Here is a 72,089-nt window from a genome sequence, read left to right on the forward strand (position 1 = left end):
TCATACCTATTAACTCAATAAATCCACTTATCAGAATCAAAAGACATTTGCATAAGAATCTTTATTTAAATATTTTTTAAACTAGCCAAACTTTGGAAGTATTCCAAATGTCTAGAAGTAGAAGAATTATTAAATAATTAATAGTACAGCTCCTTGATGGGATACTATATAGCTCTTAAAATAATAATTATCCATTCTGTGTAGCAAAATTAAAGATGTTAATGATATGATACCAAGTGTTTTTAAGTAGTACAGTACATATGATTTTCACATCAATCCCACTGGGTGGCAAGAAACAAAACTAAACTCTTTTGCTGGCCAGGGGTTTATTCTAAAGACATTCAGGGAAATAGGGAGACAGGGCATAATGGCATCTGCAGCAAAGTCAAGCAATGCAAGAATAAATATTGTTTGGGGCCCTCCATTATGCTGTGGGCCCTAACTACTAGGTAGCTGGGCTCCTTCTGTGACCTCTGCTCTGCCATGTGGTGCATCGGTCTTGGTTTCTATATCTGTTTGTTTTTCTCTCAAGCCTCTGCTTACTCATAACTTCCAAGGCTTCACGGCTTCTATTACCTAATGGCTTCTGCTTAGTGATTTTCTGCTTGCCCCTAGCTTTCTGTGTGTCTCACATTTAAACTCCCCAAGAAAGGGAAGCTTTGTTCTATTAGAGCTCTCAAGCCAGGCCACCTCTACAGTTCTAAAGGTTAGCATGTATGTAAATTGTGCCCAAACCTAACGCAATCAGCTGTGGCCCAAAAAGTGGTCATATAGCATTAATGTAGTATTTCAAGCATACCAGTCACTTATCCAATACAACTACAGTTTTGAACTGCTTAAAATAATAAATTAAAAATATATAATACTACTATACATATGGAAGTAGATAGGAAAGGAATAGATTAAAGCTATCATAGTTGGGTTAGAGATTAGAGGTGATTATTTTTCTCCATTTTGCAATTTTCATTTAATGATACTGTAACTGCTTTTTAGTTTTCAAGTATTTTTTAGAAAATAAACTCCTCTAAGTAATTTTAGTCATGCCAACCAAGCTACTGAGTTCAGTATCTCCAAGTACTTGTCTTGGTACATAGAGCAAAGTCACAACCATTAAAGCCAGTGGTTACTCTTGCACATAAAATGGAGCAATTTACTCGCCAGGTAAAGAAAGGTAAAGGCCATAATTGTAGGTTGTAAAAGCACTGTGAAGGTAAAAGTGTTTGTTATTACTGTGAAAACTCCTTTTAAACTGCTATAATAGCATGTGCCACATAAGCAAAACACAGAACCTTATAACTAAGTTGGTTGTGGAAAGGCATTCTTTGTCCACCTGCCAAGTATTTAAAAATACCACCCACTCAATTGGCAGACATCTCCAGGGCCCAAGAGAAGAAGCTATCATGACAGTTTTTTGAAACCAGCCACCCCTGACTTCACTTTGATCCTCTTTCTACAACCTTGTTTCAGTTCGTCTGCCACAGACATACAATTACTAAATATTATTAATGCATGATGATAACTATAATTATTATCCGAGATGGAAGAGAGGCGAAACCGAATTTTCATATGTACTGGTGTCTCAGGGGGACAGTTTGTATTTCATAAAGCTTGAACCCCCTTCTCGTCGGTCCCCAGCATTAACTCGGAGCGTACAAGCTGAAAGCAGGAAACTCAAAGCTGGAGGATCGATCACCCACAGAACAGAGGCGGGTCAAGCGATTCGGGAATCGATTAGCAAAATCCTCCCGCGCTCCTAGAGAGGACCCGGAAGCGCAGCGCAGTCCCGGAAGGCAAGGTGCTGACACACTTCCGGTCTTTGTGACTCATTGTGTCTGTGTCGAGGCGTCGGGAGGGCCTCGGTCCTTGTGCAGCGCCCTTCGGCCGGCCTGCGTCCCAGAGTCAGCTTCCCTTTCTCTCCCAGCTCCCCCAGGCCGCTGCCGAGGCTCACGGTGAGACTTGGGCCGGCCTCTGTGGAGGGCGGGCGGGGCCGCAGGGGTTGTGCGTGAGGGTGGGCTTCGCAGCTGCGGCCCCGGGGTCCCCTCCAGGTGGCCCGGCCGGAATGTCAAGACAGTCCCTGTTCCCTCCCCAAACCCTGCTGTAGGAAGTGCCATCCCCCAAGGAGTCCTCCCCGCCCCACCCCAGGTCCAGGCGGGGAGGGGTGAGGGTCTAGTGGCCGGGGGTGCTCAGGGACTGGGGAGAAGCCGGCTGACGGCCCCTTCCGGGCCGCTCGCCCGCTGTTTCGACTTCATCGTTTGACGTTTCTGAGGACAGTGTTGTAACCGAACCCACGACCCCAGTCTGATTTTTCTGCTCTCCCTTCGTCGCCATTTGCTTTGATTCCAGTGAGATAGGGGGTCTTTGGTGGGGGGAGGGGGTCCTTCAGAACCTTGTGAAAAACAGGGAAGGCCGAAAAGTGGGCACGTTTTCAAGGACAGCTTACAGGTTTCCAGATCACTGCTTCTCACTCCACCCCACCCCTGAATGGTGATTAAAGAGTAGTTGAAGCTTAGTCAGAGTGATTCGGATCTAGTAGAGATTATATACATTCCACTGTCTTTCAGCTTTATGGAATATTTTGAAGGCCTTTAGAAATGAGATGTCAGGAAGATTAGGTGGATTTTTCGATTCCTGGTACTCTGCTTGACTTGGCGTGGGTGAAAGTGAAGAGAATTTGTGTCATTAGGAGGCAGATTACCCGAGTGACCTTGGATAAGACAGTTCACAAAATGTCAGTTTTGTCGTTAATTAACTAGGTTTTCTCAAAGGCCCTTCCAATTTTAAAATTGATTTGATTAACGTGATTGAAAACTTCAGCTGCAATTTACTCTGACAGCGCCCCCTCCCCTCCCGGCCCCGCAGTGGCTCCAGTACACAATAAGATACTTTCATTATAGAGAGTGGCTGTTACATGGCCTGGGACCAAAGAAAGCATTTATTGTACAGGCCAGTGCTAGGCGGAATTGGAGGTGGTCAGTAAATACTTGTTGAATTGAATTGTGGAGAATTCATTGTAACCAGTGAACAAAGCACTGTTACTATATATGTTGACTAAATGAAATACATAGCTTTATTACGTAGGGAACCATAAGGACAATTTGCCCCAGAATGTTTCTCTCTTATTGACTCTGAATTACTATGCAATATTCTTGTTCATTAGGCAGTTTTCACCCATCTTAAAATGCATACAGGGAAGATAGCTGCTTCATACCATAGTCTTTTGCTTATTCTCTACTTGATCTAAGCATTTAAATTTTTTCTAACTTTATATTGCATCTAAGTAGTGTTAAATCTTAGCTTTTCATTCTGAGCTAGTAGCAATAGTCTTTAGGTAGTCAGCTGTCTTTTAAAGGTAGCTTTTTAAAAATACTTTAAAACAGTTTATAGCTCTGTTGAAAAATGGAAGGGGGCCGTTTGTTTAAACTTTGAAGACTACACCCTGGAAAAAATAATGGCCTGTTTAGAAAATAGCCTTTGGAAAAAAGTGAGCTTGTAACTCCGAGCCCTTTTGGTAAGAAAATCATTTGTATTTATCCGTGGTGAGAACTAGTTGCTGGGGGTAATCTTATGTAAATTGGCTAGAATGTCAGAATGCTTTTAGTTCAGAGGGACCCCAAAGGTAGTGTTCTACTCCTTCCAATACCCTCCTTCCTCCAATTTGACAGATAAGGATACTGAATGCCAGAGAGGTTAAATAACTCAGGGATGTGTAACTTATTTGTAAGAGACTCAAATTCAGGTCTCTCAACCTGTGCTACTTTCACTATTGCAGGATTTCTCCCATTGCTTAATCTTATAAGGCTGAAAATTGGAAAGTACAAGTTACATTTCTTAAAGTTATTGAAAATAATTAAAACACTTCTCTAGTGTCTACTAAATGCCAGATACTTATAAGTGCTCTGTGTGTGTTAACTCATTTAATTCTCACAACTCAATGAGCAAATACCATTTTTCATCCCCATTATACAGGTGAAGAAACATGCATAGAGATTAATTTGCTTAAAAGAATCAGCTGGTACGTGGTGGAACAGCTTCCTGAAACTTCCAAGTAGCCAATTTGAGAGCAACATTGAATACTGTATTAATGAGCCAAAAAAAAAAAAAAAAAGTAACATTGTAAATTCAATCATATAAACTAATGCTTGCAGAGACTCTTACTGAGTGATCTAATAATTACAAAGAAGCATACCTTTAATGATAGTACAGTTGAGAAGAGAAAGCATGAAAAATTATACAAAAATGGCGTAAGAATTTCAGAGCAAATGCTTGGCGCAGACCATTAGGGCCAAGAGTTGAAGGAGAGGAGAAAAGCAGTGCGCTCACGTCATCTGGGAGAACAAAACCCAGCCCCGCTCTGCTGCTGTGACTTTTCTCTTGCCCAGAGTAGGAGTGGAGAAATGTTGAGGGATGGGGAAGAGGGCATCTGTCTATGCCCTCATGTCTGTTCCTTTAGGTCTCACTTCCTCTTCGGAGTCTCTTATTAAATCCCACTGACCCAGAGTATCCTACTCTTTAGAACACTGGCGTAGGCGCGGAAACAAGTCAAGATTCCTTTATTCTCAATAAAGCTAAGACAGGATAGGATTTTCATGAAAAGATTTCTGATGGTAGGCTAGTTATTGCACTAGTTCTGCTCAGTAATCCTGTTTGAAGGTCCTACCAGGTTGATTTTAGATGATTCCCATTTGTATCTTCTACTGTCCCCTTAGTCACACAGCTCTCTAGCGAAAACAGTAGATGTCAGATAAGGCCCATTTCTGAGTGATCATCCTTCATTGACCTTCCTCTTTGAATCTGCATGTGCACGTAAGCCCTTCTTTACTCCACATACTGGGACAGATTGGGTTTGGTATGATGCGTAGAGCTTGAACTGAGGGGTCCCACAGACGTAATTTCAAATCCTGGCTTTACACATTCAATTGTTGTGTGACCTTGGGTTTGTTATTTAACATCAGTAAACCTTAGTTTTGTCATTATAAAGTGAGATCATTGTACCTACGTCCTAAGATAATGTGAAAGGTGTAATATAATACCTGGTAATAGATAGCACTTAATAAACATTGGCTTTTATGATTATGCCTACTAGAAGCTTTTTTAAATTGAACAGCAGTGAAGGGCAAGTGGCATTTAGCTTAGTTCTGAAGCATAAGTAGGCATTGAGTGTGATATGTGGAGAGGATAGCAATCAAAATACAAGGCATATTAGGAAATACTGAAGAAATCCATTTTGCTGGACAGAAAAGATTCCTGTAGGGGAGGGGGAGAAATAGTTGGGAGATGAAGCTTGAGTGGAAACTGCGACCAGACTGGAGGGTGTTGATTACAAGGCTCTAGAGTTGTAGAATTAGCTGAGAGTAAGGTAGGAGAGGGGAGTATGGGGAGAAAATGAAGGCAGGGAACCAAAGGGAGCTGGACTTCATGGAACTAGACAGAAGAATAAGTATGAACAAGGAATTGCTTCTCCCTGGTTCTTGGAGACTGAATGTATGTAAGAAGATAGGAGTCAGGATTCTGAGATTCGGAACCAGAGTGATTGAGATATTGTTAGCAGACTAATTGCCTCTAAAGGCAATAAGAAGATGGCAGGGGAACTGGAATAGCTGAGTAGTTCTTATTTTTTCTATTCAGCTAAACAGAATTAAACTCTGCTGGGGGCTCTAGGAGATAAGTACAAAGAAGACAAGAGGCCCTGTCCTTGAGGGGCATAAAATTTAGTGGGGAAGTAGAGATAGGAACTGCAGCCCAAATAATGACAATACAAGGAGAATATAAGTGCCTTAAAGTAGGAATAAAGAAAGTACTAAGGGTGTTCAAAGGAAGAAGATAAATTATTTAGTTTGGAATATCTGGAGACATTATGCATCTTCAAAGGTGAGTATAAATTTGACCAATAGAGTTGATATGGTAGGAGATTGTTACAGCAAAGGGGTAAGATCCTACGCTTAGGAAATGTTAATGAGCCAGATAAGCTGAAATATAGGGGATCACTAATAAGGAGGAGATAAGAATGGAAAAGTAGAGTGTGGTTTATTTGAACACTAAATTGGTAGGTAGCAAGGATTCTGTGACAGTAAATGAAGGGAAGGAGGGAATGAACAGAAGCATACTTTGGCAATACTATGTTGATCTTGGTATGTTCGTATTGGAATGGAGAAAATGAAGTCAGAGTAACTGTATGGGGCTCTGGCACTAGACTAGGCAGGAGGTACTGAACGTGAATTAGGTGGTGGAAAATAATTGTGGGAGACATAACGGGAAAATAGAGCCTTTCTTCTGACTTCTTAGAATAAAAACTAAGGCTTGTAGGAATTATTTAGCCTCCAGTTGGGTTAAGCTAGCAAAGGGATGATCTACTTGCTGTCTTTTCCTGTAGAGGTCTTGGCTATTCTGATGCCCCAGCTCCAGGGGGCCCTCTTCCTAGAGTGGCCTTGTTTATATGTATGTGAATTAAGTTATTTCTCAGGGCTCCTCTAGCACTCCTGTCGACTCCTTAGAACAGTTGGCGCATTCTACTTTGTACTGGAATTATTTGTGTGAAAGTAGGAATTGTGCTTTTCATCTTTTTATCCCTCTGTCTAGCAGGACACCTTACATATTGTAGACATACAGAAATATTTAGGAAATTGAGTAATTGTAGCTCTATGGACTTTTTTGGGGAAACTGCTCTGAAGTTGAAAACCAAAGTACACTGCTCACAAAAATTAGGGGATATTTTATCACCTCATACTCATTTCAAAATATCCCCTAATTTTGTTGAGCAGTATTCTTACCACAGCAAGGAGGGTGGGGAAGGGATCAAAGGAAGAGCCAGAAGCTGGTTTGCAGTAGGACTTTTTACAAATTTAATGTCATTGGAGAAATTACTTAATTTCCCTGTTTCCTTTGCATTTAAGTAAAAAGCCTTTTTGAATGTAATGTTCTTTATTGTTATTATAGACTGCTTATTTAATAAAGATTTCTGTTTTTCATTAAGGACAAAAAAATGAGATAGAGAAACTAACCCTATAATCTCAGATAAAAATCATATTTTTTTTGTGATTAAAACAGTCATCTTCAACCTTTTTTTTTTTTTTTTTTTGTATTTTTCTGAAGCTGGAAACAGGGAGAGACAGTCAGACAGACTCCCGCATGCGCCTGACCGGGATCCACCCGGCACGCCCACCAGGGGCGACGCTCTGCCCTTCAACCTTTTATGGTCACACATTCCTGTTACTGTATTTTTCGCTCCATAAATACGTACTTTTTCCCCCAGAAGTGAAGGGGAAAATGCCTGTGTGTCTTATGGGTCAAAAAATATGGTATTTTAGCCCTGGCCGGTTGGCTCAGCGGTAGAGCGTTGGCTCGGCATGCAGGAGTCCCGGGTTCAATTCCCGGCCAGGGCACACAGGAGAGGCGCCCATTTGCTTCTCCACCCCTCCCCCTCTCCTTCCACTTTGTCTCTCTCTTCCCCTCCCGCAGCGAGGCTCCATTGGAGCAAAAGATGGCCCGGGCGCTGAGGATGGCTCTGTGGCCTCTGCCTCAGGTGCTAGAATGATGGCTCTGGATGCAACAAAGCGACGCCCCAGATGGCCAGAGCATCGCCCCCTGGTGGGCATGCCGGGTGGATCCCGGTCGGGGGCATGTGGGAGTCTGTCTGACTGCCTCCCTGTTTCCAGCTTCGGAAAAATGGAAAAAATATATATATATGGTATTTTATTAAATATTTTAACACACCATTTGGTTTAGAATATTTTCTTTCTTATTTTCCTCCTTAAAACCCTAGGTGTGTCTTATGGTCAGGTGCATCTTGTGGAGCGAAAAATACAGTACTTAAGAACTAAAAATTACATGCATGTACTAGTGTGCCAATATTTTGTATAATAAAACAAAAAAATACATTAAATTGTGCTCTTTAAAAATAACGTTTGTGCTTTAAATGTACATGATCACTTTGCCACCAAAATTACTAATAATTTTTTAGTGAGCTATATAGTTAAAAATACTTCACTTGTTTAAAATTCGTGGCTTAATTCATTTTGATACAGCAGTTGGATGCTCTGTCTCTAAAACTTGAATTTGATGCTCATGGGTAGAAAAAGATACTTCAAATAGATGTGTCAGTTCAGATGGAAGAAACACATTGCCCACTGACTGTTTAGTAATTCACCCACCAACCATGCTGAATTTCTGTTGTTGAAATTCATCTAGTACTTTTCCATTTTCCATGACCTTAAATCACTTGCTTTTACAAACTAATCAAAAGGTGTTTTATATGTTTAACAAACAGGTTTAAGACCCACTGAAATTCCTTACTTGGGAGATTTTAAAAACAGATGGAAAATAATTCCAGGTTTTTAAAATATGTAGATGATAAGGATATTTAGTCATTTTTGGCAGTTAAAATGACATGACAGTGTACGTTTGCCGACATACATCTTTTTGCATAGTTCTTTCCTTGCACCCTTTTTTTAAAGCAGTGATTTAGTTCAACACCGGATTTTACCTCCCTATCTGGCTGAGAAACCAGTGGTGAGATTCAGCTGGTTTGCACAAGTTCAACAGAACTGATACCTAATTTTTTTAGTTCAGCGAATCAGTTGTTCAAATGGCACTTGTAATCAGGGTTCTCTCTAAGGTGGACACGTGGGCAGCTGCCCAATGTGGAGATCAAATTTACATTCTTTACTCTTTTTTAACGTTCACCTGCATGACAGCGTATTCTAAGCGCCCCTAGCAATGTTCATTCCGGTTATAGGTGAAAAATACTGCAAGTGAGGATGCCAATCAAGAAGCAATATGAAATATCTTAAATAACAGTTTTATTGTTTTTTGTCAGGTATTATTTAATATTTTTTCATTAATATTTTAAAACTCATAACCTAGTTTTGTGTACCTCTTTTATTCTTATTTAAGTATTAAATGCATGAAATAAACTACCTTTCGGATATCGTTTTTTATACTTAAAACGGGTATTAGGGCAGAGAACCAGTTGTTAAATTATTTGAATCTCACCACCGAGTAGAAGTTTGCTCTAGATAGAACCTTTACCTGTGCCATTTTCTTGTTTATGTGTGTTTGTGTCAGTATTTCCTGTAATTGCAGTTTTAATGTAAGAATCTTTAAAGTTGCTTGTCGCTTTTTTTGAGGTATAATTTACACATAACATATTAGTTTCAGATGTACAACATAAGGATTCAATATTTGTATATATTGCAAAGTGATTGCCACAATTAGTTAACATCTGTTTAACCATAGTTAAACAAAATTTTTCTTGGGGTGAGAATTTTTCAGATCTACTCTCAGCAACTTTAAAATATGCAGTACAGTATGTATAGTCACCATGCTGTCTATTATGTCCCCAGGAGTTATTTCATTTAAAACCAGAAGTTTGTACCGTTTGACCACTTCACCCATTTCACCCACTCCCCAACTCCTCATGTTTGTCTCTTTTAAGCTAGATAAAATAACTTATTATTCCACAAATTAGTCTCAAACCGGGAAAGACTACAATTATTAAAAGTGAACAAGTGAATGAGGGGACCATGGCAGCTCTGTGTGTGTGTGGGAGGGGTCTGACCACAGTACCCCTCAAAATAATGGAAATAGCCTTACCTGGTGGTGGCACAGTGATAGAGCTTTGGCCTGGGATGCTGAGGACCCAGATTCGAAACCCCAAGGTTGCTGACTTGAGCATGGGTTCATCAGTTTGAGTGCAGGGTTACCGGCTTGAGCATGGGATCATAGGCTACCCCATGGTTACTTGCTTGAAGCCCAAGGTCACTGGCTTGAGCTCAAGGTTGCTGGCTTGAGCAAGGGGTCAATGGTTCAACTGGAGCCACCCGATAAAGGCACGTATGAGAAAGCAATCAATGAACAACTAAGGTGGCCTAACTATGAGTTGAGAGCTTCTCATCTCTGTCCCTTCCTGTCTGTCTCCCTCCTCCCACCCCTCTCTGAAAAAAAAAAATAATGGAAATAGCTAGATGGTAGATTAGCAGTTCCAGGGTTTCAAATTTGGTATGAATGTTGACTCGGCTGGGTAGGTAACCACCTGCTGCTGAGCAGATTACTTAAATCATCTAGGCCTCAGTCGTGTCATCTTTAAAATTGTACTAGCAGTTGTGCCTACCTCCTAGGGTTGTTGTGGGATGAAATAAGATTGTGTGTGTACTGCTTGTCTCCTGCCTGCACCTGCTGACATTCAGCTCTCACAGGATTAAGCACCGTAAAGGCATGATGTCATAGCCTGCTATCCTCCTGGAGGTAAGGTACTAGACTCAGGTAAACACCCTGAAAGTGGAATTTGCCCTTTGGAGGCAAACCTTAATGTCTAAAGTATCAGTGAAAACAATTGTGGCTCTGGGGGCTGTTTTTTCTTTTTCCCTTTACCATTCAGGGGCTTTCTTAGCACCTTGATGTATATAGCCTTGTATGAAATGTTCGCAGCATAAGTCACTTTTCATAAAAGTACTAATAAGTTCTTTAATACTTCAGGAATAGTACAGAAACATATCAGAAAACATCTCCTAGGACAGAGAGGAGGGCACAGACTCTGTTTGGATCAAGTCAGTTCCCTGAGCCTGAATGATGACTGCTGAATCAAGGGAAGCCACTGGTCTGTCCCCCCAGGCTGCCCAGGAGAAGGATGGTATCGTAATAGTGAAAGTAGAAGAGGAAGATGAGGAAGACCACATGTGGGGGCAGGATTCCAACCTGCAGGAGACTCCTCCTCCTGACCCAGAGATCTTCCGCCAACGTTTTAGGCACTTCTGTTATCAGAACACTTTTGGGCCCCGAGAGGCTCTGAGTAGACTTAAAGAACTTTGTCATCAGTGGCTACGACCAGAGGTAAACACCAAGGAGCAGATCCTGGAGCTGCTGGTGCTGGAGCAGTTCCTCTCCATCCTGCCCAAGGAGCTGCAAGTCTGGCTGCGGGAGTACCGTCCTGATAGTGGGGAGGAGGCCGTGACCCTGCTGGAGGATTTGGAGCTTGATTTATCAGGACAGCAGGTGAGAGGAGGTGAAACTTACCGTATTTCCCCACGTAAGAGACGTTCCCATGTATAAGATGCATCGTAATTTTGGGGCCTGAAATTTGAAAAAAAATATATTACATAAAGTTATTGAACTCAAGTTTTATTCATCATAAAATTCATACAACTCATCACTGTCAAAACTCCCATCTATTAGCTTGTCCTCATCTGTGTCTGATGATGAATCACTGTATTCAACAATAAGTGTAAAAACAAGCACAAAAAAGAAGTAAATGCAAGTAAAAAAACCCACTGTGTAAGACGCACCCAGTTTTTAGACCCCAAATTTTTCGGAAAAGGGTGCGTCTTACAACCAGGGAACTTCTTATATTTGGGGAAATACGGTATATGCAAGCAGCATGTGGATTTTGAGACTATAGCAAAGAGAAAGTTATTGATTTAAAGCTAGTATTAGTGTTAGTGTTAATATAAATTACTACTTATAGATATATATAGTTATATATTATATATGCATATATGTTACACACGTATATAAAGTAAACTAATATATAAGCTGCTACTACAAACTACTAATATTAGTAATGGTTATTCTCCATGCTTTGCTTGGATATTAAAAAGTATTCTGGCCTTCTCTTCCCTGCATCCTGGTATATTTATGTTCTTTTTGTTTGTTTAAAGTTCTGATTAAAAAGTGATTTACCCACAAGCCCAACCTGTTTGTCCTCAGGTCCCAGGTCAAGTTCACGGACCTGAGATGCTGGCAAGGGGGATGGTGCCTCTGGATCCTATACAGGAGTCCTCAAGCTTTGACCTTCATCATGAGGCCACTCAGTCCCATTTCAAACATTCATCTCGGAAACCCCGCCTCTTACAATCACGGGGTAAGAAACAAGGTTTCTTGAAGGGAAAAGAAGCAAGCTGTTCAGGAAGGGTGTGCCCTCTCTGTTGCTAAGTACCTGTAATAAAGAAACATGCTTGTTTTTATCATTATACTTATTATCATTACTGAGTATTAGGGGAAATATAATTTACAGACCTATTTCAGGAGTTAAATAATGTCACTAAGGAAGTAAATGAAATGTGCATTTTGAACTTGGATGGAAGTTACACTGTTTATTAAATTATTGATATTTTGGGTGTCTAACAGTGTTTACCAGAATGTGCTGGGAAGAGATGATATACTTTCAGCCTGAGTTGAAACACTGTACGTATAGTACACCATAAATTACCTTATAAAGAATCAGTCTTAAAATTTAATTTATTTAAAACGTATAAAAATATAGTATAACCACTTTTTCTAGGTTACTTTGAGAATTTTTAAACAATGGGAAAGAATGGAAAATTTTAGTTGTGGTGGAGAAACATGGGGAAAAGAATCATTTCAGGATCATATAAATAGAAATCAATTTAATTATTAGAGCTTAAGGAAGTATTTTATCTGTGCATTCTGGAGGGTAGCCAGCATTCATATGCTGGAGAAATCTGTGTAAGCCAATATACACTGATTTATTATTTATTTATTTTAGCAAGAGAGGACAGGACAGAGAGAGGAACATCGATCTCCTCTTGCATGTGCCCTGACTAGGGATCAAACCAGCAACGTCTGTTCTTTGAAAGGATGCTCTAACCAACTGAGCCATCTAGCCAGGGCCTGCTACACTGTGGTTTTTAACCCACCACTGTCCACTCAGTCCCACTTATGACCTTCTAGGGTAGTGGTCAGCAAACTCATTAGGCAACCAAGCCAAATATCAACAGTACAACGATTGAAATTTCTTTTGAGGGCCAAATATTTTAAACTTAAACTATATAGGTAGGTACATTCCTTATCAAGGTAGTGCCCGCATGTGGTATTTTGTGGAAGAATCACACTCCAGGGGCCAAAGAGCCGCATGTGGCTCAAGAGCCACAGTTTGCCCACCAGGGTTCTAAGGTAGATAAGGTCTCCACCCTCTATTAAGAAGTCAAGCCTGACCTGTGGTGGCACAGTGGATGGAGCATTGATCTAGAATGGTGAGGCTGCCGGTTCAGAACCCCAGGCTTGCCCAGTCAAGGCACATAGGAGAAGCAACCTCTGAGTTGATGCCTCCTGTTCCTCCCACCCCATTCTCTCCTCTCTAAAATCAACAAATAATAAATAAATAAATAAATAAATAAATAAATAAAATCAACAAAATCTAAAAAAACAAAAAAAGAAAAAGTATATTCATGGTTTTAAGTGCCAGATTAGAGCTTCAGGTTACCAGGTGTTTTAGAGACCCTGGTATATACAGTTGTTACTTAGTAAATAGTTCTTTAAAGATTTGATGAGGCATATGCATTTATGCTCAGTTTCCCTTTTCTGTTATTCATCTTCCAGAATGTTTCCTAAACACTGGTTTAAGTGCTGGGTACTTAATCTTTTCATACATTGTACTGTCTGAAATAGTTACAAGTTTAATAATTCTTTTTCTTTTTTTTTTTTTTTTTTTTTACAGAGACAGAGTCAGAGAGAGGGATAGACAGGGACAGACAGACAGGAATGGAGAGAGATGAGAAGCATCCATCATTAGTTTTTCATTGCAACACCTTAGTTGTTCATTGATTGCTTTCTCATATGTGCCTTGACCGTGGGGCTACAGCAGACCCTTGCTCGAGCCAGTGACCTTGGGTTCAAGCTGGTGAGCTTTGCTCAAACCAGATGAGCCCGCGCTCAAGCTGGTGACCTCAGGGTCTCAAACCTGGGTCCTCTGCATCCCAGTCCGACGCTCTATCCACTGCGCCACCACCTGGTCAGGCTAGTAATTCATTTTCAAATTCATTTCTCTAATACTACCTTGCACAGGAGGATTTTAATTTTGCAGTTTAAAATTTTTCTAATTGTTCTTATCCATTGCAATTAGTGTGATTATATATTATAGATATCCTTTTTTTTCTCTATGATTTGAGAGAAAGGTGGGGAGAGGGAAGGTGGGAGGGAGGACGAAAGGAAGAGAGGATGGGGGAGAGAGAGAGAACATTAACTTGTTGTTCCATTTAGTTATGTACTCATTGATTGCTTCTCATACGTGCCCTGACTGGGGATTGAACCTATAACCTCAATGCACTGAGCCACCTGGCCAGGGCCTATTAGATGAATGTCAAGCCATACCTTTATACATTTATAAATGGCTCATGGTTCATTAACATTTGAACCATGTATACATTTTATCCAAAAAATGGGTAAGTGAGGGAGAAAAGTAGAGGGACAAAATATGGCAAAACTTAGCCAGAAGTAGGAAGACCTCCCCCTTCCTATTTTGTGTTTCAAGGTATCACTACTAAACATTTTTAAAGCTACGTTGTGTTTTTTACAACTAAATAGAATTCTGATATTCTGTTTACTTGTTCCTTGGTCTGAAGAAAATTAAATTTTGAGCCAGGCTTGAATCATGGACTGAATGTTACCCACTTCTATAGCTGACAGTAGGAACCTGGGTTCTAGATCTGGCTCTGCCATTCTTAACTGTGTGACTTTAGACAAGTTATTTACCATCCCAGGGCCTCAGTTTCCCCTTCTTAAAAACATAGGGTTTGGACCAGTCATGTTTTTTTTATGACAGAGAGACAGATAGGACAGACAGACAGGAAGGGAGAGATGAGAAGCATTAAGTCTTCATTGCAACACCTTAGTTTAGTTGTTCATTAATTGCTTTCTCATATTACCTTGACTGAGGGGCTACAGCAGAGCGAGTGACCCCTTGCTGAAGCCAGCGACCTTGGGCTTCAAGCCAGTGACCTTTGGGCTCAAGCCAGCGACCATGGGGTCATGTCTATGATCCCATGCTCAAGCCAGCGACCCTGCGCTCAGGCTGGTGAGCCCACATTTAAGCCAGGACCTCGAGGTTTCAAACCTGGGTCCTCTATCCACTGTACCACCACCTAGTCAGGCTGAACAAGGTGATTTTAAGTATCTTTTTACATGACCCCTTGTCCTGCTTAAGAATAGAAGTCTTGGCCTGACCAGGTGGTGGCGCAGTGGATAGAGTGTCGGACTGGGATGTGGAAGGGCCCAGGTTTGAGACCCCAAGGTCACCAGCTTGAGCGCGGGCTCATCTGGCTTGAGCAAAAAGCTCACCAGCTTGGACCCAAGGTCACTGGCTCCAGCAAGGGGATACTCGGTCTGCTGAAGGCCCGCGGTCAAGGCACATATGAGAAAGCAATCAATGAACAACTAAGAAGTCGCAACGCACAACAAAAAACTAATGATTGATGCTTCTCATCTCTCTCCGTTCCTATCTGTCTGTCCCTCTCTAAAGAATAGAAGTCTTGGCACCTGAAACCAATATAATATGTCACCTATAATTGAAAAATAATGGTTATTAAAAAAAGAATAGAAGTCTTGGGAAAACAGAGGTCATGCTTTTCTTTTTAAATTCTCTTGTTACCTATTCTGTAGTTGAACATTGAACATGTTGGTGCAGGAAAAAGAGTGCCCTTGAGCCCTTCTTTGAAGGGACACCCAGAGCAGAGCTGCTTTTACTCACAGCTCCTTTCTCCTCCCTCAGCTCTTTCTGCCACCCACGTTCCTGCCCCCCATCGCGAGGAGAGTCCCAGAGACCAGGCGATGGCATCTGCACTACTCACGGCAGATTCCCAGGTGAGCTGGGGCCCCTCTGCCCTCCTGAGCACCTCATTTCTGCCTCTCTTTGTGGAGGTCCCTGAACAGTCTCCACCCAGGACACTCAACTTTGGATGTCCCTGCCCACAGAGTAGTCCCACCCACCCACCCACTGCTCGATGCACCAGAGCCTGGCATGATCACCTTTTCCTTCCTAGCAACCTTAGGTTTGTAGTCAACTCTGTCCCTAACTCCAGGATTGGGCAGTGGGTTTTTCCCTGAGTTTTGGGGGAACTGAGTGTGGGGATCTCATGATTTCAGGCAATGGTGAAGATCGAGGACATGGCCGTGTCCCTTATCCTGGAGGAATGGGGATGTCAGAACCTGGCTCGGAGGAATCTCAATAGGGACAACAGGCAGGAGAATTATGGGAACGCATTGTCCCAGGGTAAGACTGATGTAGGATTATTGTCTGATAAGATTGTTTTGCCTCTTTTTGTTAGTTGTGGGATCTCTGATATATTTAATTGAGTATTGACAAGGAGTTAGAGACTACTGAGCCCCTTTCTTCAGACCAGATAGAGAATGAGAACATTTGTGTTTAACTCCAAAAGCATGATACTGTAACTCCCTGATTACAAGTGGGTTTTATTTGTTTTTTTTACCTTTAAGTAGTTTTTGCTGTTTGAAAATCCAAAATATTCTAGTATTCTGAGTCCTTACCTCTTCCACTGCTTCAGACTTGAGAGGATTCTGCTGTACTCCCCATAGGTTACAATTTCAGTGCTTCTATTGGAGTATCTCTATTTCCTAGTGTAGAGGGCCAAGTGAGAACTGATCATTTGTTGTAATCCCAACCTGGGACCATGTTCCTAAACCTGCCAAGCAAGCATCCTTCCATGAGCTTTCTGTCTTACTCTGTCCTGTGGGTGCTGCTCTCTGACAGCTTTGCATAATTCTGCGAACTTGTACCTATACCTCCCTTGTGGTCAGGATTCCCAATTTCCAAACCTAATGGGAATCTATGAAGAGCTCTGCTTCCTGGGTGTAAAGTAACAACGAAGAAATTCTAAGAGGCATCAACCAGAATAAGACAAAAGACACAGTCGACAAACAGTTCCATTTGTCTCTGCTAAATCTCAACCGCCGAGAGCCAGTACTGCAAAGGAGCTCTCAGATAAGTCCTGTCATAGGGAGGTTACAGCGCGGCTTCTGCCTGGGAGGGCAGCTGAAGGGAAACGTCATAAAGAAAGGATGCTACTGAAGACACTTCAAGTTTTGCCAACTGGGGTTTATGGTTTCTTGGTACTTTTCAGATAAGATGAAAATTAAGCAAAAGAACTGATCTGTGTTTATGAGCTGGGTATTACCTATTTCAAGATAGTTTTTTAAAAATATTTGGGGTTCAATCTGGGAACCATCCAGATAGTCAAGGGCCTTGGCTTGGAATTCAGAAGTAGACCAATTTCCTCTTCCTTACGAATGGTTTAGTATTTATGGCAATTACATGACTAAAGGCAGGGGTTAAAGATTATTCAGCTCCCTCAGGAGTTGCATTCAGGGGCCTGACTGGGATAGGATAGACCCTCTAGGAAAAATTTCTTAAAGCCAAATAAGGAGTAGAGTTGGGATATTTGAGGGGTTTTTTCTAGGCATAAGGAATCATATATAAAATAATACATGTTTGAACAATTTTTAACCTTTACTTAAAACAAAGTGAATATAACAGTCTACAATAAAAAAAATACTCCAGTGTTTTAATATGCTGATTACTAAAGTGAGAAGATCAGCTCTACGTTTGTAAAATTTTGTTGTCTTCTAGTGTCTCCTTCATGGGCTGTCTCTGGATTTGTTTTCTTTTTTTTTCCTATTCTCAGTTACTGTCAGTTGTCTTTTGGTGAAGATTCAGTTATGTTTATAATGCTCTAGCCAGCTTCTTCCCCCTCATCTCTGTTACTTGAGCTACTCTCCCTGGTGAAGAGAAACCGTTCTCTGTGTCTGAAGGTCCATGTAACCTGCCTTGTTTTGCCTATTAACCATCCCCTTGTTAATAAAAGAGAAACTTCAGGGAATGGAGTTTTCACTTTTCCTTTCTTCTACTTACCATTTTCTAGAAAAGACCTGTCCATTCTCTTTTTAAGCTTATAAATTCTATTAGACACAGAACATGATTTTTTTAATGTATATTTGTTTCTTCAAATTAAGTATCGGATGACTGAATAACTAAACTGTGAATTGTGACCTTGTGTCCCTTAATTCCTCATCCCGTTGTCCCTGAGCGCGTTCTGTTCCTTCTGCTCATTCCCCAGTGGGTCTGTTCATTGCTGTCCTCTACGCACACTCCCTCTCTTATCCTTTCCACTTTTCCTGCTCTGCCATTCCCCAACTCTATTCCCTGTTTTCTCTATTTTTTCCTTATTTTTCTCCTATTTTATCTTTGATATATATTGTGAGGTCCTTTTGCAGGCATGTAGGAGCTTCCTGGAAAACAATGTCACTTGATTACCCTGTAGATTCAAAAGAAAAAGATGCTATTTGTATTTTCTATTTATTGTGTCAGGTTGTGAAAGCAGGAACGAGAATGAGGAGTCAACCTCCAAGGCTGAAATCGCAGAAGACTCAGCATCACATGGAGAGACAAGAGGAAGAATCCAGAAAGATTTTGGAGAAAAACGTGAACAGCAGGGCAGAACAGCAGAAAGGCAGCAGAGGAATCCTGAGGAGAAAACTGGAAAAGAAAAGAGAGATTCGGGGCCAACTATAGTCAAGGAAAAAAAACCGACCACAGGAGAGAGAGGTCCCAGGGAAAAGGGTAAAGGGCTGGGACGGAGCTTCAGTCTGAGCTCAAACTTTAGCACTCCTGAGGAAGTTCCGACAGGAACGAAGTCTCATAGGTGTGATGAATGTGGTAAATGCTTCACAAGGAGTTCAAGCCTTATTCGCCATAAAATCATCCACACTGGAGAAAAGCCCTATGAATGTAGTGAGTGTGGGAAAGCCTTCAGTCTGAACTCAAACCTTGTCTTGCATCAGAGAATCCACACGGGAGAGAAACCTCATGAATGTAACGAGTGTGGCAAAGCCTTCAGTCATAGTTCAAATCTTATTCTACATCAGCGAATCCACTCTGGAGAGAAACCTTATGAATGTAACGAGTGTGGGAAGGCCTTCAGCCAGAGCTCAGATCTTACAAAACACCAGAGAATCCACACAGGAGAGAAACCCTATGAATGTAGCGAATGTGGAAAAGCTTTCAACCGAAACTCTTACCTTATTTTGCATCGGCGAATTCACACTCGGGAAAAACCCTATAAGTGCACTAAGTGTGGCAAGGCCTTCACCCGGAGCTCGACCCTTACTCTGCATCACAGAATCCATACCAGAGAGCGAGCCTCTGAGTACAGCCCTGCCTCCCTTGACGCCTTTGGAGCATTCCTGAAAAGCTGTGTGTAAAGCTAGAATTTGTCAACAAGCCATTTTCCCCTTTTGTTTCTAAAATTATTTCAGAGATGTGTGCTCATGGAAGGGAAAAAACATCCTCAACAGGTTTTTTTTTTAATCACATTTAAGGATCCTTATAGTTAGATTAGCAGTGTTCTGCCTTTGCATAGTCTGCGGGCACATAATTCTTCCATACAGCCCCTGTAGGGAAAAGCTAATCATATGGATAAACCTGCAATTTCTGTATGAGACAAAAGCACACACAATAAAATGTCAAGCTTTTCAGTAATGAGGATACCTTAAGGCGTATTGGATTCTCAGTAACCACAAGATAGAATCGAAAGATTACTTAAGACTGGCTCTATAAAAATGATACTTAGGTTAAAAGCTGCTTGCTGCAAACAAGCCCTGGTTGGCCAACATCTCACTTATTCTCAAAAAAACATCAAAAAAGAGGGACAATTAAAAACTACATTGGAACATGCTGCTCAAACTAGTTATATATACCATAAGTTATATGTATGATCACTGGTAGCCTACCAAAGGTATAGAAATCTAGGACTGTGCTGATCAGTATCAAACCAAAGATTTCTGTCTCTTCCTGATAGAGAGGGTATGTGCACCAGTCTACAATTCCAAAGGACTGCCACAAATGTAGATGGTTTTATCCTCATCGCTGAGATAAATTCCACTGAAATGGCAACAGTGATTCAACACTTCTCTCCCTTCTGGAAGAAATCCATAAAGCACTAATCGCACTCTGAAATGCATTTCTCCACGAGTTAGCACTTGATTATGTACTGTCGTTTAATCCTTCATTGTTTCGTGTATGAAAGTTTCCATCACCCCCAAAAGAGATGCTTTGATTGACAAGGGATGTATTTATATCCCTGACAGCACTGAATATAGTGCAGAACACATAAGAGGCGCTCGTTATGCCTGACTTCTAACAGGACTTGTACATTTAGTACAAAGCCCTGTGAACTGTGAGTACCGGAAATATAGTAGTCTGGCCCAGCTTTTGAAGAGGACATTCAGAGCCTGAGACATGCTAAAGCTCCAGGGTTTTATGCTATTTGTTCTAAACGTGAATAAAGGCACCGTAAACCACCTGCATAGACTCTTTCTAAACATGGATCAGTGAGTAAATACCACGGAATGTCAGAAATGACTCCATTGTCATCTTAAGAAAAATATCAAACTTACTAAGGCCATTTTGTGACCTTTCTATGGTGAAGATCTTAGCCAGAATTTTCTTCAGTCAGCTGTTGGAAAAATATGATTTGGGCACTTTCTGAATCATTTGTAACTTGAAATAACATAGTTCGGGTAATGTAAATTTTGTTGCTTTTCAGAAAATGGTAGATGTAGGGAGCATTTTCCCCCCACACTTTCCAGAAACTTCACAGAAGCATTTGACATCGTTAGCTGTCCGTTGCTAAATGCGTTAGTTGCTCTGAGAAGTTCACCAACTTGCCAAGATATGGTTGGTTGTATCAGAGTCTTCTGTCTTTCTCATCACTAAAGACTGAGGTGAGGTTATGAAACTGATCTTTTCCATCATCTGTGTAGGAAGATGCAGGCTGCCTGGAAGCAAAGGACAGAGACTTTTCAGATACACAGGAGACTCAAGTATCGGGGGCCACATACGTAATCATCAGGGACTCAGGTGGAGAGGACTCTGATCATGAGAGAATATGAGTGATTGTGGACAGGAACTTAGACACAGAATAAGAACACACCTGAAGACTAGCCCCATAACAAGAGAACTTCCCACAGAAATTGAGATTTTTCATCAAGAAATATTAATAGAACTAAAATTCATTTTGTTTGCTAACCAGCAGCTCAAGCCCATGAGACAGCATGGCTTTTGAGGAGCCAGTGTGGTGGGGCCAGCTGTGGCCTCAGCTCCAAACCAGACTCAAGTCCTGCACAGCCTAATTCTTCGGCCTCTCGCTAACTTGGACCAACCACAGCTTCCCTATAGTTTCCAACCAGTTTCATCGGTGTTGCCTGGGGAAACTTCAAGAAAGTCAACTGGTGACCAGAATATGTCTATCCATTCAATTTAAGAAAAATAGAAGGTACTCCAGAAGAGTATGCCTAAGAAACATTTTATAGTAAAGTGAGGATAGAAGAAATGCTTTCAGGGTTTTCTTCAGAGTGAGCCACAGTGATGGTTGCTTAAAAGACCACACTGGTGATTTTGAGCAGAAGCTTGCTGCTGGGAAGGAACTGTAAGCAGCGAGCTGCTTGACTCCAGGCACTGAGCAAAGCACTGACTTGTCAGAAGGGAAGAACTTCGGTTGGTTCCACATTGGCTTTTGGTTTTTTTTTTAAGCCAGGATACATGCTGATGTAATTCAGCTGTCATTCTTGGGTTGTTTTTTTTTTCTTTTTCTGTTTTTTTTAATTGAAAGTAAATATAACCTCTGCCCCCACGTTTAATTCCCACTTTTCTGGGACATTGTGCTGACTGTGGGCCAGCCACTGTGGTTGCTTCAGATCTTCAGCAGATGCACTCCTTGAAGCAGCTACTTAAATCTGTTTTCTGAAGAAAACAGGCTACAGCTGTTGATGAAAACCATTTGCATTGCATTCATTTATCAGCTGCTAAATGCAAAGTGTAGTTGGGTCCTGGTCAAAAAAGGCAAACAACGTCTAATCAGTGCTCGGGATAGTCATTCAAAATATCTTGACTGGCTGAAGCCTGTTAACAGTTTACTCGGTAGTTAACCAGTAGCATGTTAGTTGACTTAGTGGAATTTTTTGAAGGGCTTTTTAAAACAATACCTTAACCTTGCCAGGAAGAGAACTTCAAGTTGTGGGGTATTTGTTTCTGCCCTAGCCTGGCAGGTGAGGCAGAAGCCTGAGAATAGAGGTACATGAGGCATCTTGATATTTAAGGCACTTAGTATTTTATTAAATGCATAAAAGTGAAACTATGCTAAATATGTAAGAGGTTGATATGTTTGCTATGTGAGACAATTCGCATCTTCTGTAAATCAGAGAATTCATTCCAAAGGGAACCTCTGGAATGTGATATTATGGCAAAGCCTTTAATCACATCTCAGCCCTTAGCATCAGAAAGCTTACATTGTAAATAAACTTTATTAATATTATATGTAAGGAAACCTTTCATGTATAGCACTCATTGCTTTGGGTAAAATTAATTCCGTCAGTATGTTCCAATTATAATGAGTTTCAGAAACTGCAGAAGACACTCGCTCGATCTTAACTCCAGAGGATCCACAGAAGAAAAAATGGGGAAATAGCAAAATGTACAATTTCTTACAAAAAAAATTTAATGTTGGGTACTTCTATATATTTTGTATGACCTTATTGTCAGTGTCTGTGTTTTGTACCTCCAGGCCCTGTTGCTATTCTGTATATTCTCTGTAAACAGATAATGTATTTTATTTTAATCTATTTGACAGAACACATCACTTCAAAAGAGCAGAGTTTTTGAAGTGAGTATTAAAGAGGTTGATGTGATTATAGACAAATCAGTTCACAGAACTGAGGAGGGTAATATGAGAAAGAAATCTTCATAGTTTGGTGCTTATCAAATCAGGAGAGGAGGTTAGTAGATGCTCTAAGAGAGGCAGGTTCATAGGGCACTAAAATGATAATTTCTAAAAACCTCTGCAGCTTCCGGAGAGTTTTCAAAGCCAGGAGGTTGATGTCTTAGCTGCCAGGTCCCCATTTTAAGCAAAGCAGATGGGTTCTCTAAGCTTGTCAGGAGGAGTACAAGGGTCTTCTCCATGAACTGGGGGTAGGAGAGTACTGGAAAGGGCAGTGGGACCACTTAAATTGACTGGATTCTATAAACCATAGTCTTGCTACCAACGTTAATCCTTAAATATTTATGCTGAGAAAATTTGGGGTAGGAAAACCCAGAGATGGGCTCACTCTTAGAAAATAGGCACAAATGCATCCAGTTCCTGGCACTGCGGGAAGTTTTTCTGATAGGCATTTTGCAGTATTCCTATTGTACCTTTCCAGCTCCCTTACTTCCCCTGGCTTTCGATTATTAGGAGAGCAGGCTTGGGAAGACTCATGCTATGAAAGAACTCTTGCTAATTTTTATCCTAGAATTGACCATCTTTTATTCCAGAGTCCGGTCATGCTGATGTACTCATCTAAAGCTAGTTAACCAGGTTCATCCCACCATCCTCATGGAAGATTCATTGTGTGAATTGGAGTAACTATTAAAATGTAGTCAAACAATGACAGCAATCTTTGCCAGAGGAGCCATAATTTTGTGTCCCACCTTAAGCAACTTCTCAGAAGTATGAGAGGACTGGGGTTCCCCATTTGGGAAACCAAATGAAGGCCTGCAGATTGCAAAGAAATGAAGAATCAGAGAAAAGGAAATTAAGTGGTATAAATAGATCTTTTTGTAAAAATTAAGAGATTTTTTATTTCAACTACTACTGGAGAATTTAATAAAAAGCATTATTTGAAAAGTTTTCCTAACAGATTCAGGTTTCATTTTTAGGATGGATGGACACACTACTGTACTTTTAAAAGCAGTTACTTATTTTGCTATTCAAATTTTTTATTATATCTGAAAATAAAATTAATCTGTTTTACTTTTCAAAGCTCTAAAACAAACTTGAAGTTATAGGGAGGTAAGCCATCTCCAATTCTGCAGGTCAAACAAGAGTTTGGGAAGTACTTTGGACATCTCATATACAGACTGTCTTAACATGAGAACTTAGTTTCATATTGTCTGGTTCTATGTAATAGTGGACACCACAAATCTCATGTTTTTCTTTTATCCTAAAACAATGGAAGGTAAAGAGTGGGCATTCAGTCAACTTCTAAACAATGATTTGCTGTTTTAACTTTTTTTTTTTTTTTTTTTGGTCTTTAAGATTCTCACCTCCCTTTACTAAGTCATGATTCACTTTTAATTACATAGTAATTCGCAAAGTTAATTAGTCTTAAAATTATGTTTTCTCCCTTCAGAAGCACTCATTAAGCAGTGAGGATGACTTTTAATTTAAGATACAAAGAAGGGGATCTGTGAATGAGTGAAAGGCAGTTTTGAAACTTGGATCTCCAGTATCAGAGTTGGGTTTTAGGTTCCTTTGGGCCAGCTGCTATCACTTAGTCTCTCTGAGGTCAGGTGTGTTGGGAAGGAGTGGAGAGAAGGGTCACAACCCCGCGCTCCCAGCCGAGGAAGAGGAATGAGGCAGCGTGGTGAGGGAGAAGAGAACCGTGGGATGTGTTAAGGTCAGGGCTTGCTTACCTTCCCCTTCATCTCTGCTAGTTAACAGTTTAAGGTTTTAGTCTGCTCTGGCAAGGACAAAGCATGTTAGACTTAGAGATGCTTCTGCAAGTAGCAGGGGTTCTTACAGGAAAACATGAGGGTGGGATGGGAGGAAGTGGACTAGGAGTTTAGGGTTAAGGGGATATGCAAGCAAAATCAATTATTTTAAAATGAACATGTATTTTTATTAACTTTTAGTTAAATATAGATTATTACAACCAGCTCAACATGATAAGCCTAAATCTATATAGAGAGTTAACTCAGGCATCTTGTTTAGAACAAACAAGAACAAACTTTTCCTGTTTTGTCAGTTCTTGGTTTCTTAGTTTAGAATAAATTAGACAAAAAGAAGACACCTGTCTCTGTATACCTGCAGAATTAAGTTATTGCTGTTAAAACCTGGCCTTTTCATTTTGCTAGTCTTTGAAAAGTCCAGATGCTTGGTAGATGTTCAATAAATTATTTTAAAATAGAATTTGTTTTAACTCTTCAACATTTCTAGAAAGGCTTCTTTCAGTAAATAATGGAATCTTAGGAGAAAAGATTGTTGTTTGTTTTTAAGTTGGGGAACTCCTCCATTGGAAATAATTTTAAACCTTTATTTACTGGTTTCAATTACGAGAAATGGCAGCAAAATAAAATATACACATTTATAGTCAGTGGTCCATTTTAGGAGGCCGGTGGTATCTGACAAGTTAGAGTAGTAAGGGTGGGGAAGGAAATTGTGGGGATTTGTAATAAGTATTCTGTTTCTCTTCTGGGTCATGGTAAAACAATAAATTATCATTTCTAGGTGACAATGTTTATGGTGTTTGTTTTTTTAGGGGGAGGGGTTTGGTCATCCTTGGTTGTATGTTTGGAGTAAAGAAAATATTTCAAGTTAAAAAGTATGACCCACAAACAATCCAAATGAACATGTTTTAAGTAATTCCATAAGATCTTCCTATGAAACACCACCTTAGAGCTCTAACTAGGTGGCTTCTTGGAAAGGGTAACAGGATGAAAAGCCATAGAATAAATAGCTTTTTAATGGTCCCCAAAACAATTTTCTCATAAGATGGAACCATTTTAAACCTCTGCCCAGTTTATGACAAAACAATATCCTAATGGTGGGTACTGCTTGTGATCTGATAGTTAGACCTTTAAACTGACCTTGAATAACTGTTTTGGTTTTGCATACTATATTGAAACAAACCCAGCTAACAGTCCTTCTCGCCTTAGTCTTGGATTCACAGACTAGGTTTCTCCTGCTCTTCAAACTACCATGTCTACCAGTCTCACCTCACCCTTTCTCAGCAGATAACCCTTTCCCAAGGGCCTCAGGCCATCAGCTGTGCTTAACTTTCTGATCCTTCCTGCTCCCTGGTGCCCCTTTCCTGTCACCTGCGAGAGCTGTATCCTCCCTCTAGGGCCTCCAGGCTTCTCACCCTTCAACACCCGTTCTACATTTAAATGAGCACAAAAATGTAGCTTAAAGGAGCTAAACCAAATTTTAAGTATCTTGTCTGACCTTGTGCCTTCATTTTAGCTACCAAATTCCTCTACCAATTTGACCATAAGCATTGTTTTCATCACTGATGATATCCTCCCTCTTCAAGCCCCTTTAACTGAGCTCTTACTGTAATCACTTAAATGGTCATCAGTGTTTTTTGTTGTTTTTTCAGAAACAGAGAGAAGGATAGATAGGGACAGAGATGAGGAGCATCAATCATCAGTTTCTCGTTGTGGCACTTCAGTTGTTCACTGATTGCTTTCTCATATGTACCTTGACCGTGGGCCTACAGCAGACCAAGTAACCTCTTGCTCAAGCCAAGGACCTTGGGTCCAAGCTGGTGAGTTGTTTTTCCTCAAACCAGATGAGCCCGCGCTCAAGCTGGCGATCCCAATCCGACGCTCTATCCACTGCGCCACCGCCTGGTCAGGCTCATCAGTGTTCTTGTCAGAACATTTTTTCTTGTCTTTGTTCTTTCTTACATTTCTTTTTTTTTTCTCTTTATTTATTCAGTGAGAGGATGGGAGGCAGAGAGACCCCCGCAGACACCCCTACTGGGATCCACCCAGCAAGCCCACTAGGGGTGATGCTCCTGCCATCTGGGGTGTTGCTCCCTTGCTCAGCGGCAGAGCTCTTCTTAGCGCCTGAGGAGGAGGCCATGGAGCCATCCCCAGTGTCCAGAGCCAACTCTCTCCAACTGAGCTATGGCTGCAGGAGGAGAAGAGAGAAAGAAGCAAGAGGGAGAGGGGTGGAGAAGCAGATGGGCACCCCTCCTGTGTGCTCTACCACTGAGCTAACTGGCCAGGGCATTCCTTGCATTTTTATATTTGACCATTTCCATGAATCCTGTCAGTTCGCATTACTCTGTCCTTCAACTCCTCTTCCTCCACTCATGAATAATAACCATGAGTTTTCTTTAATCCAGTCCACATATCAAATTTGTGAAGACACTTGCTCCATTTCACAAATGTGAACTAAGGGCTGAAAAGTGAAGTGGCTTACTCATTAAGTGGCAGAGCTAGATTCTAAAACGAGGTATGTCTGACTTCAAGAACAGGTTCTTTTTTTTTATTTTTCTGAAGCTGGAAACGGGGAGAGACAGACAGACTCCCGCATGCACCCGACCGGGATCCACCCGGCACGCCCACCAGGGGCGACGCTCTGCCCACCAGGGGGCGATGCTCTGCCTCTCCGGGGTGTCGCTCTGCCGCAACCAGAGCCACTCTAGCGCCTGGGGCAGAGGCCAAGGAGCCATCCCCAGCGCCCGGGCCATCTTTGCTCCAGTGGAGCCTTGGCTACGGGAGGGGAAGAGAGAGACAGAGAGGAAGGGGGGGGGGTGGAGAAGCAAATGGGCGCTTCTCCTATGTGCCCTGGCCGGGAATCGAACCCGGGTCCCCTGCACGCCAGGCTGTCGCTCTACCGCTGAGCCAACCGGCCAGGGCCAGACAGATTCTTTCCACTACTTCATTGTCCCTTGTCCTTCATGAACTCAATTACTCTCCCACCTTCATATACCACCTATGGTTACGCACACAAGCACTGGAGCCAGTTTACCTAGGTTTGAATTCTTTTTCTACCATTTACTTGCTGTATCTTAGTGTCCTTGTCTGCAAAATAGGCATATAGTTATAAGCATGAAATAAGTCATTGCATACATATAAAGCACCTATAGCAGTGCCTACCATAAATGTTTCAAAATACTAGCTATTATTTTCTCCATGGGCCTCTAGATCTTCTCTTCTGAATATTTACTCCCCACTGAAGTCTCCCTTTTTAAGGCGAAACACACTGGCTGTGTACTCCATCTCATTAGTCCCTAAAACATATAACCTTGAAATTGAGGACCCAAGCTCTGGGCCCATTTTAGTTCAGAACTTATGTGAACTAAGTTAATCAGAAAAAGCTAAGAACTATGAGTTTACACATAGGTGGGATATGAAACTGAGACTCATGGACATAAGTGAAGTGTTATCAGAGGGAGGGAGGTGAGGAGGAGGGGAGTAAAGAGGGACAAATATATGACAGAAAATGATTTGACTTTGGGTAATGGGCACACAACACATCAACAGTTCAAATGCTATAGAAATGTTTACCTGAAACCTGTGTGTTCTTATGGGCAACATCACCCCATTAAATTTAATTTAAAAAAATTTTTAACCATAAAAAGTGCCTGACCAGGCCCTGGCCGGTTGGCTCAGCGGTAGAGCGTCAGCCTGGAGTGCGGGGGACCCGGGTTCAATTCCCGGTCAGGGCACATAGGAGAAGCGCCCATTTGCTTCTCCACCCCCTCCCCTCCTTCCTCTCTGTCTCTCCCTTCCCCTCCCGCAGCCAAGGCTCCATTGGAGCAAAGATGGCCCGGGCGCTGGGGATGGCTCCTTGGCCTCTGCCCCAGGCGCTAGAGTGGCTCTGGTCGCGGCAGAGCGACGCCCCCTGGTGGGCAGAGCGTCGCCCCTGGTGGGTGTGCCGGGTGGATCCCGGTCAGGCGCATGCGGGAGTCTGTCTGACTGTCTCTCCACGTTTCCAGCTTCAGAAAAATACAAAAAAAAAAAAAAAGTGCCTGACCAGGAGGTGGCACAGTGGATAAAGCATTGGCCTGGGATGCTGAGGACCCAGGTTCAAAGCCCTGAGGTCACCAACTTGAGCATGGGGTTGCTGGCTTAAGCGTGGGATCATAGACCCCGTGGTTGCTGACTTAAGCCCAAAGGCCGCTGGCTTGAAGCCCCAGGTTGCTGGCTCGAGCAATGGGTCACTGGCTCAGCTGGAGCCCCCCCCCCCCCAAGGCACATGAGAAAGCAATCAATGAACAACTAAGGTGCCGCAATGAAGAATTGATGCTTCTCATCTCTCTCCCTTCCTGCCTGTCTGTCCCTATCTGTCCCTTTCTTGCTAAAGAAAAAGTTATCGACAGAAATTCACATGGCCTCCGAGATTCTCTTAAATTGCCCCAGTCCTTCTTCAGTTGATGCAATTTCTTTTGCAATCCCAAATCCTCTGAGGAACCAAATTTCTCCTGGAATGATGAATATTGCTGCACAAATTTGAGAGACCTTTCTTGTCCCAAACTACCCATGTTCCTTTGCAGTAGTTATCACCTCTACCTCCAAGTCTCAGATGTCATCCACTCCAGATTCTTAAACAAAAGAGGTGCTACATTGACTAGAGTTATCTGTCACCATGTGCCCTGCATTGGGTTCTGTATTCCACATTTTAAAAGAGAGACAGACCAACTGCAGGATGGTAAAAGCAAACCACCTCATGTGTGCCACCAAGGGTTTTGCTTCATGAGAAGAAACCTCACTCGGAACTTGGAATCTGCCCTCAAAGATGGAAAGTCCGGTCATCTTGAAAAAGGATTTCAGTCCAAGAAATAGAACTAAATCCCTTTCAACAAATATTATTGTCAGGCTATATGCTGGGTGTTAGGAATAATGAAAGGAAAGAGAAACAGCAATGAGTAAGGCAGATAAATAAGTAAAGCCAGCTCTGCCTAGCCGCTACCAGAATTTGGGGCAAATAGAAAAAAGCATTTTTTCCTCAGGAAACTTAACTGCCTTCTGCTGGCAAGTTGTGATAACTATACAACTTCCTGATGACTCCCTGATAAGAAGATGAATGGTGGTCCTTGGGATCATGTGGGGGCACAAGTGGCACTATCCAGGAGTGACCCTAGTGGAAGCCACTGGGAGAAGAAAGAAACTTGTTGCAGAGCCAGCCAGAGCAGGTGGCTGCATCAGTTCATTCAGGCTGGCTGGGGAACACTCATGAGTTCCGAGCAGGAAGGGATCTTATATGGAGTGAGGACTAGACCAGATGCCCTCTGGAACCACCCTGTACTCTGAGATTATGCAAATTTTTTCTGGGCTCTTCCAGCACACCCGGGAGGACAAACCAGTAACATGTTCTTGTGAAAGTCTTGGCAGGAAATTATTCTTTCTTATTAAGGAAAAGGCAGATGACCCAATCCAGAGTGGACAGAATAGAGAAAAGGATCTGTGATAGGTGAAGCCCCATCTATCCCCTGGGGGGTTAACACTAAAAGAAAGAGGAGATCAGAATTGATATGGTGGTCAGGAGTTTTGAAGATTAAAATCTCTTACTATTGGTACAGCTACTTACAAAGCTAGTTCACTCTCATGTGACCCAAACACTTCAAAGTCATCAGAGCAGGTATTACACCATTTTCAGATAATCAAGTTGCATATTCAATCTCCCAAGGCTCATTGGCAACAGAGCTTCAGTGCTAAGCTGTGGGTTGTCTAACTGCACCACTCCGTTTCTATTCTTTCCATTTTCTGTAGAGAATGTCTTTGCAGCTTCCCAACAAGCTGTACTTCTGGACTCCTTACAGGAAGAAAACGGACATTTTCAGAGCTATAATGGACATGAAGCTTGCCCAGCCTTGTTCTAAGAGAAATCAAGGTTTGATCGCCCTCTACTGGCCAAGAACAGTGATGGCAGCAAAAATAGGGGACATCAGAAGCGAGGAATATCCAGCCAGCAAGGAAGGTTCTAGAGAGAACCATAACAACCTGCTGGAAAAGGAGGGAGAAAGCTTTTCCCCTTCTGGATTTCTTCTAGAAAGGGGAGAGGAATCATTTTTTCGATTTTCTTCTTTTTTTTAAAGATTTTATTTATTGATTTTACAGAGAGAGGAGGGTTGGGGTAGTGAGAAATATACTGCTCACAAAAATTAGGGGATCCGGGAATGTGCAGACACTCCAGTACTGTCAGCCTTTTGTGTAGTGCATTTTCACCAATGAAATAGAAGTTGGTTTTGCATCTCATTTGCATAATCAAACAACTTTGTGGGGGGTTTTTTGTTTGTTTTGTTAATTTTACTAGGGTGACATCAATAAATCAGGGTACATATGTTCAAAGAAAACATATCCAGGTTATCTTGTCAATCAATTATGTTGCATACCCATCACCCAAAGTCAGATTGTCCTCCGTCACCTTCTATCTAGTTTTCTTTGTGCCCCTCCCCCTCCCCCTTTTCCTCCCCCCCCCCCCCCCCCCGCAACCACCACACTCTTATCAATGTCTCTTAGTCTCGTTTTTATGTCCCACCTACGTATGGAATAATGCAGTTCTTGGTTTTTTCTGATTTACTTATTTCACTTCGTATAATGTTATCAAAATCCCACCATTTTGTTGTAAATGATCCGATGTCATCATTTCTTATGGCTGAGTAGTATTCCATAGTGTATATGTGCCACATCTTCTTTATCCAGTCTTCTATTGAAGCGCTTTTTGGTTGTTTCCATGTCTTGGCCACTGTGAACAATGCTGCAATGAATATGGGGCTGCATGTGTCTTTACGTATCAATGTTTCTGAGTTTTGGGGGTATATACCCCAAACAACTTTCTTTGACTTGTCATTTGCTTTTGTGATATTTTTGTTTAATAAAAAAAATCAAATGCTTCTTTTTTTTATTGCTTCATATTCATTTTGAAATATCCCCTAATTTTTGTGAGCAGTGTAGTCAACTCCTAGTTGCTTCATCCCAGCTGCTCATTGCCTGCCGTATGTTCACTGACAGGCAAGCCCAGGCCCTTGAACCAGCAACCTCAGCGTTCCAGACGCTCCATCCACTGCACCACCACCGGCCAGTCTCCTTTATATATTTCAAGCCAAGTAATCTTCAAGACAAAAGAGAATCAAGTAATGTAGAGAAAGTAAAGTGGGGGAGTACAGAGGTCATTTAAGAGAGGAACTGTGGACCCTTAGAGTGCCCAAGGTCAGTTCAAACATTTTACATTCCAAGATTCAGAAGTAACTTTCAGGCAAAATCATGAAACTGCTGTAGGTGATTTCTGGGACAATCATATGTGATAATTTTCAAGTATTTTAAAGGACCAAGGTGAACAACTACATACATGTTGTGAAAGAATAGGAGTAGGATCAATGAGTTGAAATTATAGGAATGCAAATTTTTGCTTTAATCTAAAGAACTTTAATCAGTTAGAACTCACCCAAAAGAGGGAACTATCCTCTGAAGTAGTAAGCTCCCTCTCAGGGAAATGGTTAGAGAACTGTCATAAAAAGGATGTTGGAATGTTACAAGAGGTTAGACCAGGGGTCCCCAAACTATGGGCCACATGCAACCCCCTGAGGCCATTTATCCAGCCCCTGCCGCACTTCCGGAAGGGGCACCTCTTTCATTGGTGGTCAGTTTCATTGGTTCATCCACATCCTGTGCTCCTGGTGTACTGTATGTGGCGGCGCCGCAAAGCGCGGCAGCACTCACGTACAGTACTACTTCCGGTGATGTGGGACGCATGCGTAAAGGCTCCAGAAGCGTGTCATATCACTTGTTAGGGTAGCAGTGACAAATATGGAACCGGACATTAACCATCTCATTAGCCAAAAGCAGGCCTGTAGTTCCCATTGAAATACTGGTCAGTTTGTTGATTTAAATTTACTTGTTCTTTATTTTAATATTGTATTTGTTCCCGTTTTGTTTTTTTTACTTTAAGATATGTGTAGTGTGCATAGGGATTTGCTCATAGTTTTTTTTTTATAGTCCAGCCCTCCAACGGTCTGAGGGACAGTGAACTGGCCCCTTGTGTAAAAAGTTTGGGGACCCCTGGGTTAGAATGTAGATCCTCAAGATGACACATTCATTTTAGTCACCACTTATTGGTCTCATCTCTATTATTGATCATATCTATAATTATCTTATTACATGTCTGTCAAGAACTGTGTGTATTTTTCATTTTCCCCTGTGCCTTACACAATGCCTGACATATTGTAGGTTCTTGGTGTTTGTTGAATGAATTCATTGGAAGAGAATGAGATTCCTGGAAATCAAAACCATTCTGAAGAGGAAATGCAGGTGACATCACAGTGAGCCACCAGCATATTAGCTAACTTTTCCTTTGTTCTCTTGTGGTCTTGTCAAATGGTCATGGTTACAGTAATAGAAGGAAATAATGATCACCCTAAGTTAACTTGTTTTAATACCATATGGTTTAGATAGACAGCATCTTTATCTTTAAAAATCTGTTGAGACATAGTAATGACACAAGATTGAATTAGAGAATCTGACTTCTACTCTAGGCTCTGCTACTGATTAGCTAACTAGTGCACCTTGGATCTGACTTCTCCAGGTATTGGTTTGTTCATCTGAAAACAAGAGCTTAACCAGATTGTCCTTAAGTTTATTTTGGCATTGATATTTTGCAACTCTAGGCCCCTTTGCTAAGATTGGAAGAGTATCTTCAAGCCCCAGCATTACAACCCCCTGGCTGCACTAGGCAGAGATCCCTTGACTAGGTGACTAGATAGAGCACTACCAAAGCATGAACACATGTGAGGCTAATGGAATAGATGCAGGTTTCCTGGTTTTCCCCTCAGTCCTAGTGATTCCATTCCCTTTAATCATTTATTCTTTCCTTTGCCCCTTGGTCGGCAAACCGCGGCTCATGAGCCACATGCGGCTCTGGCCCCTTGAGTATTTAGCAAGGTCCAGTTTAAGAGTACCCTAATTAAGTTAATAACAATGTACCTACCTGTATAGTTTAAGTTTAAAAAACTTGGCTCTCAAAAGAAATTTCAATCGTTGTACTGCTGATATTTGGCTCTGTTGACTAATGAGTTTGCCGACCACTGCCCTAGCCAATGCAGAGGAAGTGTAGCTTAAAAGCATAGGCTTTGGAGAAAGAGAACCAAGTTTAAATCTTGACTTCCCCACAGATCAGTTATATGACACTGGATAAGTTACTTATGTTTCTGAGCCAAAGTTTACTAATCTATAAAATAGAAATTTTACTATTTCATATTTCATAGGATTAAGGTAATGAAGATAAATATGTGCAGTAGATTGTTTCCAAAGATAGTCACATCTCTCATCCCATATACTCTTGCAGTGTGACCAACAGATAGAATCTATTTTTCTTCCCCTTGAATTTGGCCCGGTGACCTGTTCTAACAACATAATGTGAAAATGATGCTATATAACTTCCAAGGCTGGGCCCTAAACATCTACAAGTTATACCTTGACCTCTTAAAATGCTCCTCTTGGAGAACCCAGTCATCATGCAAAGAAGGCCAAAGCAGCTCTGCCACCAGACTCACATGCAGGAGCACGGAGGCCCCAGGCCAACATCCCAGCTGAGTTTCCAGTCTGTGGGCCAGCACCAACTGCCACCCGTCCTGGGTCCTCAGCTGACACCACAGGAAGCAAAAAAGTCCAGCCAATCCATGGATTTGTGAGATCATGTGAGAAATGATCATTGTTGTGTTAAGGCACTAAGTTTGGAGGTAGTGCTTTATGCAGCAATAAAAAACTAAAACCAAGCCCTGGCCGGTTGGCTCAGTGGTAGAGCGTCGGCCTGGCGTGCAGAAGTCCCAAGTTCGATTCCCGGCCAGGGCACACAGGAGAAGCGCCCATCTGCTTCTCCACCCCTCCCCCTCTCCTTCCTCTCTGTCTCTCTCTTCCCCTCCCGCAGCCAAGGCTCCATTGGAGCAGGGATGGCCCCAGCGCTGGGGATGGCTCCTTGGCCTCTGCCCCAGGCGCTAGAGTGGCTCTGGTCGCGGCAGAGCGACGCCCCGGAGGGACAGAGCATCGCCCCCTGGTGGGCAGAGCATTGCCCCTGGTGGGCGTGCCGGGTGGATCCTGGTGGGGCGCATGCGGGAGTCTGTCTGTCTCTCCCCGTTTCTAGCTTCGGAAAAATACAAAAAAACAAAAAAACTAAAACCAGCCCTGGCTGGTTAGCTCAGTGATAGAGCATCAGTCAGGTGTGTGGATGTCCCAGGTTCAAATCCCGGTCAGAGCACACAGGAGAAGCGCCCATCTGCTTCTCCCCCCTTCCCCTCTCCCTTTTCTCTCTCTTATCCCAGCCAGCAGCCCTGGTTCAATTGGAACAAATTGGCCCTGGACACGGATGATGGCTCCATAGCCTCATCTCAGGCTCTGAAATAGCTCAATTGTTGAGCAACAGAGCAGTGGGCTTGGTAGGTGGATCCCATAGAGGCGTATGTGGGAGTCTGTCTCTCAGCCTCCCTGCTTCTCACTTAAGAGAATAATTTTAAAAAACAGAAAACAAAAAACCCTGAAACCAAACCTAACCAGTGGTGGCACAGAAGATAGAGCATCAACCTGGGACTCTGAGCTCCCAGGTTCAAAACCCTAAGGTCGCCAGCTTGAGTGCAGGGTCTCAGGCTTGAGCATGGTATCATGGAGATGATCCGAAGATCACTGGTGTGAGCAAGGAGTAACTACTAGGCTGGAGCCTAACCCCCACCTCCCCCAAGAATAATCAATGAACAACTAAAATGATGCAATTACAAGCTGATGCTTCTCATCTTTCCTCCTTCCTCTCTCTCCCTAAAATAAATTAAATAAAATAAATTAAAGACTAAAACCAAGCCTGACCAGGCGGTGGCGCAGTGGATAGAGCGTCGGACTGGGATGCAGAGGATCCAGGTTCTAGACCCTGAGGTCGCCAGCTTGAGCGCAGGCTCATCTGGTTTGAGCAAAAAGCCCACCAGCTTGGACCCAAGGTTGCTGGCTCCAGCAAGGGGTTACTCGGTCTGCTGAAGGCCCGCGGTCAAGGCACATATGAGAAAGCAATCAATGAACAACTAAGGTGTTGCAACGCGCAATGAAAAACAAATGATTGATGCTTCTCATCTCTCCGTTCCCATCTGTCTGTCCCTGTCTATCCCTCTCTCTGACTCCCTGTCTCTGTAAAAAATAATAAATAAATAAATAAATAAATAAATAAAAACTAAAACCAAGAACTTAACACAGTACCTGGCCCATAGTAAGTACTCAAAAGAGGTGTGTGGTGGAAGTAGTAATGGTAAAGGAGTGTTGTAACAGGTTTTGCCTATTAAAGAGAAAACTAGTAACCTGACCAGGTGGTGGCGCAGTGGATAGAGCGTCGGACTGGGATGCCAAGGACCCAGGTTTGAGACCCCGAGGTCACCAGCTTGAGCATGGGGTCATCTGGTTAGAGCAAAAGCTCACCAGCTTGGACCCAAGGTTGCTGGCTCGAGCAAGAGGTTACTTGGTCTGCTGAAAGCCCGCGGTCAAGGCACATATGAGAAAGCAATCAATGAACAACTAAGGTGTCGCAATGCGCAACAAAAAACTAATGATTGCCCTGGCCGGTTGGCTCAGTGGTAGAGCGTCGGCCTAGCGTGCGGAGGACCCGGGTTCAATTCCCGGCCAGGGCACACAGGAGAAGCACCCATTTGCTTCTCCACCCCTCCGCCGCACCTTCCTCTCTGTCTCTCTCTTCCCCTCCCGCAGCCAAGGCTCCATTGGAGCAAAGATGGCCCGGGCGCTGGGGATGGCTCCTTGGCCTCTGCCCCAGGCGCTGGAGTGGCTCTGGTCACAACATGGCTATGCCCAGGATGGGCAGAGCATCGCCCCCTGGTGGGCAGAGCATCGCCCCATGATGGGCGTGCCAGGTGGATCCCGGTCCGGCGCATGCGGGAGTCTGTCTGTCTCTCCCTGTTTCCAGCTTCAGAAAAATGCAAAAAAACAAAAACAAAAAAAACCACTAATGACTGATGCTTCTCATCTCTCCGTTCCTGTCTGTCCCTGTCTATCCCTCTCTCTGACTCTCTCTCTGTCTCTGTAAAAAATAAAAATAAAAAAAAATTGAAAACTAATAGTTTGGGGCAAACTGTATAAAGATGTAAAAGATTGTCTAACCCCAAAAAGTATTCTTCAAAATTCCTGTCCTTCCCATTCCCAGGGCTCTCACAATCAAAACAGCACAAACTGATGGAGAAAGTAGCCATTTTTATGCAACTCTTTCTTGAGAAAAGTCCTTCCTTGCACTGAAATTTCTCTCGATTTCTTCATTGGTTTTCTGGGGTCCCGTAACACATACTTTTTCAAATGACAGCACTTAACATATTTGAAAACTGGGACTGATTTGTCCTTCATGCCCCCCTTGTTTCTACCCAAGGTAAGAACAAATTTTCTAGACTTGGGGAGGTCGAAGAGCAAGGTGTTAACTCATACATCCCGATTGCTCATTTCTGGCCAAAGCCGCCTCCTTCACGTCGGACCTTTCTTAGAAAAAAACTAAAGTGGGCGGGAGACAAGAACACTGCGGGTTCAAGTAGAGGGCGACTCCATTTTCCTACGGAGGCGCCTCAATTTCCCAGGCATCCGAGACACCGAGACGCAGAGATATCCCGAATTCCTAGAGGGGTCGCAGCGGCCGCGCACAACTGTCCGCGGGCGGGGTATGACGCACTTCCGGCTGCGCCTTCCGTTCTGCGCGTCTAGGTGTTCCAGCGCTAAGAGCACCTCTGATTCATGGTGAGCCTCCTGATCCCTGGTTAGCTAGGCGGGCGGAAGCGGGAGCCTAGGTCGAAAGGATTCGGAGAGGGAGGAATGGGTGTACAGTTGTGGCCTCCCAGGACCCCCCAGACCGGTCCTGGAAGGGCTATGGGCAAGAGCCATATCCCTGCCCAGCCCCAAAGGCGCTTGCTCCTTGGAAAGCCTTTTCCTCCTCCCGGCGCTTGAACAAATGAAACTTTGTTTCGCAGTTTCAGAGCAGTTTTGTGCGCGCTCCCTGAGCGGAGCAGGGGCTGCCTTCTCTTTTCCCCTGGCTCTCAGTGGGAGGTCTAAACTCAGGGCTGGTTGATGAAACACGCCCGAGGGAGTTGGAAACCTCCTCTGTGAAACCAAACCGCTTTAGAAGCTTTGGGTAATGTCTGATCCAGGGGAGTGAATAGTTCCATTGGCCTTTGTTCAGGTTAGAAAGCATACAAATAACATGGGTCTGGGAAACACGGTATTAAAGGACCATTTGTTAATACAGTTCGTCATAAGAAAGGTGATCTGGTGGGTGAGGTACTTGGAAACCCATTAAGGACTGGTTGAAACAAATATGGATAAGAAAAGAGTTAAGAGGCAAGCCGATTGTTTTCAGTCATTGTAAGGAAGTGTTTGTTGGTCTAGGATCTGAAAATATTAGGTTAAAAAGTATGCACAATTTGGTTTGGTGAAAAGAAAAGCTCATTAACAATTAGAACTAATAGTTCTAATTCTGTACCTCTTAAGATGTTCAAATTTGCCTGCCTGGGAGTTTTCAGGTACAGATTCTGAGTGTGTTAAAGGCGTTTTGATATTAAATTATTAGGATCTATGATAGTTTGATTTATTTATGCCTCATCTTGTTCCAGAATGGATTTAGGGCACTTTAATAAGGAAATACATGCTTTGGGAAACTGACATAAAAGAGCGGCATGGTCTTGGAACAGAACAAAAGCCTTCTGCTTATAGTAGACTGGATATTTGCTTGACGGATCTCTTTAGCTCAACATTCTGTATAGCCTTTAAAAAGTAGTGCTCTGTCGCCCCTGGTGGGCGTGCCGGGTGGATCCCGGTCGGGCGCATGCGGGAGTCTGTCTGACTGTCTCTCCCCGTTTCCAGCTTCAGAAAAATGAAAAAAAAAAAAAAAAAAAAAAAAAAGTAGTGCTCTGTGGTTGAACACAGTGTGAGTCAGTAGTGAAGCCTCCATTTTCTGTCCATATACTTTTTTTTTTTTGTATTTTTCTGAAGTTGGAAATGGGGAGGCAGTCAGACACTCCCGCATGCGCCCAACCGGGATCCACCCGGCATGCCCACCAGGGGTCTGTGCTCTGCCCATCTGGGGTGTCACTCTGTTGAGACCAGAGCCATTCTAGAGACCAAAGCCATTCTAGCAGACCAAAGCCATTCTAGCGCCTGAGACAGAGGCCATGCAGCCATCCTCAGCGCCCAGGCCAACTTTGCTCCAATGGAGCCTCGGCTGTGGAAGGGGAAGAGAGAAAGAGAGGAAGGAGAGGGGGAGGGGTGGAGAAGCAGATGAGCTCTTCTCCTGTGTGGCCTGGCCAGGAATAGAATCCGGGACTCTTGCACGCCAGGCTGATGCTCTACCACTGAGCCAACCAGCCAGGGCCTCTGTCCATATACCTCTTGATGTGATGAGCACTTACTAACAAAAATTCAGAAGCAAGATCTGGGAGCACCCCTATGTGAACGTTTCAGTAGACTCAGCATGACCAAATGTGAACTTACTGGCTTTTCTCCGGGCAAAACAAACAAACAAACAAAGGCAGAGGATTATCAGATTTGTTTTTTCATATTTGCCAGTGTGAGAAGTGGGAGCATTTCTTTTATTGTAACTAAGGTTGAGCATCTTTTCATGAATTAATTGCTGAACTGAGACTTTAAAGATAAATAGAAGCCGGCCTGACCAGGCGGTGGTGCAGTGGATAGAGCTTTGGACTGGGATGCAGAGGACCCAGGTTCGAGACCCCGAGGTCGCCAGCTTGGGCGTGGGCTCATCTGGTTTGAGCAAAGCTCACCAGCTTGGACCCAAGGTCGCTGCCTCCAGCAAGGGGTTGGTCGGTCTGCTGTAGCCCCACGGTCAAGGCACATATGAGAAAGCAATCAATGAACAACTAAGGTCTCACAACGAAAAACTGATGATTGATGCTTCTCATCTCTCTCTGTTCCTGTCTGTCTGTCCCTGTCTATCCCTCTCTCTGACTCTCCCTCTGTCCTTGTAAAAAAATATAAAAAATAAAACCCTGTAATAATAAAAAAAAAAAAAAGATAAATAGAAGCCTGCCATAAGAATTGGGCATTGACAAGGTCACTGGCTTGGGCATGGGGTCACTGGCTTGACTGGAGCCACCTGGTCAAGGCACATATGAGAAGCACTCAGTAAACAACTAAAGTAATTCAACTACAAGTTAATGCTTCTCATCTCTCCCTTTTTGTCTTGCTTGCTTGCTCAAAACAAAAAATAATTGGGAATTGAGTGAGCATAGGAAATGAGAAGGGAGTGATGGTTGAAAGGGGTGGCAGAGGTCAGATTGGGATTTGCTGTTGTTATGCAAAAAATTAAGTAATGTTAAACAGAGGGGTGATACGAGCAGATTTGTGTTTTAAACCTATGCAGATAGCCTTTGAGCCTGTGGAGATAGAATTGCCAAACTGGAAAACGAACTATGTGATTCCAGAAGATGAAGGAATTTTGTAATTTTGCCAACTAGTTCAAAGCTAAAAGTATTTGATAAAATTAAAAATAGGCTTTATGTTATGTTTGAAATAGATCTGCTAGAAACGTTTTTTAAAGATTCATTTATTGATTTTTAGAGAGGTGGGGGTGCAAGGAAGTGCTGAAAGCATCGATTCCTAGTAGTAGTTGCTTCTCGTATGTGCCTTGACTGAATAAGCCTGGGAATTTGAACCAGCGATCCCAGCATTCCAGGTCATTGCTTTACCCTCTGCGCCACCTCAGGCTGGAAAACTTTTTCATTAGGGCAATATTTGATAGTTATTGGAAGAGTCAGAAATTAACTATTGTTGTTCCTAGAGACAAGGCAGTCACCTTTTTAAAAAAAAAAAATCTTAAAAAGTAAACTCAGGCCCTGGCTGGTTGGCTCAGTGGTAGAGCGTCAGCTGGGCGTGCAGGAGTCCCGGGTTCGATTCCTGGCCAGGGCACACAGGAGAAGCGCCCATCTGCTTCTCCACCCCTCCCCCTCTCCTTTCTATTTCTCTCTTCCCCTCCTGGCCAAGGCTCCATTGGAGCAAAGTTGGCCCAGGCGCTGGGGATGGTTCCATGGCCTCTGCCTCAGGTGCTAGAGTGGCTCTGGTTGCAACAGAGCAACACCCCAGATGGGCAGAACATCGCCCCCTAGTGGGCCTGCCAGGTGGATCCCAGTCGGGCACATGCGGGAGTCTGTCTGACTGCCTCCCCATTTCCAACTTCAGAAAAATTTAAAAAAATAAAAAAGTAAAGTCAGAGAATGATCTGCTTCAACATAAGTGTGGACCTTAACCGTATTTCTCTTTACCACCCCTTTATAATAGAACAGCGTTTACTAAAGCCACTTGTTTGCTCTAGTACCTGATATATTTTTTTTTAATAATTTTATTTTTTTAATGGGGTGACATCAATAAATCAGGATACATATATTCAAAGATAACAAGTCCAGGTTATCTTGTCGTTCAGTTATGTTGCATACCCATCACCCAAAGTCAGATTGTCCTCTGTCACCTTCTATCTTGTTCTCTTTGTGACCCTCCCCCTCCCCCTTTCCCTCTCCCATTCCTCCCTCCTCCCCGTAACCACCACACTCTTATCAATGTCTCTTAGTTTCACTTTTATGTCCCACCTACGTATGGAATAATGCAGTTCCTGGTTATTTCTGATTTACTTATTTCGCTTCGTATCATGTTATCAAGATCCCACCATTTTGCTGTAAATGTTCTGATGTCATCATTTCTTATGGCTGAGTAGTATTCCATAGTGTATATGTGCCACATCTTCTTTATCCAGTCATCTATTGACTGGCTTTTTGGTTGTTTCCATGTCCTGGCCACTGTGAACAATGCTGCAATAAACATGGGGCTGCATGTGTCTTTACGTATCAATGTTTCTGAGTTTTTGGGGTATATACCCAGTAGAGGGATTGCTGGGTCATAAGGTAGTTCCATTTTCAGTTTTTTGAGGAACCACCATACTTTCTTCCATAATGGTTGTACTACTTTACATTCCCACCAACAGTGTATGAGGGTTCCTTTTTCTCCACAGCCTCTCCAACATTTGCTATTACCTGTCTTGCTAATAATAATGGCTAATCGAACAGGTGTGAGGTGGTATCTCATTGCCGTTTTGATTTGCATTTCTCTAATAGCTAAAGAAGATAAGCATCTTTTCATATATCTGTTGGCCATTTGTACTTCCTCCTGGGAGAAGTGTCTGTTCATGTCCTCTTCCCATTTTTTTATTGGATTGTTTGTTTGTTTGTTGTTGAGTTTTATGAGCTCTTTGTATATTTTGGATATTAGGCCCTTATCTGAGCTGTTGTTTGAAAATGTCATTTCCCATTTAGTTGGCTGTTTATTTTGTTATCAGTTTCTCTTGCTGAGCAAAAACTTCTTAGTCTGATGTAGTCCCATTCATTAATTTTTGCCTTCACTTCTCTTGCCCCGCCATTACTCTGACGTCATCTCCTCACCTGATATTTTTTATTTAAATAGTTTCAGAATAGTTTTAGGTTTGTAGAAAAACTCAAAGATAATACACTGAGTCCCCATCTACCTCTCACCTTGTTTCCCTTGTTAACATCTCATATTACTGTGTACATTTGTTGCAACTGGGGAATCAACATTGGCACATTACAATTCATTAAGCTCCACAGTTTATTCAGATTTTACTAGTTTTTCCCTAATGTCCTTTTCTGCTCCAGGATCTCATCTAGGAGACCACATTAATTTTCATGTCTACTTAGTGTCCTTTAGTCAGTGTCAGTCTCTGTCTTTCCTGGTTTTTGGTTTGGTTTTTTTTGTATTTTTCTGAAGCTGGAAACGGGGAGAGACAGTCAGACTCCCGCATGAGCCCGACCGAGATCCACCCAGCACGCCCACCAGGGGTGATGCTCTGCCCCTCCGGGGCGTCACTCTGTTGCCACCAGAGCCACTCTAGCGCCTGGGGCAGAGGCCAAGGAGCCATCCCCAGCGCCCGGGCCATCTTTGCTCCAATGGAGCCTCGGCTGCGGGAGGGGAAGAGAGAGACAGAGAGGAAGGAGAGGGGGAGGGGTGGAGAAGCAGATGGGCGCTTCTCCTGTGTGCCCTGGCCGGGAATCGAACCTGGGACTCCTGCACGCTAGGCCGACGCTCTACCACTGAGCCAACCGGCCAGGGCCTCCGTCTTTCCTGTTTTTGATGAACTTGGCAGTTTTGAGGACTACTAGTCAGTTATTTTTGTACACTGTCCCTCAGTTTGTGTTTGTCTGATGTTTTTCTCATGATTAGACTGGGATTGTGGGTTTTAAGGAATAAGACCGCAAAGTGCTCATCTCAATCAAGGCACATGATTTATCACTGATAATATTAATCTTTAAAAAAATTATTTGTTTTTATTGAGGTAGCACTGTTCAGTAATATAGAAATTTCAGGTGTACAGCGTTATAGCTTGCTATCTGTACAGTCTATTTCAGGGGTCTCAAACTCAACTCAGCATGTGGGCCGCAGAGCAAGATCACAGCCGTTCGGCGGGCCGCACTAGTTCTACAAAAGGCAACTGTTACACAACACTTTTCTCACTGCAGTTGAAAACAAAAAAAAAATCAGTACAACAAGCACAATCGTACATGCAGTTTACTCAGTGTCACAATACAACCAGAAACTGTAGCTCGCATCACAACTGCTGTTAACTAAGCTAATATCTAGCTAGGATGCTAGAGAAATGAAAAATACAAGTAGGCCCCTAGGCTTACTTAATTTTATCCAAAATATTTTGAACTTCGTGGATTAGTCTGCGGGCCGCGAGTTTGAGACCCCTGGTCTATTTCATAATCCCCATGCCAACAGTCTAGTTTCCATTTATTACCATATATTATGACCTCCTTTACCAATTTTGTCCTTCCTTTTCTGGTACTACCATTATGATGTCTGTATGAGTTGTGGTTTATTGTTTTGTTTTGTTTGGTTGCTTGTTACTGTTTTTGTTTTATATTCCACATGTGAGTGAAGTCATACAGTTCTTGTTCTTTCCGGCTAACTTATTTCACTTACCGTAATATCCTCAAGATCTGTCCATGTTGTCACAGATGGCTGTATTTCATATTTTTATGGCAGAGTAGTATTCCTGTGTGTGTGCGTGTGTGTGTGTTTGTAGACTATGATAATTTTAATTTTGATCCACTGGTTAAGATAGTGTTTGTCAGGTTTCTCCACTGTAGTTACTTTCGCCCAAACCCTTTCGGTTCTCTCTTTGGAAGCAAGTCAGTAAGTGTAGCCTGTGCTCAAGGGAGGAGAGTTAAGCTCCATTATCTTTTTTTTTTTTTTTTTTTTGCACTCCTCTGAAGCTGGAAAGGGGAAGAGACAGCCAGACAGACTCCCGCATGCGCCTGACCGGGATCCACCCGGCACGCCCACCAGGGGGCGACGCTCTGCTGTGACCAGAGCCACTCCAGCGCCTTTGGCAGAGGCCAAGGAGCCATCCCCAGCGCCCAGGCCATCTTTGCTCCAATGGAGCCTCAGCTGCGGGAGGGGAAGAGAGAGACAGAGAGGAAGGAGAGGGGGAGGGGTGGAGAAGCAGATGGGCGCTCCTCCTGTGTGCCCTGGCCAGAAATCGAACCTGGGACCTCCGCACACCAGGCCGACGCTTCACCACTGAGCCAACTGGCCAGAGCCAAGCTCCATTATCTTGAAGGGAGTATCTACATAAATTAGTTGGAATAATTCTGTACAGGAAATTTGTCTTTCTCCCCTACTTATTCACTCACCTTTATTCACATCAGCATGGACTTATTACAGATATTTATTTTACACTTAAGGTTATAAACCAGTACTGCATTATTTATTTTATTGCTCAAATTGTTTCAGCTGTTACTATTAGGAGCATTTATGTGTTGGCTTCTGTGTCCCTTTGACCTGCCTCAGAGTTTTTCTTTGTTTGTTTTTAATACTTTCTGGCATTACAAGATGCTCCAGGCTCATCTTGTATATTCCCCAAATAGAGTCAGCCATTTCTTCATCTCTAGTTCACTTTATGGGAGAATGATATTTCAAAACCAGCATCTGGGCACTGGGTGTGCTGATTGCTACTAGGATGTCATTGTTTCTGGACCTTCACAGCAGGCAGAGCTAGGAAATAAATGTCTCTATAGTAACACACACTTATCTAATTCTGTATTAACCTCTGTCTGTATTACACTAAACATGAGTTTATACTGCCATATATTTTAATTTAAATTTATATTGATTTTTCAAACCCAATTTTACAATATTTATTTTTTTTAAGTAGCCCCAATGATCCATGTATGACATTCTTTCCACAGATATTTGAGTACCTGCATAGTATGAGGTATACTCAAGAGTTGCTGTTCAAGGAAGGAGACAGCCCTGGCCAGATAGCTCAGCTGGTTAGAGCATCCTCCTGTAGTACAGAGGTTGCCCGTTTGATCCCCAGCCGGAGCACATACAGGGCATATCGATGTACCTGTCTCTCTCTCTTTCTCCCTAAAATTAATAAATTAAAAAGAATTTCCAATTAAAAAAAAAGGAAGGGGACTTTTTTTTAAGGTAAAATATATAGTATTTGTATGGTGGTAAGTGATGTGGAGAAAAGAGCCAGAGGATAAGGAGTTTTGGGAGGAGGGAGGGTAGTGTGCTGGTTGAAAAATGTGGTCAGGAGTGCCTCAGCCGGAAGGTGACACCTGAGTGCAGACCTGGCTGACGTGAGGGAGCCTGGCATGCACGATCTGGGAGAAGTGTGTGATCTTTAGGAAGTGGTCAAGGGAGCAGTATGGACCAAGGCTCTAAGAAGGAGTGTTTCTCACACTTCCAGGGAACAGAGTGGCTGGGGTAGGATGAACAGAGAGAGAGAAGTACAAGATGAGATCAGAGGCAGTAGATTTTGTGAGGCCTTGTTAGCCATTATGATGACTTTGGCTTTTACTCTGTATCCCACACAACACCATGAGAGATGTGAGCAGAGGAATGATAGGATCTGATTTGTATTTCAACTGGATCTCTCTGACTGTTGTGTTGAGATTGGACTGAAGGGGCAAAGGTGGAAGCTATTAAGAGGCCATTGCCCCTGACTTATGGTGGCACAATGAATAAAGCATCAACCTGGAACTCTGAGGTCACTGGTTCGAAATCCTGGGCTTGTCTGGTCAAGGTACATATGGGAGTTGATGCTTTCTGCTCCTTCCCCTTTTCTCTCCCCAGCCCCCATCTCTAAAATGAATATATAGGTATATATTATAAAAAGAGGCCATTGCAGTACTCGAGGTAGAGGTGAGGGACTGGGATGGCAGTGTTGAAGGCGGTGAGAAGTAGTTGAACTCTGGATCTCTTGGATGTAGCACTAACAAGATTTGCTTATGAATTGTATGTAGAGAGAGAGGAATCAGGGATGACCCACGTTTTTGGGTCTAAAAACAAAATAGTAGAGTTGCCATTAACTGAGATAAGCTGCTTTTGGAAGAAAGGTGGGAAGCAGTTTTTGGACATGTTAAGTTTGAGATGCCATTGGACAAGCTGGTGGTAATTTCAAGTGTGTAATTGGTTATATAAGTCTGGACTTCAAAGGAGAAGACTAGGCTGGAGATAAACAGACCGTTGTGGGGGTATAGGTGGTAAATTAAAGTCACATGGCTGGAGGAGATATCCGAGGAGAATGATGCAGTAAGGAAGAGGGGGGCCATGTGCCAGCTTGCTGTTCATTTGTGGTATTGCTGAGACATGAATTTGAATTGTGGGCACTACAGAACTGGTGCACTCAAATAAATCACTTAGCTAGTGAGTTAGCCCATCCAGCAACCAGGCAGACACTGTTCTAGGGAAATTCTTTAAAAATTTATTTAGCCTGACCAGGCACAGTGGATAGAGCGTCGGCCTAGGATGTTGAGGACCCAGGTTTGAAACCTGAGGTCGTCGGCTTGAGTTCATGCTCACCAGCTTGAGCTTGGATCATAGACGTGACCCCATGGTCGCTGGCTTGAGCAAGGGATCACTTGGTCAGTTGAAGCCCCCTTTTCAAGGCACATATGAGAAAGCAGTCACTGAACAATTTTACCACAACGAAAAGTTGATGTTTCTTATCTCTCTCCCTTCCTGTCTGTCTGTCCCTGTGTATCCCTCTCATGCTCACTCGCTCTCTTTCTCTCGCTTAAAAAATAAATTATTGACTGATTTAAGAGAGAGGAAGGGTGAGAGACAGAAACATTGATCTGTTCCTGTATGTGATTGAACCCACAAGCTTACATATCTGGTTTTGTTTTTTCTCTTTAATTTTCCTTTTCCAAGTGAGAGGAGGGGAGATAGCATGCACACCAACCAGGATCCACCCGGCAACCCCCATCTGCGGCCATGCTCACAGCCACACTATTTTTTAGCACCTGAGGTGAAGGCTTCACAAAGACATCCTCAGCGCCCAGACCAGTCGAGCCACGGCTGTGGGAGGAAAGAGAGAGAAAGAGAGAGAAGGGGGAGGGGTGGAGAAGCAGATGGTTGCTTCTCCTGTGTGTCCTGACCAGGAATCAAACCCGGGACATCCACTTGACAGGCTGACACTCTACCACTGAGCCAAAGGCCGGGGCCCAGTTTTTGCATATCCAGATGACGCTCAGTCAATTAAGCTATCCATCCAAGGCAAACTTTTTCTACTTTTTTTTTTCCTAACTGAGAGGAGAGGAGGCAGAGGGACAGACTCCCCGCATGCGCCCTGACCGGGATCCACCTGGCAGGCCCACTAGGGGGTGGTGCTTTGCCCATCTGGGGCCCTTGCTCCATTGCATCTGGAGCCATTTTTTACGCCTGAGGCAGAGACCATGGAGCCATCCTCAGCGCCCCGGATCAACTTGCTCTAATGGAGCCATGGCTGGGGGAGGGGTGGAGAAGCAGATGGTAGATTCTCCTGCATGCCCTGACTGGGAATTGAACCCAGGACATCCACACGCCTGGCCAAAGCTCTACCATGAGCCAACCAGCCAGGGCCAACATTTTCTTCTTTACTTGCATCTGTGTATTTGTTTTGCAGAGGCAATCATGTGATACAGTGGCATGTGTGGATATGGACTCCAAGTTCTGAGAATAGATGCACCTGAATGTGATATAGGACACTGTCTAATGCTGCCTGTGCTGTATATAACTCCTAGTGTTCAGTTGAGTTTCGTGACTGGATCCCCCCCAGAAGCTCAGCAGGCCAAATAGGTTCCAGTGTCTTTCCTGTTGTTGGGGTGCCCCCCTCTGGCTGGAGTGGGAAATTTTACAACCAGTTTGTTGTTCTCTGATGCTGAGAATGGCTTGTAAGTTTCTAAGAAATGCTCCCAGTACTGCTACATTTGTTACTTTTAGTTATTTTAGTCTTGGTGCCAGTGCCCTTATTTTAGGAGACTAGATGGCAGTGCTTCTCTCCTGGCTCATTTTTCAAGTAATTGTGAGCTTATGTACTGGGTGTATGGGACAGCATTTGGTAGTGGATGGCACAGATTCTGGGTCGCCCTGTCAGAACACATGTTGGCATCTTATGAAGTGCACCAGAATTGGTACAGTGGGTGGGAGTCCAAGTACTGGCATTCATAGAATTCTAAAAATTACTGAATTTTTCATAAAAGCAAGGTTACATTCTGAGGTTCTATTACTAGAACCCCATTTCATACTTTTTAAAATTACAAAATTGGTAATAAAAATAAATGAAGGGGATTAGGTGTATATAAAGTACATGTTTTTAATATGTACTCACTAAATGTGTGGACACTAAACAGCTCATATAAGAGCTATAACATCAATGTACATTTATTGGGGGCAGGTTGTGCCTGGGCTGGAATTGATTGCTGCTTTTTTGTTTTCCTGGGTTTTGAGTTTCTTGTTTGGTTTATTTTAAGGCCCTGAAATGTGGGCATTAGTAGTAAAAATTATTTGGTCAATAGATTGCTCGTGATCCCTTGAAAGACTTTCTGGTTTTCTGATATAAAAGCAGTAATGCCCATAATAAAAATTTTGAAAAAATTAAAAATAAATTTTTTTAATGAAATCCGAATTCAGTATTCCATAAATGTTACTATTAATTTTAGGTCCTTTTTTCTTCATTGCGATTATGTGTATATTGTGGGGATGGGGGTGAGACTTGATATTTCATGGAAACTGACATGCGTGTTAGGAAAGAGCACATTCAAGCCCTAGCCAGGTAGCAGTTGGTAGATGTTGTCCCGTCCCGATAGTCTAAGGTTGCAGGTTTGATCCCGGGTCAGGGCACACAAGAATCAACCAAGGAATACAAAATTAAGTGGAACAGCAGATCCCTGTTTCTGTCTCCCTCTCCCTCCCTCCTTCCCTTTCTCTCTCTTTTCCCCTTTCCCTTCCCTCCTCCTTTCCCCTCTCCCTTCCTCTATCCCTAAAATTAATAAATAAATAAACATTTTAATTGCTGTAGTCCAGTTTCTAAATGCCTTAGATTGGAAAGATTATCATTCCTAGTCTCTCACCTTCAGTCTGTATAAGCCATTGTGCATCCTTTCTATGTCTCTACCTTTATTATCAGTATAATTTCATGTAACAAGTACCTATGCTGATTTTTATCTCTTTGGCTCTTTACTGGGACTGCAGAGTTTTCCTGCTCTAGATTATCCAAATCCAGGTTGGAAACACCTGTGAAAAATGCTGCTTAAAGTTTGAAAACATGCTCAGGAAGGCCAGTCCCAACATGTAAGATTCACTGATTTATGTAGGTTTATTTCAGAAAATACTTAATGAGTCCCATTTATGATAGAATGAGTCTGTTGTCTGTTACTTGTTTATTTTCTCTCTCCCCCACTAACTAGAGAGCTCTGTGAGGATAGGGGTGTTATCTGTCTTATCACTGCAGTCCTAGCTCCAAGCCCACAGCAGATAGTCAGTAAATGCTCAATGAATGGATTTCACTTTTTTTGGTAAATGAAGAAAACAGAAGTAATTGTAATCACTACAGATATTTCCGGTATAGAAGTAATTGTAATCACTACATATATTTTCAGTATTCTAATGTATCAACTGACTGAAATATTTAGAATATTTAAAAGGGAAAAATACTTTCAAACATTTTTGTTTTATCATCTATTATTTCATTTTTTCTCTCAATTTCTTATCAGCAGTACATATGTCATCAAAATAAATACTTCTCTAAGATCATAAGTTACTTTTAGTCTCATCTGTCAGTCTAGTTGCCTTTCTGTGAAAGGAAAAGGTAAAAGGACATTTAAAAGCTTGAGTACATACTACATAGAATGGGCCAAGTGAAGCCTAAAATTACGTCAGTAATTATACTGAACATTTTAAAACTTACTGGTTAATCGTAACCTTATAACATGATTCCTAGTTATGCTGACTACCCCAGTCATTTGATTAGTAATTTTGAATGCTGACACCAAAAATTCTTAGGTTTAGACAGAAAGCATTTGGACAGCAATAGCCTGTTGAAAGCTCAGAAGTTCTAATATTCTGAAATAGTTTTCAGAACAAAGGTTAATTTAAACAATTTTTTAAATTATGCCACAGTGTGCTTTTTTGAAAGTAAAATCAAAGTAGGATGTCCTGAGCTAGCTCCACAGAGATTTAAACAGTACTTTTTATATACTGGTTTGATGGTGGCCATAATTGCCACATTTTCTTGTGCTGAAAGTGTGGCTGTAACGACCAAAATAAAATATTTTTTATCTTGCTTATCTTATGGTAACCCTATTTTCTTATGTTGATCCTGTAGCCCTAAAGAACCAGAAACCCAAAGGAACCAGTATTCCTGCCACACAGAGCCCCATCCTTCGTGAGGCTGTTTCTGAGTCCGTCTGATGACCAAAGTGCTGGGCATGGCCACAGGTCTGGGCCCTCGGCCTCCACAGGAGCTGGTGGGGCCTGTGGTTGTGAAAGTTGAGGAGGAAGGGAAAGAGAAGTGCTTTCCTAGCCTGGAGATGTTCCGCCAGCGCTTTAGGCAGTTTGGGTACCATGACACACCTGGCCCCCGGGAGGCCCTGAGCCAGCTCCGGGTGCTCTGCTGTGAGTGGCTGAGGCCCGAGATCCACACCAAGGAGCAGATCCTGGAGCTGCTGGTGCTGGAGCAGTTCCTGACCATCCTGCCGCGGGAGCTTCAGGCCTGGGTGCAGGAGCACTGCCCAGAGAGCGCCGAAGAGGCCGTCACTCTCCTGGAGGATCTGGAGCGAGAACTGGATGAACCAGGACAACAGGTAGGCTAGGAGAAACCTTTCTGTATCCTCTGAGATTGGGAGCCTGTCTAACTCCAGGCAGGAATGGTTTGTCCATGCAATATGAATAGGTAAATGGAAGTGTCTACTGAGTTCGACCATGTTTCCTCCCTTTCCCGTACTGTTCTGTACTAGCTGTAGCCTTGAGAACTGAATGAGAGTGTTTTACTTTTCTCTTTCCCAGAGATTCTACGTAGCTCTCCTGAGGTTTTCTTTCAGTCTCGTTCTTAAAGTGAGCTGTGCACAAACCCAACCGTTCCTTATTGTCTCAGGTTTCACCTCCTCCAAATGAACAGAAACAGGTGTGGGAGACAGCAGCAGAGGAATCCCCGAGCAGCACACAGCCACGCTCTGTGGAGACAAGTCCCAAGTATGAATCTTGGGGCCCCCTGTACATCCAAGAGACTGGTGAAGAGCAGGACTTCACTCCAGACCTGAGACAGAGTCAAGGTAGGAACCATCTGTTAGGCCTCCACTCAGAGCACCAGGCCTTCATGGTTGAAGAAACAGACTAATTCTAATTACTGATCAGGAGGCCACCCGCTAGATTGACTTGACTGGTTTGGCTGTGGAGGCAGAAGGGTCCTGTCTCCTCCCTCAGGTGTGTTACTCCAGTCAGACCCCCAGCACTGATGTCACACGCTAGTAAGGTCAGTTGAAGTGAGTTTAATAAAGGGACTGTTTACAGAGGTGTGGACAGGTTGAATGAGCCAGTAAGAGATGGTGTTTATTTGTTAATGATTTAGTGAACCCGTTATAATCAGCTTTGGATTATGCGGAAGTGGTCCCTGGTAAATTCTTTTTTAACTTCTGCCTCATTAGGCTATTTAAAATTGTTTACTTTTAAGTCACTTAATTCCCACACATAGTTTATTGTTCATTAACTTTTAAGTTCATTTCCCACACACAGCAACCTGAAGGGAAGCTGGATGAGTAGTCTAGTGATTGTTCATCATGGAGAGTGAAAGAGGCTTTAGTTTCTACTGCCACAGTCCAGTCAGCAGCAGACAGTGAGTGGGGGTGAGCCTGGAAGCACCCGAGTGGTTACTGCCGGCAGAGGAAGGAAATCAACAGGTGGAAACAGGGACAGAGGGACAAGGAAAAGGGGTTAGAGGAAAGTGCCTTTGTCGACTGGGGCTTCTTTACCCGTGCAGGGTGGCCCTGCTCTAGGGGAGCCCATTTTTCAGAGGGAGCTTCTCTTACTCCCCTTATCCATGCGTGTAGACGGTTAGATGGACTGAAATGCTCTGAAAAGATGTACTGCTTCTGCTGAATTCAACAGTGTTACTTTATAATTTAAAGAATTGTAAAACATAGCCGATGTAGATTAAATGATAAGAGTTGAACCCTGGCCGAGAGTTAAGCGCTTTCATTCAAATTAATAGGAACTGAGACTAAAATGATTATAAGTGAACTGAACGTTCTCTTTCATTGCTTTTATACATCTTCTGTGAGCATATGGATTTTCTGAGTTTGCCACTAGCCTCTTCTCCCTTAATTATCCTTTTTATTTTCCTTAATCAAATCTGACCCTTCGCGGTCTTTCACTTACCTCATTCCGCCTGAGCATCTCCTTTGCTGCTGTCCCAGTATGCTTGCTTTTGCCATGTTGCCCTCTATGGAAGAAGCTCTTCTCGCAGAAAAATCCATGTACTCTTCATACCATAATAGCTTCTGGTAGGGAGCTTGTGTGAAAGTCTGGTATTAAAAACTAGATTTGATGATGGCTTATTTGTATCATTGTGATATTGTTACCTCATGGGGCAATATTTGATCACGCTTAAAAACCCATCAGTGTCACCTTATGATTCTCTTTGTCCTTTAATTGTTTCTTCTCAGAACAAGAAACAACTCACATGTCCTTATTTTACTTATTGTTTCAGATCGTAAATCGAACACCAAGAATGAGGAATTAGCAGATGTGCCGAAATGTTCTGAAGAGTCTCATGCAGAAGAATTCAAAAAGGATCCCATGGTTATCGCCAGTAAATGTGAGGCTAGGTTAGAAAGGCAGTGGGTAAACCGTGAAAAGGAAAGAGGAACAAAAACCCCGGTCCTAGACAAAGGTTCCAAGAAAGGTAAAGAATTGATGCCTACTAAGCCTGCCCCAGGAGAGAGGCGTTACATATGTGCAGAGTGTGGGAAAGCCTTTAGTAATAGCTCAAATCTTACTAAGCACCGGAGAACCCACACTGGGGAGAAGCCCTATGTATGCACCAAGTGTGGAAAAGCCTTTAGCCACAGCTCAAACCTTACCCTTCATTACAGAACACACTTGGTGGACCGGCCCTATGACTGTAAGTGTGGAAAAGCCTTCGGTCAAAGCTCAGATCTCCTTAAACATCAGCGGATGCACACTGAAGAGGCACCCTATCAGTGTAAAGATTGTGGGAAAGCTTTCAGTGGTAAAGGCAGCCTCATTCGACACTATCGAATACACACTGGGGAGAAACCTTATCAGTGTAACGAATGTGGGAAGAGCTTTAGTCAGCATGCAGGTCTCAGTTCTCATCAGAGACTCCACACTGGAGAGAAGCCATATAAATGTAAGGAGTGTGGAAAAGCCTTTAACCACAGCTCCAATTTTAATAAGCATCATAGAATCCATACTGGGGAAAAGCCTTATTGGTGTAATAATTGTGGAAAAACCTTCTGTAGTAAGTCTAATCTTTCTAAACATCAGCGAGTCCACACTGGAGAGGGAGAAGTGCTTTAACTGTCAAGTATGCTCCCTCGGTGGTTTTTTTGGTGGTTGTTATTTTTTGTTTTTTAACTTTAGAACATAAATGCTAGGGAGAATCCAGGTAATTGTAATATAAACCTCAGTGGTAGATTTTGTTTTTCTCAAAACCAAGAGAGGCAGGAGGATTAGAACAGTGGCGCAGGAAGGCCCTGGAAGGTGTGGTGGATTCCTTACTCGCCTTTCAACTGGGGCAGGATCCCTCACCACGTGTCATGTCCCATTAACCATGCTGGCGTTGCCTTTTGTATAGTTAAAATGATGTGTATCGAGTATAATTATGAAAAAACATTACGACTGTTTAACTTTTAACATACTTTCAAGAATTACGATTTGTAAAGAATTGAGCCATTTGAACACAATCTAATCTGATTCAGAATAAATTTATAACGTAACGCTTCAGGGCTGTTATTATAATGCTGTGTTGTTAATGAACACTATTTTAGAAAGAAAAAACTATTCCTACTGGTTTAGCTTTTGGAAAATTTGGATTAGGGGTAAATAGAACATTTAGTACTTGTGAGTATGTGTATTAGGAAAGTGCAGTAGACTATAGAGTAGCTGCATCTTGGTCTACTTTGTGCCCTATTTTTTCCGTACATGATGAACACATTTTTTTTCCATTGGGAACATTTTGCCAGTCTCTTGTGCATTTTGTTTGTGTATATTCTGTCTCGCCAAAGTCTGAAAATCTGACTCCCTGAGAAGCTTCCTTCTTCTAAACTCCAGAGGTCAATAATACACAATTTGATTACCTTAAGTCCATCCTGTCTTTTCCTTCTGACTGCAGTCTCTTTGATTTCTTATACTTATTTCTACTTTATAAAAGTCTCTTGGCCAGTAGGTCCTCCTGTTACCCAGAAACCCAGCTACTTCACTCCTTTCTGCTATCACTTGCTTATCTTGGTTTTCGAGTTTTGTTCACCTCTCACTAGCAGTTATTACAATATCTTTTTGTCCATTGTTGTAGCCGTAGAGGTCAGGCAAACATGATATGCCAGGATCAGGGACAAGAAAGTGTCATGTCTAGCACTACTTCTGATCTCTGGAAACTGCCTGTGTGCCACCCTGGGATCAGATTAAACTAGAGATAACAATTCTTGATGCACTAGCCAAGTGTATTATGGAGGGCGTCATTACGGGGAAAAAAATCAATTGTATCTGAAATCTGAAATGTTCGTACTGTTCCCGTAACTTGATGATGACCTCTGGATGTCCTGCCAGCACTGTAACTCGGTACCTTTTACGTGAGCTCTCCTGGTTACATATTAACCATAATGGAGGCCCGTCAAGCAGAAAATCTAGTGATTAGGCAGCAGCTGATCTGTAGGGTTCCTGGAGCTGCTCCACCCAAGCGAAATGAAAGAAGAGCCTGCTAAGCCTGAAGTCCTGCCTTTCCTACTTCAGTGAGAGGTGAATGGGTCCCACGTCTGTACTGCCCCTTATTTTCCTGATACCGTCTATACAGTGGGACTTTCTGAGGGGCACTGACACAAGGACACAAGATCTACACACTTCATTTCCCATAGATCCATCCGTAAGCTGAATTCTTCAGATCTAGTCTTTAGACAGCCTTATTCTTTGCAGGCCCCTTGTCTAGACAAGCTGTTTGCCACAGCTCAGAGGCTGTGAAATCATTACCTCAGGCCGCTTCACCTTCCATACAAAGTTGGTGCCAAGTAGACTGCTTGCAGCTCTGCCCACCGGGTTTCTCACACTGGCCACTCTTGAGGAAGGACAGAGTGAATCAACAGTGCCTTCTCGATTCACACCAACATTGAGCTGACCCCTCTGTGAAACAGACCACAGTTTCTTCCACCAACAAGTCTAAGGGAGCCTCTCTGAGTCCACAGGTATGAGCAGAGGGAGGTATCCATTCAACAAAGGGTGGTGACAAGGGTGTGAGCCTTCTGCTTACATAACCTCTTCAGGATCTGCTCATACCTAATCCCAGTTTGACATTTCCTCCATATGATGGGTTCTGTGCTCCTGATCTAATGACTTGGTGAGTCAGCATACTCAGCTATGATCACCAGCTCCAGTTACATGGTCACTCGATGTCTCATGGTCAGTGGTATCCCTAGAGCTGCTTTTCAAACAATAGTTATTTACTGAAGACAGCATGGCCTTGCTCTAGAATTGTATTGGCAAGCTCCTATTAGGGCTTACCAGACGTCTGCACATTATTTCTCACCCACCATAGATACCCCTAACACCATCTTAATCTGCCAGGTCATATGGTACTTGTACTATATGACTGGGCCACACCTGAAAGTGTATATGTTACCTCCAAAATCTAAGGAGGCTCACTAAACACTGCCTCTTTCTTAGTAATGAAGGCAAGATGTAATCATTGTTCCTTACCTTAGAATTTCCAAGCATGCCTCAGACATATGGATCCTTAATAACTTTGCCAATGGCCCTGGCCAGCTGGCTCACTGGATAAAGCGTCAACTTAGTGTATGGACATCCTGGGTTCAATTCCCAATCAGAGCACATAGGAGAAGTGACCAGCCTTTTCTCTCTTCCCCTCCCACAGCCAGTGGCTCACTTGGTTTGAGCATTGCCCAGGGTGCTGAGGATAGCTGGGTTGGTCCAAGCTTCAGCCTCAGGCACTAAAAATAGAGTGCTTGATTCGAGAATCAGCCCAGACGCGTTGCTGGTGGATCCTAGTTGGGGTGCATGCAAGAGTCTTTCTTACTGTCTCCTCTCACTTCAATAAAAAAAAAAAAAACTTGGCTGATATAAAAGGCCCTTAAAATTTTTTAGGATTTAAAATCTCCCATCCTCGGGCACATGTGTGTTTTACTGAGAGATCCAAGTACACTCATTTCTTCCTTTCCACAAGGTCTGATTATTATGTTGTCATCACTAGAATAATGTTCCACAAAACGTCCAGAAAATCAAGGTCTCTGTGTGAAGGAGCAGGAGGATTCACAGGTTGTAGTCAAGAAATTGAACATACTCTGTTGTCCCTCCCACTTAATTGTGAACTAACTGCCTTGGATCCTCTATTGATGGGTATGTGAAGAATGCATTCACCAGCTCACTTTCTGCATACCAAGAGCCATAGGCCATGTTGATCTGTTCCAGTAAAGGTAGTACAGTATTGTGATTAAGCTTATGCCAGATAACCATCATCACTCACAATTCTTCTGTTTTTTTATAGGTTCATTTCAGGAGAATTGAGTCTTAAATCTTTGAGGGTGGGACTAATCCTATACAAGATGTAATATTCTGATTTACTATCTTGGCAAGGTGAAAGGGAATTTCATGAGTTCCACTTGGCCCTTTCTACCTTAAGGAATTATGCTACAGGTTAGGGAAGCAATGTGGTATACATCCACCCCTAGCTGATATATCCATCCCAGTTATGTCAGGAACAGATTTCAATGAGCCATCCAAGAAGTGTAATGGGATTGTTTTAGTTTACTATTGTTGCTGTAACAAATAACCACAAACGTGGTGGCTTAACACAACTTTATTTTTTGTAGCTTAGAATTCCAACATGGGTCTCACTGGGCTACCATCAAGCTGGTAGCAGGACTTTTTCCTTTGTGGAGCTCCTAGGGAGAATCTGATTCCTTGCCTTTTCCAGCCTCTAGAGTAGAGGTTGGGAATCTTTTTGGCTGAGAGAGCCATGAATGCCAAAAAAAATTTTTAATGTAATTCCGTGAGAGCCATACAACACCCGTGTACCTTACGCATTATCCAATAAAAATTTGGTGTTGTCCAGAGGACAGCTGTGATTGGCTCCAGCCACCCGCAACCATGAACATGAGCGGTAGAAAATGAATGGATTGTAATACATGAGAATGTTTTATATTTTTAACATTTTTTTATTAAAGATTTTTCTGCGAGCCAGATGCAGCCATCAAAAGAGCCACATCTGGCTCGTGAGCCATAGGTTCCCGACCCCTGCTCTAGAGCACATTTCCTGACTCACAGTCCCCCTCCCTCCATCTTCAAGGCCAGCAACATTACATCTTTCTCTAACCACTCTTACATAGTCTCATTTACCTCAGACGCTTCTGCCTGCCTTTTACACTTATGAAGACCCCTTTGATTACCTTGGAGCCATCCAGTGTAGTAAATAAGCCATAAAGAGCTAAGGCACAGCCTGCCCAGGCGGTTGCACAGTGGAGAGAGCATTGGACTGGGATGCCGAGGGCCCAGTTCAAGACCCCGAAGTTGCTAGCTTCAGCACAGGCTCATCTGGTTTGAGCAAAAGCTCACCAGCTTGGACCCAAGGACGCTGGCTCCAGCAAGGGGGGTCCTCAAACTTTATAAAAACCGCCCACTTTTGCAGTGCTGGTCAACCTAGTCCCTGCTGTCCACTAGTGGGCGTTTCAGCTTTCATGGTGGGCAGAGAGGAGCAACAAAACGGCACTGCGATTGGCCGACCATGAAAGCAGGAACAGCCACTAGTGGGCGGTAGTGACCAAGTTGACCAGCACTGCCAAAGTGGGCGGTTTTTATAAAAAGATTGACGACCCCTAGTACTCAGTTGGCTGAAGGCCTGCGGTCAAGGCACATATGAGAAAGCAATCAATGAACAACTAAGGTGTTGCAATGTGCAATGAAAAACTAATAATTGATGCTTCTCATTTCTCTGTTCCTGTCTGTCTGTCCCTGGCTATCCCTCTCTCTGACTCTTTCTCTGTCTCAGTAAAAAAAAAGAAAAAGAGCTAAGGCACAAAATAATACAGTCAGTACTACTGTACTATAGTTATGTAATGTGAAAATATTGCTTTGATGGCTATCATATTACAATATATAAGTTAACACACTATACTTTAAATTTACGAACATTAAATTTATCAAATAAGTACTCCAGTCAAGAAAGTTGCATAAGTAAATGTGGAACTCAACTCTTCCTACAACCATATCAAAATTACAACTAAACTACAGAACAATCATCATTCAGAACTGCCTGAAATTTGGTTGAATAGAAGTCCTACAACTAAGGAATTAAAGAGCCTGATCTGTGGTGGCGCAGTGGGTAAAAGCGTCAACCTGAAAGGCTGAGGTCGCTGGTTTGAAACCCCAGGCTTCCCTAGTCAAGGCACATATGGCAGTTGATGCTTCCTGCTCCTCCCTCCCTTCTCTATCTGTCCCTGTCTCTTCTCTCTAAAATGAATAAATAAAATTTTTTAAAAAAAGGAATTAAAGAGCGAGCCACATTGAGACAGGTAGGAAGGCCAGAGACACAGAACAGGCTGGTCCCACACCCACATGTGGCAGATAGAAATGGGGAGGGATAACTTGGCTGCAGAGCAAGTGGTCCCAGCCCCCACACCAGGCCTTCCAGCCCAGGGTTCCAGTGCCAGAAAGAGAAGTCCCCACAACTTCTGGCTATAAAAACCAGGGGGATTGCCTGACCAGACGGTGGCACAGTGAATGGAGCGTCACACTGGGATGCGGAAGGACCCAGGTTCGAGACCCTGACTGAGCTCGCCAGCTTGAGCGCGGGTTCATCTGGTGTGAGCAAAGCTCAGCAGTTTGGACCCAAGGTCACTGGTTACTGGGTCTGCTGAAGGCCCACGGTCAAGGCACATATGAGAAAGCAATCAATGAACAACTAAGGTGTTGTAATGAAAAAAACAAACAAATGATTGATGCTTCTCATCTCTCTCCGTCCCTGTCTGTCTGTCCCTATCTATCCCTCCCTCTGACTCTCTCTCTCTGTAAAAAAAACAAAACAAAAAAACCAGGGGGATTGAAGCAGAAGGAGATGGAGGGCTGCTGGAGTCCCAATCATTCCTCTTAAAGGGCTCGTGCACAGACTAACTTGGACTCACTTCCTCTGAGCTCCAGCGCAGATGCAGCAGTTTGAAAGGCACCAGAGACATACAGGGAGGAACTGAGTTGTCCAGCATCAAGGAGTCTCCATAAATCTGCCTCACTCTGTCCACCCTGGTAGTTCCCCAGGCCCCGCACTAGCAGCAGCCAGCCATTGTTTGCAGCTTGTCCTACCTGGGCACCTCCATACCCAGCACAGGTAGCAGCCATCTGCAGATAGCTTGTCACTCATGGCAGGTGGCCCTGGGCAGAACACAGGAGACAACTGGCCTTGACCTGCACTTCCTGGGAGACCCCAGAGCCAGAGCACCCAGTGGACAACTGCAGACCACATCAAAGCACCACCACTTAACCACCTCCACAAGTGACACACTCAAGGGGCTGACTCAGCAGGTACCAGAGCCCTGCTGAAGTAAGTCCTGCTCTGGGAAGTGGATCCTTGCACAACTGATCCTCCATGGTGGTCAGTGGTCACAGCCAGTCATTGCAGCTGATTGGCCAGGGGGAAAATTCCTCCCATTGACATGCCAACAGCAATCAAGGCTCAACTACAAGATACACTGCCTACATGGGGTGAGGGTGCACCTTGAGTGCCCAGTTTGGGTGTTTGGGGAGGCTGTGCCACTGGACCCTACAGAACACCGACTACATTAGCCACTCTACCAAGCCTGGGAGATGTAGAAGCTCTACCTCGTACATAGAAACAAACACAGGGAGACTGCCGAAATAAGATAAAGAACCGTCCCAAATGACAGAACAGAACAAAACTCCAGAAAGAGAACTAAACAAATGGAGATAAGTTATCTACTAGATGCAGTGTTCAAAACATTGGTTATAAGGATGCTCAAAAAACTTAGTGAGAATTTCAACAGCATAAAATAGGACTAATCGGAAATGAAGGATACACCAACTGAAATGAAGAATAATTTACAGGGAATCAACAGTAGAGTAAATTAAGCAGAGAATCAAATCAATGATTTCAAATATAAAAAAGCAAAAAATACCCGATCTGAACAGAAAAAAAAAAAAATGAGGATAGTATCAGGAGTCTCAGGGACAACTTCAAGCATACTAACATTCACATCGTGGGGGTGCTGGAAGGAGAAGAGAGACAGCACACTATTGAAAACGTATTTGAAAAAAATGACAAGAATTCCCTAACTTGGTGAAGGAAAGACATACGAGTCCAGGTAGTGCAGGGAGTCCCAAACAAGATGAACCCAAAGAGACCCACACCAAGATACCTCATAATTAAATAGAAAAAGGTTAAAGACAAAGAGAATCCTAAAAGCAGCAAGAGAAAAGTAGTTAGTTACCAACAAGGGAGCACCCATAAGACAGTCGGCTGAGGTGCACTCCCTGTCCTGGGAGTATGCCTGTCCCTTTTCCTTCCCCCTCTTCTTCCTCTAGGCGTGCATCCCCTAAACTCTAAGGGATTCCACGACACTTGGAACCAGGGGAGAAACAGCCGCAGCAGCAGCTTGTCCCAGGCTAACCCCCTGAACCTGTCTCCAAGGCCCCCTTTCTCTGACTTCTCAGGGAGCTGAAGCTGCCCCACCTAGGATCTCTTCTGTTGCTTCTTCCATCCCAAGCCCTTGTTTTTTCACTGTCCCCAGCTTTAATAAAGGCACTCTCAAAATTTAAAAAATAAAATAAAAGAAACATTATTTTCAGCTGATTTCTTAACATAAACTTGTCAGGCCAGAAGGGATTGGCAATAAATATTTAAAGTGATAAAAACCCAGGACCTACAACCAAGATTACTCTACCAAGCAATGCTATCACTTAAAATAGAAGGACAGCCTGACCAGGCAGTGGTGCAGTAGCTAGAGCATTGAACTGGGATGCAGAGGACCCAGGTTCAAAACCCCAAGGCCACTGGCTTGAGTGTGGGATCACAGACATGAACCCATGATGTTGCTGGCTTGACCCCAAAGGTCGCTGGCTTGAAGCCCAAGGTTGCTGGCTTGAGCCCAAAGGTCCCTGCCTTAAAGCCCAAGGTTGCTGGCTTGAGCCCAAGGCCACTAGCTTGAGCAAGGGGGCACTCATTCTACTGTAGACACACACACACACACACACACACACACACACACACACACACACACACCGCTGGTTAAGGCATATCTGAGAAAGCATTAAATGAAAAACTAAGGAGTCACAACAAAGAATAGATGCTTCTCATTTCTTTCCCTTTCTGTCTGTTGCTGTCTTTCCTACTCTCTGTCTCTATCAAACACACACACACACACACACACACAGAATTGAAGGACAGATAAAGAGCTTCCCAGACAAGAAAAACTAGAGTTCATTACCACCAAACCAGTATTATTTGAAATGTTACAGGGTCTTCTTTAAGAAGAAAAAAGATAAGTAAGAACACTAAAATGGCAATAGATACATATCTATCAACATTGAATCCAAAAAACAAACAAGAACAGAAACAAATTCATAGACAAAGAGAACATTTTTTTTTTCACAGAAACCATTTTGATGGTTGCCAGATGGGAGAATGTTGGTAGGAAGGATGGAAAAGGTGAAGAGATTAAGAAGTACAAGTTTTTGTTACAGACTAGTCATAGGGATGTAAAATACAGCATAGGGAATATAGTCGATAACACTGGGGAACAAATTTTTTTTTGTTTTCTGTTGTTGAAGTTTTAGAACTTTATTTATATATCTCTGCATCACTGATTCCAAATCTGAAATCTGATTTTTGGTGCATGCTTCAATTTTTATACAATTTTAATTTCTTTTTATTACACTTAATGGCATGCATTGGTTTTTAAATTGGAGTTAAAGGGCAACGACTCTTGGATTGAACATAACCCCAAGGCAATTAATGTTTTACAAACATCACTTTTACATAATTGTAGTTGTTTTTAAATGTAAAAAATTATTATCTGATAGAAACACCCTCCTATTTTAAGATTGAATCATGGCTTCTTCAAGTAGGCGTAAATGTAAGAATAGTCCTGACACCTTCTGTTATATATGTGGTTGTTACACACTTCAACATCAAAGGTGCAATATTTCATCATTTGTGACACGTGCATATATTGTCTATTTTCAAGTTCCCCTTGGCGATCAAGACAAGAATTGGGCTCCTCAGGCCCTGGCCGGTTGGCTCAGCGGTGGAGCGTCGGCCTGGCGTGCGGGGGACCCGGGTTCGATTCCCGGCCAGGGCACATAGGAGAAGCGCCCATTTGCTCCTCCACCCCCCCTCCTTCGACGCCCGGGAGGGGCAGAGCATTGCCCCCTGGTGGGCAGAGCATCGCCCCTGGTGGGCGTGCCGGGTGGATCCCAGTCGGGCGCATGCGGGAGTCTTTCTGACTGTCTCTCCCCGTTTCCAGCTTCAGAAAAATACAAAAGAAAAAGAAAAAGAAAAAAGAATTGGGCTTGTCTGTCATATTGTGTGTCATAATTGTGAGGAAATTCTTCGTGACTGAACAAAAGGAAAACGCAAAGGAATGTCTTTTTGTATTCCCATGGTTTGGCATGAACCTAAGGACCACAGCAGTGACTGTTATTTCTGTTTGATCCATACAAAGGGCATCGGCAAGAAAAAATGGCATATGATCTCATATCCTAATATTCCTTCAGCAATACGACCTATCCCACACTCTGAGATACTCCCGGTTCCAGTTTTCAATGGTTTTATTTCTTCTAAGGACGAAGAAAGTGAACATGGTGATCAAGTGTATTTTGATAAGATACATGAGGAAATGGTTATAGAATCTGAAGGGTCTTCTTCTGATGCCAAGAGTCATTAACCCCTCAGCAGTTTAGCCAACCCGAATTGAATGACTTAGTAAGAGATTTGGGTCTATCAAAGAAAGCAGCTGAGTTATTAGCCTCCAGGCTTCAAGAAAAGAATGTACTTCACCGCTCAGCTAAAGTATCCCATTTCAGGAAGCGTGAACAAATTTTTGTGAACTTTTTTTCTGAAGACAAAAACTTTGTTTACTGTCATGATATCAGTAGTCTTCTCAGCCAGCTAGGTGTTACCAGTTACAGTCCAAGAGAATAGCGACTTTTTTTTTTTTTTTTTTTTTTTTGTATTTTTCTGAAGCTGGAAACGGGGAGAGACAGTCAGACAGACTCCCGCATGCGCCCGACCGGGATCCACCCGGCACGCCTACCAGGGGCGATGTTCTGCCCCTCCTGGGTGTCGCTCTGTTGCGACCAGAGCCACTCTAGCGCCTGGGGCAGAGGCCAAGGAGCCATCCCCAGCGCCCGGGCCATCTTTGCTCCAATGGAGCCTCGGCTGCGGGAGGGGAGGAGAGAGACAAAGAGGAAGGAGAGGGGGAGGGGTGGAGAAGCAGATGGGCGCTTCTCCTGTGTGCCCTGGCCGGGAATCACCCCAGGACTTCTGCACGCCAGGCCGACGCTCTACCACTGAGCCAACCGGCCAGGGCCTATTTCTTGACAGCTCTAAACAGAGTCTGAAATGTGTTCTCCTACACAACGGTAATGTTTATGCAGTGGTTCCAATTGGTTATTCAACTCATCTGCAAGAAGATTATAATGACATAAAAATTGTCCTTGACTTTCTGAAGTATGAGGAGCATAACTGGATCATTTGTGTGGATCTTAAAATGGTAAATTTCCTGCTAGGACAACAGAGAGGTTTCACGAACTATCCTTGCTTTCTGTGTTTGTGGGACAGCCGAGCTCGGGAGAAACACTGGACACAGAAGGAGTGGCCGAAACGTGAAGCTCTGGAAGTAGGGATGCAAAATATTGTGAATGAACCTGTAGTTAATTGAGACAGGATCATTTTTTCCCCACTTCACATCAAACTTGGCTTAATGAAGCAGTTTGTTCAGGCTTTGAATAAAGAAAGTGAGTGCTTTCAACATATTATTTCTGCTTTTCCTGCCTTGTCTTTCAAGAAGATAAAAGCAGGTGTATTCGATGGACCTCAAATTCGAACCCTCATATGTGACGAAGAATTTGCCAGGAAGATGAATAAGGAGGAGAAAGCAGCATGGCAGTCTTTTGTGGCAGTTACAAAGAACTTTCTTGGCAACAAAGAAGCAGAAATCTATGAACTTCTGGTTCAAAGGATGCTGTTGGCTTTCTGCGACACTGGATGTAACATGAACTTTAAGATTCACTTCCTGGGAGTGGTTGCCAGGAGCTGGCTGGGCTGAAGGCCGCGGGGCCGGCGCTAGGCGTGAGGAATGGGGCAGCCGGCTGCGTAGTGGCCATGCCGCCCGGGCCCCGGGCCTGCCCCACGTCCACACTGGCATGGTGAACCTGGCGGCCATGGTGTGGCGCCGGCTTCTGCGGAAGTGGTGGGTGCTTGCCCTGGATTCGGGCTCTCGCTCGTCTACTTTCTCACCAGCACCTTGAAGCAGCCTGAACAGAATACTGCAGCAGATTGAACGCAGAGGGAGACAGGGGAATCCAGCTGTCTTCCATTGAGCCAGACATTCGAAAGATTTGCAGAAATGTAAAAACATTTTCTCTTCTCACTAAATTTTTTGTTTTAAAAAATGTTTTTCGCCTGACCTGTGGTGGCGCAGTGGGATAAAGCGTCAACCTGGAACACTGAGGTTGCCGATTCGAAACCTTGGGCTTGCATGGTCAAGGCACATATGGGAGTTGATGCTTCCTGCTCCTCCCCCTTCTCTCTCTCTCTCTCTCTCTCTCTCTCTCTCTCTCTCTCTCTTTCTCACTCCTCTCTCTCTAAAAATCAATAAATAAAATATTTTAAAAATGTTTTTCACACAGACACACAACACACACACACAAATAGTTGATATGTAATAGATTCATTGTTGTTAAATGAATAAATACTATATTGAAAGCAAAAAAAAAAAAAAAAAAAAAAAAGATTCACTTCCTGAACAGTCACCTTGATAAGTTTTCCCAAAATCTTGAGCTGTTAGTGATGAGCAGGAAGAATGCTTTCATCAAGATCTGAAGACGATGGAAGAGCATTATCAGGGCGATGGGACAGAAATATGATGGCAGACTACTGCTGGAGCATCAAACAAGATTGTCCTCAACAAATACAGAAACTCAAGAGCTACAAATGCATAGTTTTGCCTGAATAGAATTGAAATAAGTTTTGCACAAATTTTATGATTAAAATAGTGTTTTAATATGTTCTATTTTGAAATTTTAGACAAATTCTGATGCAATCGTATCTTTTAGTGTATTAGTGTATTTACTGCATTATATAAATTATATTTCACAAAGATGATGCCCAAGAAAACATCTACTTTATTATGTTAAACTAAATGTTGAAAATTTTACAATAAGATGAAAAACTAAAATCTTGAATTGCAAAAAAACCTGTAGCTCACAGAGAAAAACTGTCAGACTTGAGATCAGCACTCTTGAATTAGGTAGAACAAGTGTTTTTGTGGATGCAACAAAAATTTTGTTACCCAGTGTAATATTTTATATAGTAACTAGGTGTTATCAGATGGGTGTGAGATTTATCAGGATGATCACTAAGTAAGTGATGCAATGTCTAATAACCAGAATGTACAACTGAAACTAATATAATAATGTATATAGTTTTTAAAAAACGATTTTTAAAAATTTATCAAAAAGATAATCTCTCCATCTTGAGCTCAGCTCATTAACATCCTTAATTATATCTGCAACTTTAGTCACATGTTTGAGCAGTTAAAATCAAGACATCTTTGGAGGTTACGATTCTGCCTATCATAGGCTGCACCTGGAGGTCTTTGCTAGGACATTGAAATCTGACTTATAGGAGAAAGCCCCTAGGTCCATGGTCAGCAAACTGCGGCTCACAAGCCACATGCGGCTCTTTGGCCCCTTGAGTGTGGCTCTTCCACAAAATACCACGTGTGGGTGCTACCTTGATAAGAAATGTACCTACCTATATAGTTTAAGTTTAAAAAATTTGACTCTCAAAATAAATTTCAATCATTGTACTGTTGATATTTGGCTCTGTTGACTAATGAGTTTGCTGACCACGGCCCTAGGTTAATATTCTCTTCCTGTGCCAGCTTCACATTCAGCACACACTGCCGCCACCACCAAGTCTACTAACTACCCCAAGATCCACCCTCACACATGTTCTCTTGGTTCTTGCAGGTGATTTTACCCACATTCTGTAACATTTCCAATGAACAAGCCATTTGTTCTTGTATCAGTGACTGCTTCTCCACTTGGCTAAACTGACACCTGATCCCAGCATTGGTCTGTACATATTGAGGGAGGTGGGGACAGATTTTGAAGATGACAGGCATTATCTTGAGAGGTACCTGCCTCAGGTGAGATCTTTGCATGGTCTTCAGACAAAAAGAAGCTGCTCTCCTACAGCAATGGGGAGGAAGATGCTTTTGTTACACCAGAGGGTTCAAGAGAATTTAGGGTTTGAGGTACTCAAGCACAAATACCCAAATGTCTCATATATCAGGATCCTAACCGTACTCAACCAGGGCCCAGGGCCTAGCCATGAATGATTTGGCAAGAGCTTGCGCTTAACTACCTTTGCAGTTCTGCCACCCTTTCAATTCAATCCTGTGCCGGATTTTCAAGCCGGTCTGCTCTCACTGCAGAAGATGAGGATCTCTTTAACTGTTGCATGGGAGGACCTCTCGCTTTCACAACATGCCCTGAATTGATAGTTGGCTGACCTAAGCCTATCATGTTCAGTCTCCAAAGCTGGAGAGAGAGAAAAACTGCAATTCTTCTACTTGCCACTATCCAAATAATGTTCAAGTTAGAGAACTACTGCACGAGCTAACGCTTCCCCTGCTACCCATGCTTCATCTCTTGCCATAACTAGTGAGAGTCTTGCTCACTGCCCCGCTGTAGCAAGCCAGGGGGGATCTTCACTGCACCGATTACCAGCATCCTTTTTTTTTTTTCTTTTTTTTTTTTTTACCATCTGACCAGTGAATGACCTGTTCCAGAATCTGAGCCTGAGAGCTCGATTTCTAGGGCCATTTCCAGTACCAACTGTCATGATTGGATTTCCCCTCAACAGGGCCTGGGACAAGGACTTGGAGGCAGATAATTTATTTAGGAAAGTGACTTGAAGAAGCAGGACTGAGGGAGAAGGAATAGAAAGGGGAGGAGGGAATGGCAATAATGAGGCATTACTGAACCGGTGACTTCTGTCATCAACTAGTGTTCAATTCTGTTAGGGACCTTCAGTAAAATCACGTAACAAATGGGGGAAACTGGTACACTGTGGAGATTGTTGGCTACTAGAGACAGAAGAGTCTGATCTATCTTGAGATGATAGGAAAGAATTCAAACAGCTGTCTCCTCAATTCTATATAATGGCTTAAATTCACTCCATCTGGCCTATCCACAAAGATTTAAACTATATAGTTTAAGTATATGATTTATAAATAAGATTCTAGTTCTGTGATGGCGAACCTTTTTATAAAAACCGCCCACTTTTGCAGTGCTGGTCAACCTGGTCCCTCCACCCACTAGTGGGCGTTCCAGCTTTCACGGTTTGTGGTAGCAGAGCAACCAAACAGTGCCACGATTGGCCCACCAATCACGGTTCTAGATGAATAAACCAATTTTGACTCCTATTGTTATATTTCAAGTAATAACAGAACCAATATATTTTTTACATATTAAGTATTTTTAAAATTGTATAATACACATAAAATGGACCATACCCCTATTTTTTAATCCTATTTTACACATGAAGAAACAGGCTCAAGGCCTCCAAGCAATAAAATGGTGGACCTAGAATTCCCACTGAAGCTCCATCTGCCTCAAAAACCCAGGGTGCCAGCTCATTTACCTGAGGGTCATGTAGACCAGTGGTTTTCAACCACCAGCCTGCAGACTGGGGCCAGATGAATACCACTAGTGTAGATCATTCTAGACATTTTGTAGAATGTTTCTTTTCTTGGCCACAGAGATTAATGACATTTGCCCTTTCTATTTATTGTCTTAGACCTAAAGTGGACAACAACGATTGAGCTAAGTATTTCATAGTGGGGTGATTTTGAAGCTGCAGATATGAACAGAAGATTTGCTGAGTCTTATAAATCTATGAGCTATTAAGAAACAAAGCAGCACCTGACCAGGCGGTGGCACAGTGGATAGAGCGTCGGACTGGGATGCGGAAGGACTCGGGTTCGAGACCCTGAGGTCGCCAGCTTGAGTGCGGGCTCATCTGGTTTGAGCAAGGCTCACCAGCTTGAACCCAAGGTCGCTGGTTCCAGCAAGGGGTTACTTGGTCTGCTGAAGGCCCGTGGTCAAGGCACATGTGAGAAAGCAATCAATGAACAACTAAGGTGTTGCAACGCGCAATGAAAAACTAATGATTGATGCTTCTCATCTCTCTGTTCCTGTCTGTCTGTCCCTGTCTATCCCTCTATCTGACTCACTCTCTGTCTCTGTAATAAATAAATAAATAAATAAAATTAAAAAAAAAAAAACAAAGTAGAAAAAATTCCACAAGAGAGAAAGAAAAAGTATCCCATCCTGCAAGTTATGCTGTAGCAGAGCAATAGTCATTCCTAGAAAAACCCTCAGTAGAGAAAAAGCCTATAATCATGAGGAAGTTACAGAAATGTCAGCAGTCTACAAGAAGAATGATCTTGTAAGAAATGTAAGTTGAGGGCCCTGGCCTGTTGGCTCAGTGGTAGAGCATTGGCCTAGCGTGCAGGAGTCCCGGGTTCGATTCTCGGCCAGGGCACACAGAAGAAGCGCCCATCTGTCTCTCCACCCCTCCCCCTCTCCTTCCTCTCTGTCTTTCTCTTCCCCTCCCACAGCCAAGGCTCCATTGGAGCAAAAAGTTGGCCCGGGCGCTGAGGATGGCTCCATGGCCTCTTCCTTGGGTGCTAGAATGGCTCTGGTTGCAACAGAGCAACACCCCGGATGGGCAGAGCATCGTCCCCTGGTGGGCATGCCGGGTGGATCCCAGTCGGGCGCATGCGGGAGTCTGTCTGACTGCCTCCCAGTTTCCAACTTCAGAAAAAAAAAAAAAGAAAGAAAGAAATGTAAGTTGGGTTGCTTAGCTATTGGTAATCATCAGAAAATCCCAGAGTAAAGAAATCCTATGTATGTATTGACTATGGGAAAACCTACCAATCAGAACTGCCACCTTGTACTACACATGAGAAAAACATACTGGAGAGAAGTCTCTGTGTGTAATGAGTGTGGGAATGTGTTCACTGGGAGCCCCACCGTACTCAGCATTGGAAAATCCACCCTGGGGAGAAGCCATTTCAATGCAGTGACTGTGGAAAACTCTTAAGGCAGAACCCTTACCTCATCATACATCAGAGATTTCATCCCAGAGATAAACCATACAAATGTTCTGAGTGTGGAAAAGCCTTCAGGAATTGCTCATGGCTTTCCCAACATAAGAAACAAACGATAGAAACCTCACTGCTGTCATTGGTGTGAGAAAACCTTTTGTTTTAGCACAGATGTCACCAAACATCAGAGGTTCCACACTGGAGAGAAACCTCATCAATACAACAACTGTGGGAAAACCTGTCAGAAATCAAGTCTAGCCCTGGCCGGATGAGTCAGTTGGTTAGAGTATTGTCCAGATATGCAGAGGTTGCTGGTTTGATCCCTGGTCCAGGCTCATAGAGAAACAGATTTTTTTTTTTCTGTCTGTCTCCCTTCCTCTAAAATCAACCAATAAATTCTTTTTAAAAATCAAGTCTAGCCTGACCAGGCGGTGGCTCAGTGGATGGAGCGTCGGACTGGGATGCAGAGGACCCAGGTTCGAGACCCTGGGGTCACCAGCTTGAGCGCGGGCTCATCTGGTTTGAGCGGGGCTCACCAGCTTGAACTCAAGGTCCCTGGATCAAGCAAGGGGTTGCTCGGTCTAATGGGGGCCAGCGGTCGAGGCACATATGGGAGAGTGTTCAATGAGCAACTAAGGTGTTGCAACGGGAAACTGATGATTGATGCTTCTCGTCTCTCTCCGTTTCTGTCTGTCTGTCCCTGTCTGTCCCTCTCTCTGACTCTCTCTCTGTCTCTGTAAAATAAAAAAAAAAATCAAGTCTAGCCTAACCAGGTGGTGGTGCAGTGGATAGAGCGTCAGACTGGGATGCGGAGGATCCAGGTTTGAGACCCCGAGGTCGCCAGCCTGAGCGTGACTCATCTGGTTTGAGCAAAGCTCACCAGCTTGAACCCAAGGTCACTGGCTCGAGAAAGGGGTTACTCAGTCCGCTGTAGCCCCACGGTCAAGGCACATATGAGAAAGCAATCAATGAACAACTAAAGTGTTGCAATGAAAAACTGATGATTGAGGCCCTGGCCGGTTGGTTCAGTGGGAGAGCGTCGGCCTGGCGTGCAGGAGTCCCGGGTTCGATTCCCGGCCAGGGCACACAGGAGAAGTGCCCATCTGCTTCTCCACCCCTCCCCCTCTCCTTTCTCTCTCTTCCCCTCCCGCAGCCAAGGCTCCATTGGAGCAAAGTTGGCCTGGGCACTGAGGATGGCTCCTTGGCCTCTGCCTCAGGTGCTAGAATGGCTCTGGTTGCAACAGAGCAACGCCCCTGGTGGGCAGAGCATCGCCCCCTGGTGGGCGTGCTGGGTGGATCCCAGTTGGGCGCATGCGGGAGTCTGTCTGACTGCCTCCCAGTTTCCAACTTCAGAAAAATACAAAAAAAAAAAAAAAAACCCGCAAAAAAATAAAACCCTGATGATTGATGCTTCTCATCTCTCTCCATTCCTGTCTGTCTGTCCCTATCTATCCCTCTCTCTGACTCTCTCTCTGTCTCTGAAAAAAAAAAATCATGTCTAATTACACACCACAAGACGCACACTGGGGAGAAACCTCACACATTGTAGAGAAACGTTCTACCAGACATCAAATCTTATTGTACATCCGAGAAACCACATTGAAGAGAAACCTGATGCCCTGGCCTAAGATAGCTCAGCTGGTTAGAGCATCCCAATATGCAGAGTTTGGGGGTTCAATCCCTAGTCAGGACACCTACAGGAACAGATTGATGTTTCTGTCTCTCCCTCTCCCTTTCTTCTCTCTCTCTAAAATCAATAAATTTTTTTAAAGGAGAGAAACCTTATAAATGCAACGATTGTGGGGAAAGCCTTCTGCAAAAATTCAAACCTTATCATACAGCAAAACATTCACATCAGAGCGAGGTCCTTTGCATGTGAGTGGTGTGAGAAAGTCATCTGTGTGTGTAGGGATGTCAGCAAATGCCAGACTGTTCACACCTAAGAAACACCTTCTTAATGCAGCGTGAGAGAAGCTTTTGTCAAAGCTCGAATATTCTCACCCATTAGCATCCACACTGAAGACAGACCTTATTATGACTGTCCTTATGCAAGAAAGCACTCCACTTTAGCATGTATCTCAGCAGACACCAGAGTATGCACACTATAAAGAGAAACTTTGCCAATGACGTGTATGTGAGAGAATGTTCAGCCAGAGCTGAAGCCTTATCCATTATCAGTGTCCACACTAGAGAGAGGCCCTATGCATGTGGTCAGTGTGAGAGAATCTTCTGTCTCAGGTGGGATCTTACCAAGCACCTGAGAGTTCATCTAAAGGGAAGCCTGTGAGAACCTTCATGCACCTTTAGGATTTTATTTCATATATACTATATATATCAGGTTATTTTAATTTAGGATCTCCACATCAGAGAGGGGCCCTGTAATTGTTACCAAATGGGAGGCATCCTACATCAGGCATATACAGGCACTCAAACTCATACTTCATGAAAAGCTTTTGAGTCTGATGTATCAAAAGACTCCAAGATTATGAATGTTCTTAATGCCACTGTACTTTTACACTTAAAATGGTTAAAAGTAGTAAAATTATGTCTATTTTACCACAATTTTAAAAATCACCAAAAAAGTACATTATGCTTGGTATATGCAATGCATATTATCTGTTACAAAGAAAGAAAAAAGAAAAGCTCAAATAGGTGTTTGAATCATATTCTGCAACTGTGGAATCCAATTTTTTTATTTCTTATTTATTTTTGTATTTTTCTGAAGTTGGAAACAGGGAGGCAGTCAGACTCCCGCATGCGCCTGACCGGGATCCAGCAGGCCCACCAGGGGGCGATGCTCTGCCCCTCTGGGGCGTTGTTTTGCTGCAATCAGAGCCATTCTAGCG

The 72,089-nt window shown here is 43.2% G+C and overlaps 1 protein-coding gene across 1 annotated transcript; it reads left to right on the forward strand.

Annotated features, from left to right (window-relative positions):
* Positions 1–1,818: 1,818 nt before the first annotated feature.
* Positions 1,819–53,610, forward strand: ZKSCAN1 (zinc finger with KRAB and SCAN domains 1). The gene is made up of 9 exons (XM_066383652.1): positions 1,819–1,949; positions 10,471–10,986; positions 11,698–11,851; positions 15,497–15,588; positions 15,871–15,997; positions 18,110–18,994; positions 50,057–50,457; positions 50,748–50,925; positions 52,359–53,610. Exons 2-9 carry the CDS (start codon positions 10,561–10,563, stop codon positions 53,189–53,191), a joined length of 3,096 nt encoding a protein of 1,031 aa, XP_066239749.1. The 5' UTR covers positions 1,819–1,949; positions 10,471–10,560; the 3' UTR covers positions 53,192–53,610.
* The last annotated feature ends 18,479 nt before the right edge of the window (positions 53,611–72,089 follow it).

Source organism: Saccopteryx leptura, chromosome 4 (genome assembly GCF_036850995.1).
Source record: "Saccopteryx leptura isolate mSacLep1 chromosome 4, mSacLep1_pri_phased_curated, whole genome shotgun sequence".
Classification (NCBI taxonomy): Eukaryota; Metazoa; Chordata; class Mammalia; order Chiroptera; family Emballonuridae; genus Saccopteryx; species Saccopteryx leptura.

Coding starts and splice junctions, on each gene's coding strand:
- ZKSCAN1 (XM_066383652.1), top strand. CDS start 10,561: ATGATGACTGCTGAATCAAGGGAAGCCACTGGTCTGTCCCCCCAGGCT. Junction 15,998..18,109: donor TGGGAACGCATTGTCCCAGG/GTAAGACTGATG, acceptor TTATTGTGTCAG/GTTGTGAAAGCAGGAACGAG. Junction 50,926..52,358: donor AGACCTGAGACAGAGTCAAG/GTAGGAACCATC, acceptor TTATTGTTTCAG/ATCGTAAATCGAACACCAAG.